The sequence below is a fragment of the Lathamus discolor genome, chromosome 3 (genome assembly GCF_037157495.1).
Source record: "Lathamus discolor isolate bLatDis1 chromosome 3, bLatDis1.hap1, whole genome shotgun sequence".
NCBI lineage: Eukaryota > Metazoa > Chordata > Aves > Psittaciformes > Psittacidae > Lathamus > Lathamus discolor.
In genome coordinates this window covers 132,387,073-132,458,440 of record NC_088886.1, presented here as the reverse complement: position 1 = coordinate 132,458,440, position 71,368 = coordinate 132,387,073, and the positions used below count along the sequence as shown (strand labels likewise).

At 43.0% G+C, this 71,368-nt stretch overlaps 3 protein-coding genes across 4 annotated transcripts in view; 2 read left to right on the top strand and 1 right to left on the bottom strand.

Annotated features, from left to right (window-relative positions):
* The window catches only part of LOC136011256 (bone morphogenetic protein 7-like), a 4,995-nt gene extending 2,186 nt beyond the window's left edge, over window positions 1–2,809 (top strand). Inside the window, exons 4-5 of the mRNA XM_065672889.1 lie at window positions 472–673; window positions 2,361–2,809. Of these exons, the coding sequence (XP_065528961.1) occupies window positions 472–673; window positions 2,361–2,809 (651 nt within the window). The remainder of the gene's footprint in view (window positions 1–471; window positions 674–2,360) is intronic.
* Window positions 2,810–19,651: 16,842 nt separating this feature from the next.
* Window positions 19,652–39,793, top strand: DRGX (dorsal root ganglia homeobox). The gene is made up of 7 exons (XM_065672888.1): window positions 19,652–19,806; window positions 20,461–20,660; window positions 23,333–23,430; window positions 23,609–23,710; window positions 26,298–26,470; window positions 26,805–26,917; window positions 36,986–39,793. The coding sequence occupies exons 2-7, from the start codon at window positions 20,627–20,629 to the stop codon at window positions 37,249–37,251; spliced, it is 786 nt and encodes a 261-aa protein (XP_065528960.1). The 5' UTR covers window positions 19,652–19,806; window positions 20,461–20,626; the 3' UTR covers window positions 37,252–39,793.
* Window positions 39,794–49,422: 9,629 nt separating this feature from the next.
* Window positions 49,423–71,144, bottom strand: C3H10orf71 (chromosome 3 C10orf71 homolog). Of its 2 annotated transcripts, XM_065671846.1 has the most exons (4): window positions 70,933–71,144; window positions 68,791–68,977; window positions 60,043–60,217; window positions 49,423–58,421 (listed from the first exon to the last, which is right to left on the bottom strand). In XM_065671846.1, exon 4 carries the CDS (start codon window positions 58,250–58,252, stop codon window positions 53,630–53,632), a length of 4,623 nt encoding a protein of 1,540 aa, XP_065527918.1. In that variant the 5' UTR covers window positions 58,253–58,421; window positions 60,043–60,217; window positions 68,791–68,977; window positions 70,933–71,144; the 3' UTR covers window positions 49,423–53,629. The 2 variants fall into 2 exon arrangements, with proteins under 2 accessions (XP_065527918.1, XP_065527919.1); XM_065671847.1 differs by lacking the exon at window positions 68,791–68,977.
* Between the last annotated feature and the right edge of the window lie 224 nt (window positions 71,145–71,368).

Below are 71,368 nucleotides of genomic sequence, written 5' to 3'. Positions count from 1 at the left end.
ACAATTAGAGAAAGTAAATTTGCTTGATGGTGAGTTAATTTCTTCAAATGCCATGTTTGATTTAAATGAGTTTTAATGGTATGGAAAGTCTGGAGAGTTCATATTCTGTTATTAAGATTCCTATGAAAAATACATTCCTGGCTAAAGTCAGAGAGGATTTATTTTAATGTTAATTTTAACTCCTAGACTCATCTATTCACTAGTAAATTCTCAGAAATTAATTATCTTCTTGTAAATGTAGCTTTGGGGAATGCATATGGTATTTTGTATTTTTAGTCGTTGAATTACTGGTTAAAATATTAAACTCAATTGAGTCTCAGCTCTACATTTACCTCACTTCTGTCATAATATATGTTCTTGCACTCTCATAGCTTGTTGCCTGTTCCCTTTTCCTAATATAATCATTGCTTAATTGTAATGCTGTAATAAGAATATTGAAACAATATTTTTTCATTTCGCTGTCATTGGCAGGTTTCCAAGTGGGTTGGAAACAGCAGCTCCAACCATGGCTTTTTGATAACTGCAACACATGTATTCAACAACAGAATTGAGCACAACCTGGTTAAGTTTGCTAAGAGCCAGGGCACTTTGCAGGAGAGTAGAAATGCTCTCCTCGTCCTCTTCACCAACAGTAACAAACAGAGGCCTCCCAGCTTCATACCCTCTGCCACAAGTAAGTTCACACACGAGCAGTGGTCTGTTTTAGAGTATGAACTCCGCGTTTATCTTCAGGTCCCTTCTGCTGCCTCATGTATACCTAATCTCAGTCTCGAACAGGTTTGAAGTTCGGCTTTGTCACTGGTCAGTTTGATTTGACAGTTCTTGCTAATAGGTCACCCAAAATCTTAAGTTGCCTTTCCCCTCAGTCGGACTGTTTTTGCAGGAAACACTCTTAAAGCTTAGGGTAAATCTGGTTTATTTTGTTTGAAAATGGGTGTGAATTCTACTTTTTTTAAATTACTATTTATATTACTTTTGCGGTGGTGAAGTTTGTGTGAAAGTTGTTTAGGTTTATGCTAAAAAATCTCAGTGACCTGGAAAATTTTGTGAAAATGCTGGTAAAGCAACTGTAAGTAGAGTCATTAAGTGCAGTGTTCAAGACTGGAAGAGGTTGTTAAATAAGCAATTTAAACCTCTCTGTTCTTGGCTTGGTTTTTAAGCACCTATTTCACTTCAGTGACTATTCTGCATTGTGACTAAAGGCTGCTTTCATTGCAGGCAACACCCTCATCCCTTAAATTACAAAACACAGTGTCTTATCTCCCCCACTGGTCTTCCAGTGAAACCGACTAAGGTTTAGTTTTGGAACCTGATAAATGCAAAGAGCAAAAGCTGGCAGGAGGCACAAAAATTATTCTGTTTTGGGTTTGCAGGGTTTTCTGGTAAACAATTGCATCTGCATATTAGAAACTAGGAAGGACTTGCATCAGTATTAAGTAGGTGGTGAAATTGATTAAAACCAAAGATGAGGCTGGCCTGTTTATTTTTGCTTTCCAAAGAAATTTTTTATAGTGAAGTGCTAGACCCCAGCATAATGAGCATCAAGTTCTGTATGGGATACTGTGTCAGGACTGAGAAATTGATACCCACTTCTCAATGAGGAAACTCCCTAGACCTGCCTGTTGTTTGTGGTCAGTGAATCTGTGCAGATTGTTCTACCAGCCTGTACATCAGTGTTTTTCAGCATATGGATCTTGAGGTATCCACACGCATTTAACAAGGCTTCCCAGAAGATACCGTAAGAACACAAACCTATTGTCACTAGTTTCATTCTCCAGCAAAGTTCCATAAACCTGATGGTAGTTCTTTTCAGATCCAAAAATTGGAGGGGAAAAAAAAAACAACCTGCAAAACAAAAAATCCCACCAAAAACCTTTACAGAAACACACACTGTTTTGCAAGTGTATGGGTGGAGTTCTGGGAGGAATACTGGGGAGAGAAAAAGGCTGGGTTCTCCACCCTCTTTTAACACTGCTGTGTATGTGTTGTAGGTGTGGTGTTATAAAGACCATTAATACTATTATTTACCAGATTCAGCCCTGAAAAGGGCCATGTGGAGTTCACAGAATGTGTTTAGCATATCACAGAGCTTTTTCTTTCTATTTCTGCTAAGTTGCAGTCTTTCAGGCCACCAGCAAGAGAAACACAACATTTGGCAAGTTTTGAACTATGGCTGAAATGCCAATTGAATACACACCCCTTTTGGGACTTTCAAAGTTTAGATGTCACTTTAAAATTTACTCTGAAGACTTTGATGTAGATTTACAGAATAGGCTTTCCTGCAGAACACTGGAAATTAAGGAAAATTAATCAGGAAATAAGTTCATTTTAAGAAAGTTTAACACACAACTTCCTTTCAGAACAGGAGATGAAGCCTGCCAAAAATGATGCTTCACACGTGCCTCGCGAAGCTCAGGTCATCGAAAGCAGAAATGCAGGCATGAGCAGGAGACCTCGAGCTGCTGAAATCCCTTCTGTCAAAAGCCAGGTAACAGCGTGTCATCGAAGGGAACTCTATGTTGACTTCCATGCTATTGGCTGGTCAGGGTGGATTATTTACCCAAGTGGATACAATGCATTTTATTGCAGAGGATCCTGTCTCTTCCCCTTGGGGGAAAGTCTAAATGCAACAAACCATGCTACAGTTCAGTCCATAGTCCATACACTTAAACTGTCTCAAGATATCAGCACACCCTGCTGTGTGCCAGATGAATTGAAGTCCCTCAATCTCCTCTACTTTGATGACAAAGAGAATGTGGTCCTTAAAAATTATAAAGACATGGTGGCAACTAGGTGTGGTTGTCATTAGCAAGACCTTTTTTTGTCTGCATTTGTGCACTTGAATTCAGTTCCTCATTTGCCACTGAAGGTACCAAAGGAGATGGCATTTCAGTTCACAGGGCAGAAGAGCCAGAAACTCAGCTGTGCTTCAAGTCCTTCTCCCTTCACCATGGCTGTATGGAAAGATGTTCAAGGCTGGCTTTCAAAGAGCTGTGGGCTTCTGGGTGGTATGCTGACTTGCATGGAGTATCTGTACACTGGGTGAAACCATTAAAAGTTGGAATTTGTTATTTGAAATAGTTCAAACACATTAAGTTGACCATTCAAATTAAGGGCTTTTTCTGTATACTGAGGCTCAGAATTTCCTATGATTTAACAGGCAGGTATCCTGCTTCAGTCTGCGATGGAATGCAGGCCTCTTAGTAACACAACCTTACTCAGTTTTGACTGCATGATCCAGTGGCAATGTACACCCCTAAAACAGAGCTTTCAGGATAAGTGTTTGCCCAGAGCTAGTCTGAGAGAACTCTACCATCTGCAGCTCATGCATTACTGAGAAATGCAGTTCTTTCCCCTGTTCTTTATGCAGGTCTGCCAAATACAGAGACCTCCTTGTAAGTCTCGCTGGCACTTGCTAGCCAATCTGAGGGAGCACATAGGTCAGTATTTGTCTGGAAACTGGCAAACTTGGATTCTGACTCGGGGCCATATGGTACAAAACATACATATGATGAAGGGTCAGCCAGTCCCCCTCTTTGTAAAATCCTTCTCTTCCACCATGGTCTGCTGTGGTCGTTGGGCTGTGTGGCAGCAGAGCTTGCCTTTGAGCATTTAGAACAGTGACTACAATGGCATCATAAGCTTGGATCAGAATCCTCATAGTTCAGCAGATAAAAAGAAGAACATTAAGCTTTGAGATCCATGAGAACATGCTGGGTTGCTGGCCTGGTCCCATATCTGAGGCAATTTTAATGGAAGGTACTCACTGATACTCTTCCATTCTTCCTTGAAGAATAGGACATACATGTGGAAGGGATCCCCTAAGTTCTTTCAGCCTTGGTACAATTTAATGCAGGTAACAAGCCCATTTCAGTTTCTCAGTCAACTCATTGAGTTCAAATGTAAGCCTGCTTAGGTTTCTTGTCTCCATTAATCCTTCAAGGAGGCTGACTTCCCACAGAACATGACATTTCCTGTGGATAGAAACTTCATGGAGAATTTTTTTACTCCAATGAAATTAAAAAAAAAAAAAGATATATATGTAAATGTTTTTCTCTCTGTAAATACTGATGTCTGTAATTTTATTTAAAACAAACACTTGTATATTAACTTAATCTGTAATATAAAATGTTAATATGCAAATAAATGTAATGTGACATTGGTCTGTGTTTTTGCTCTATATTTGATCCTCTTTCATAGAGACATGAATCAAATACTTTCCCAGATGACAGGACATTCGTGATGGCTTCAGTGGGCACTGTATCAAGTCTTCTGACTCCATGTCAAGGAGTATAATAGATAAGCAGAATAATTTTGTTTCCCTTCAGGTATGATCCAGTAATTATTCCTGAAAAGAAACTCACATTGAAGCTTCTTGTAACTCTCGCTTGAGTTAGGCATAGAGATTAAAGCCCTTCATGTTGGTCTTTTGTAGTGCTTGTAACAAAGCCCACCTCATGGAGGTCCTGAACTTAAAGTACCTGGTATGGTGTCCTGGGTTCAGCAGCAGCAGTAATTTTTCTCCTTCTTAGTAGCTGGTGCAGTGCTGTGGTTTTGACTTTCGGCCTGGGAACAGTTCTGATAACACCGATGTTTTTAGTTGCTGCTTAGTAATGTTTAGTGTGACCAAGGACTTTCTGAGCCTCATGCTCTGCCAGGGAGGAGGGGAAGCCGGGAGAAATCAGAGACAGGACACCTGACCCAAACTAGCCAAAAAGGTATTCCATACCACAGCACGTCATGCAAACTATATAAACTGGGGGCAGTTACCTGGAAGGGCTGGATCACTGCTCAGGTCAGGCAGGGTATCGGTCAGCGGGTGGTGAATGGTTGTATTCTCTTCCTTTGTTATTTCCCTTATCATTATTATTATTGATGGTAGCAGTAGTGGTTTGTGTTATTCTTTCGTTACTGGACTGTTCTTATCTCAACCTGTGGAAGTTACATTCTTTTGATTCTGTTCCCCATCCCTCCGGGAGCAGGGAGGAGGAAGGAGGGGGTGGTGGTGAGAAAGAGACTGTGTGGTTCTGATTTATGGCTGAGCGTAAACCACGACAGCTCTTTTTGGCACCCAACATGGGGCACAAAGGGTTGAGATCTGACCAGAGCGTGTCTAATTGTATTTGTGATAAGCATTCACTGTTTCCGATTAATAATCACTCATCACCATGCTGATTTTTTGGCTCTCAAAGTTGTTGCTCTTGATCTCACAGTTTCAGCATGTCATACCTTACTTACAGATGGTATCTGCTGTGTTAGTGCTCTTGTTTCATTGTACTTTGTGGTAATGACCTGTAATACAATAGAATCATCGATCATGAAACTGATCTGGCTTGCATTCCCAGTGTGGTCACCACCTCTATACTTTGGGAGATATACAATAGAAGTGTATAGCAATTACGCATCTTTTTTCCCCTCCTCGAGTGGTCAGCCTATGAGGGAGACATTCCCACACACCCCAATGACAAGTACAGCAGCTACTTAAAGTCTGACTACAATGCATAACACAGCTACTCCAACTCCAAGCGCGGCAGCTACTCCAGCTCCAAGCACATCTGCTACACCAGCCTCAGTGACAAGTACAGCAGCAGCATTTGAGAGTTCTGAAGGTTTTGAATGGCCTTTGGGTACCCTTGAGACGTGCTTGCTGGTTGTGATGGGGATCAGCATGTTGGCACACATGCAGAGTGTGTTTTACCCACGACTATTTCATCTGATCTCGAAAGTGAAGCGGGGTTGGGTTTGGGTCTTGTCTAGGATTAGACGATGATACAGGAGGACCAAGAGATTTTCCCCAAGGCTGGACAGTCATGAGTGGCAGGGTGTGTGGGACAGTATGGGCGAGTATCTAGTCCACTGGGCCCCTCCAGTGCTTTGGAAGCGTTGGAGATGGAAGGCAGCTGTGTGGAGTCCCCAGCAAAAAGCTGCAGAAACTGCTAAAGGGGACAGTGAATTATTTTGAGCCTGGTGGGCCCATGGCACCTCAGGCTATCAGGGGAGAGATGCAACATAGAGATGGACTCATGATCGAGGGGTAGACTTAGCAATAGACACTATTGCTCAGGTTATTCACGAGTGTGAACACTGCACACAGCCTCTCCTGCTCTGAGAGACTGCTACAAGGGATGGAACCTGACATCATGGACCAGATGGACTCAGCAGCTTTATAGGGATTGGTCCATGCACTAAGGAATGATCTGTGTGTGTGTGTGTGTGTGTGTATGTAAATATATGTATATATATATATAAGAGTGATGGTATATTGAAAATGTGAGATCTGAGCATGATGTGAATGGTATTGAATAAGGGGTGGATACTGTCCTAGGTTCAGCAGCAGCAGTAATTTTTCTCCTTAGTAGCTGGTGCAGTGCTGTGTTTTGACTTTTGGCCTGGGAACAGTGCTGATAACGCAAATGTTTTTAGTTGCTGCTCAGTAATGTTTACTCTGACCAAGGACTTTCTGAGTCTCACGCTCTGCTCGGGGGGGGGGGGAAGCCGGAAGGAAGTAGAGACAGGACACCTGACCCAAACTAACCAAAGAGGTATTCCATACCACAGCACATCATGCCCACTATGTAAACTGGGGGCAGTTACCTGGAAGGGCTAGAACACTGCTCGGATTGGGCAGGGTATCGGTCAGGGGTGGTGAACAATTACATTCTCTTCCTTTATTTTCTCCCTTATCATTATTATTATTGGTGGTAGCAGTATTGGTTTTGTGTTATACCTTAGTTACTGGACTGTTCTTGTCTCAACCCATGGGAGTTACATTCTTTTGATTCTCCTCACCATACCTCTGGGAGAGGGGAAGTGGGGGGAAAGGGGAGTGAGTGAGAAAGAGACTGTGTGGCTCCAATTTATGGCTGGGCTTAAAGCATGACATATGGTTTAAATTTCATTGATGTGTAAGTTCTTATTTTCATGTATGTTGTAATATCTTGCAATGCCATCATTAAAATTTCACTAAGTTAGAAAGTGAGGACAAAAGAAGCACTGTTATTCACAGGTAAAATATATGGATGGGAAGGCTGTGCCCCATATGTGTAGGCCAGGCATGTGCTTATCAGAACTACAGCCTGGAATAGGTGGAGTAGAGGAGGCTGAGCAAGACAAGGATTTAGAAAGAAGAGATAGTATGAGGGGTCAGTGTGCAGAGGAGGGTTTTCTCCCGCCTAGTTGTTTTCTGTAGAAGGCTGCAGAGGCTGTTGCAAAAATCTGCGGAGCTGTGGCACTCTGATATCAGAACAGATCCAAGAGAAGACCTTGCTGCCGGCATGAGAAGAAGGGTTTGTCCTTTCTGCAGAACAGCCCATCATCGCCATGCTGACCACACTGCCTCGTGTTCAGTATTCTCTGCCTATGTGAAACACATAGTGGGGGGTGGAGGGTGCTCTGATCTTGGTATATAGTCACTCTGGTAAAGGGGCATATAAATGTGGTAGCCAGGTGGTGATAGCTGTTGCATCAGCTGCACATAGTCACTGGACTCAGTGCCATTGGCAAAAGGACCTTGGAAAGTGTAAAGGGTTATAATCTCACTTTTCTGGTTTCTCAGGCTGCTCTTATGCATTTTCCCTTTTCACTGCAGAAGTATCTGTGGGGCTTTTTAAGTTTATAGGAACCACACATTGGGAGTGTGAAAATGTATCTACAGTGAGAGTCCAGACAGGGTAACTTCTGAATAGTGACTTCAGCTGATTTATTTATAATTCTTTTGGTAGGCCCCCAAAGAACTGACGTTTTCGCTGCCAAACAACACTGGGAGAAGGATTGCATTTGGAACAGACTGGCTGAGGCAGGTTCTGCATCCAACATGCTCCAGTCTTCAGTCCATGACATGACAAATGCTTTGCCATCAGCTGTGTATCAGCTGCATCCTTTGCTCAACTCAGAGAGTTGTCCTTTTTTTCCAGGATATCTTAATGAGATTCTTCTTCTTTCAGATGCCAGGAAAAAAAAGGATTTTTTTTTTAATTCAAAAGCAAGTGTAATTAATAAATAAATGATGGGCACTCTGAATATTAGCTCACATAGTGCTGCTCTACAGTAAGTGAAATGCGCATAGTCAAACTAGGAGCACTCAGTAGTTTTGCGCGCATTAAATTATTTTTTTCTGCGCCACTCAACTTAGTCTCATTATGCCCCATTAAACCCTGATAATTAAAACAAAATATATTGGAATTGTTTATCCTGGACTTTGTAAGGAAATGAGGTTCATAATAATGCCAAGGGAAAAAATTTACACTACACTAGAACTTGTAATTAGAGCAACAATTAAGCACAAGTATACGCCTCTCTTTTTTTCCGTTCTTTCTTTGGGGTTTTTGTTTTCTTTCTTTTTTTTTTTTTTTTTTTTTTTTAGAATAAAGGTACATTTTCTTGTTATTCATAAACTGAAATAAGTAAGAATTCCATAATAAGAAATGCTACACTTTGGAGTCTTGATTTAATGAGAACATCATATGCTCAGGTGACATATCAAAAAGTGACAGCTAGGGGTTTGGAGGGAATAATTATTCTTCAACATGGACAGTTTGGAAAAGGATTGGTGACTCAGACTGTGCATTGTTATATCGTGTTGCATTGCAGCAGGAGCAAGAGGAAGCAAACCACATAGTACCAAGACCAATGAGGAGCACACCTGTCCCTGAAGAGTTCTCCTTCTAAAGCACAGTGGAAACAAAAGTGAATGACTGCAGATTTTGTATGCAGGATGCTATCAAGAGCACCGACACCCCAGAGCCTGAAATTTGGACGTATGCAGAGGAAGAGTCCCACTTGAAAGGACAGAGAGCTTTGCAGCATATTTCCCCTGTTTTCAGCTCCAAGTCCCAATGAGAGTACTGCTAAGCAGGCATCATGCTCTCTGAGGCAGCTCAGCTGGTGGCTGGGAGCAGAGCGCCCTATTATTCACAGCGGTGCATCTGTACAGCGCTCAGCTCTGCAACTCAAGGTCTGCCAACTTGGATCCCTCAACTTGGACAGCTCATGCACCTCTGCATCCTCTCCATAGCATGTGATCAATGTAGTTCTCCTCTGGTAAATAACACATCTTGCATTTTATACCCACAGGCACATGGAAAACAGTATTTCAGAGGCAGAAAAACTTAGAGAATGCCTAGGAAGAGACTCCAAACCTATGGTAAGGTTATGAACAACCCCATGATAAAGAGTTTGGCCCAGGTTTGGGACTAAAGAGATCCAGGTGTGTGCAGTCACACTCATTATTATGTAAGGTGAGGAAAGTGCTAAACCTGGCCTCAACAATGCTGCAGTGGGATGGTAGTGGGGTCCGAGTATGCTGTGGAGAGAGCTACTGATAAAGAGCACAAGTCTACAATAGATCAGACTTCATGGACTCCTGTTCATAGAAATGTTTCAGAGATTTCTGTGGGGCTCTTGTCACAAGGTATAGATGACAGGAAGGTGCTACTTGGCGCTGAAGCAGCGGAGGGATATGCTGGGGATGTCCTTAGGCAGGTAAAGCAGAAGGGATGGGCTTTGGGAAATTGGTCTGGGATGGTTTCCTCTGTGAGGTGGGAGATAACTTAAATGTTCCTGCCCTGAGAAAGCTGGAGCACAGCAGTGCTGTAAGTAGCTGAAAAACCTCTGCTCTATTCTGTCTGCCCTACAGGCTTGAAAATTATCCTCAGTATGAGGCATCAAGTTAGGAATGTCTGAGTTGTTTCCAGGCTGCCTAGGGTACTTAACTTTGGTTCCTATTCTCTGTGTAGGAAATGGGACATTTATGTGCTTTACTTGAAATACCCATGGACGATTCATAGCCCCGAAGCCTTACTTCCTGAAAAGAGAGGAGAGAAGCTAGGTGCCTATCGTGAGTTCTGGGGCTTTCCCACAGATACCAGATCCTCAAGATTGCTTCCAGGCTCCTTGACATCACACATGCAAATATATACAGGTAAATGTGTATATCTGTATGGCTTCTTTTTTATGTACACCCATGGCTACATGCATTCATGTTCAGAGGCAGCCTCCCTCCTCGTTCATCCCAGAGAGCTTCCCAAAGGATACTGCTACTTAACTGTAACTGAGGTGGAATGCACTGGGCTAACATGAGGACGTTGCCACATACAGAGGGTGCAACTGCTTTCTGCAAAAGTATGTCACACCTAGGTCATTTCTCCCCTTCTGGACTTGAGTGTAGCTCACCTCCAAGGAGAGCAGTTAGCAGGTGTGAATTGACCTTTGGTGAATGACACAATTGTGCCTTAAAGCAGCTAACTAAATGTGTTCATTCTTCCTACTGGGTTTATTGCTAAAAGCCATTCACAAAATAAAAGGGACTGCTAACTTCTGTTGTTGCAAGGAGATTCATGCAGATACTAACTGCCCTAATTCAGAGCTAGATCACAGCCGGTCTTGTTTCTTGAAAACAAAAGCCTGTATGTGGGAAAATTACCTGTTACTGGGAAGTGTTTGTCCTTTAACTGAAACCATTATTCTGCAATGCTGTAAATCTTGGTCTCATGACACAAAGTGGCATTATGGAATAATTCCCAGTGCACTGTTTTCGGATCTACTCACAGAAATCTCTCTTGGTTAACTATCAGGTTAAATGGAATTAGCAGGTAGCATAAGGCCATTCCAAGGCCAGGTTGGACAGAGCCTCGGGTGACATGGCAGAGGGGTTGAAACTGGATGATCTTAAGGTCCTTTCCAACCCTAACTATTCTATGATTCTATAAAAACGGGTGTGTGGACTTCAAAATCAGTATAGACTCCCACTGTGATCTACATAGGAATAAATTGTTTGTCCATGTCATGTTTTCTGCTGAATGTGCTGAGCCAGTGTTGGTGGCCAGGGAGCTGTGTCCTCAAAAGCTATAGACAAAAAAAAATTAGTCTAATTTCCCCAAACATGTCTAAAATTCCCTGAGGTTAAATCAAGCTAAGCACTGGGACAGGTTTCCTGACAGTGAAAGCCTGATGGGCCAAGTGCTGCTGGGAATAAATGATCACAATTTTCACAATAAGCAGTGAATTCTGGGTCCCCACTGATACTCCTGGGATTCCCTGCACTGCTGGAGTGCAGGCTGTGAGTGGGAGGAGTCAAGGTTTTAGTAGTTCAAAATCACAATTAGAAGAGAACATGTTGCAAGAAAAAAAATTGAGCAATAGGGGATAAAAGTGGTTTCTTGACCAGAGTCAGACATTTTCTGTTAGAGCCAAGATTTCATCTGTTTAAAAAAACCCAACCAAACGTAAGCATGTTAGACAACACACATGTTGTCTAATTAACTAGATAGATATCTGTTTTGGTTTATTTAGTAAGGTTTATGCTTTCGGTACCACAAAAAGGACTGTGCACCATGTTGGGGGAATGGAAGAAGTTATTTAATTTGTCATTGGTAAAATACTCCTATGGTTGATTTATCAAAACTCCCAAAGAAGAGAATCACAGAAAAACATAGGCCGGAAAAGGCCTCTGGATATCTTTGCGTAACTTCCTGGTCAGAGCAGGGTTGACTTCAAAGTCAGGGCAGGGTGCTCAGGACCTTGTCCAGGTGAGTTAGGTATATCTCAAAAGATGGAGATCTGATGTCTCTTGGCCCTGTTGCAGTGCATACCCACTCTCAGTGTATTTCCCTTGACCTCATGGCTATGCTTTTGTTAATGCAACCCAAAAGGAGGTTAGGGGTTATCTTTCAGCAGCCTTATCTGCAAGGATCCCGTGATAACCTAAGGAGTCAGCCCCTGTGCCAGTATTGGGGTTGTTCCCTTCTAGAAGCAAGACTGCATTTGATGAACTCCAAGTGGTTCTTGTTGCTTCCTACCCTGAATAACTTTCAATTTTATAAATGTAAATCTACTACTAGCACTGGGTTTTGACAGAGTTTTTCTGCTTCTTTTGTCAAGAAGCTTTTGTTGTGATAAAAAAAATTAATTCAATACTTCACATTTATTTTAAGACTGACAATGCAAAAACATTTCTAAATTCTTCAGAGCTGCTCTAGAAATTCACAGTTCCTATATGAACTTATTTACATATTACTCTTGAAAGTTCATGCAGGTTGGCTCAATAATTGCATAGATTACAAAATGAAAGTAGCTAATTTATTTTCATGGTACTATAAAACTTTGTTTTTCCGGTGGAAAATGAGTCAGCAAGTAGCTAACATGTAATTTCTGAGATATCTTGAGACGTCCTAGGATAATTATTATAGATCATAATAATCTCCTGTTTCCAAATATAATTTATAATTATTATTGAAGTAACAGTCTTTCTGATTCACATAGGTGCATTGTTACAGGTGCTACTGTTTCAGCCCTTATTTTACAGCTCCTGTTACTAACTGTAGGTAGTGACTTCTACCAAGATGAGGTTTTGACCTGGACATTGGACTGCTTCTTCTGTGTGTGGGCTGCCCAGTAGCTGAGACCTAGAGAAAATGGGTCTGGGTTTCATTTCACCCAACTTTAGATATCGACAACACAGACACCAACATGTGATCAAATTAATCCCACTGAGTAGTTTACCTGGAGTCCTACAAGAGCCTGGCAGTCTTAGAGGTGGGTCCATGGAAACTGAAGTCACCATATGTCTCTACATACTGGTTTATCAATGCGACAACTCAGAAGCTGTTTCAAAGGCAGCATTCTTTGGTAAATGAACAGGCCAGACCATGGTCATGCACCAGGATACCACTGCCTCAGTGGCTCACACCAGTCAGCTTCTCTGCTTTCCTGCAGCAGGTTCTGTGCAGAAATATTTTTCCCCATTGGCTGGGAATATTCAGGGCTGAACAGTCAAATCAGCCTTCAAATTTTTACATGTCAAAAAGCTAAACCAAAAATTTTTCAGTTCTTTTTTTCAGAGTTCCATGATCCTTTGTGCTAATTTTAACAATGCAATTTTACAGTTGTAATTGGAAAGCATTTTATTCATTGCAAGTACCTTTTGGACAATTTGCAAACTATTATTATTTTTCAAACAAAATGTGAAAAGGCAGTGGTAATTTTTTTTTTTTTTTTCTGTGAGCAGCTTCAGTGTTCAAAGCTCAACATTTAATATTTAAAATAATTCACGTAATCTGAACAGGTTCATTCTTTTTCTACGCAGCAAGAGATATATGTTCCAAGATTTGTGACTGTAACTCAAATGTGCGTATAAAACGTGAATGCAGACTTTGAAAGTGAGTGTAACTTGCCCAAGGACAGGCTAAGAAAACAAACCTATTTAAAAAAAAAAAATTAAAAAGAAGGTCTGAACATTGCAAACCCTAAATGAATTCAAAAGAATGCCAGCAGGGTTCTCTGCCCCCAGCCAGCCAGGCAGCATAAACAAACCAATTAACAGCATGACCATGGACATCCTCCTATTGTTTCTTGGATGACAGTTTATGAATAGGAAGAGGAAGGGCTTTGTGATGTTTATTTAAGAAAATAGGTTGGGAAAAATAAGGTTCATGAAGCTGGAGGTGCAAAACTATGTGGATGATACCCCAAGTTGATTTTTCTTTTTAAATGCTTTAGGACCTTGCCCCTGAATTTTACATGACCTTGCACTGCCTTGTTCTTAAGCCAGAAGAAGGAATTGCAATTTCCTCCTATCCCTCATTCATGTAATACTCTGCTTGTTTAAACGGTTCCCTCTCACTCTCTGGATCAACAAATCTCTGAACATCAGTGAACACTATTATCAGTATTTCAGTAATGCCTTTCATTAGCATAGAGCATCCAGATCCTTGGAAATAACTCCAGATCGATTTGGATAAAGGCCTAGTCTTATTTTCCTATTGAATCAAATGTTAAAAAGTGGAGCAGGAATAGGCCTGAATTTAAGCATGGTTAGGAGGGTGTGCTGAAGGGCTGAGGAGGTGTTACATACACTTAAACTGTCACCACCTCTCATAAGAAGAAGAAAAGGGGAAAAAAGAAGTTTTAACCCTTTCTCTGTTCTATTTCACAGAAGCAGCACAAGGGTTTGCCTTGTTGATACTAAGATGAAGAATGTGCTTTATCATACTTGGCAATGAACAAGAACATGACAGCATCAGAATACCCATCCAGCTAGCATAAACGTAGCATTGGACCATCTCTGTGCTCAGCTAAAGATCTGAGACAAGTTTATTCTGCCAGAAAGCCAATTAGCCTGCCTTGTTAACACTAGGAATTGTGGAGAAGGCAAGAGACCATTTCTCTGGAAAAAGAGAGCCGTTTTCAGGATTTCTAAAGTCCCAGATAATAGTCAACATCTTTGAAAAGGAGGTTATTGTTTTAGTGGCTTTACATGAATCTAGAACTGGGCAGCTATTTTTGAGACTATTATACTGTTCCCAAGTATATTTTCTCAGAACAAGGAGGAATAAACAGTAGTACAACTGATATATATTCAAGGGCCAGCTCCTGAAGAGTTCCAAGCATCTGGAAAATTCCAAATAAACTGGTAAATCTATGGGAAAATAAGGAGTACCCAAAAATGTGCAAACCTAAATTTGAGATATTGTACATCTTTCAATTTTTAACTTTGACTTCCACAGCTCTCAAACCTCTAGTAGAAATGCATATCTTTTATGCAATAAAAAATAACTTTTCTGCCCTTGACCAGGGTAAATAATGTCAACAATCATATCTTCCACTTCTCATTTTCCTACCTTGAAGTAATGTTAATACTTTTTCTCACTATAACATCTGCTCCCTTGGAAGTCTGTTTATCACAGATCTTAGTTAGAAGACTCATTTTAGTGGAAAAATCACATCTGGGAAGAAAAGCCTTTATATGACGTCTTCACCAAAGCAATTCCCCTGAAACCCAGTGTTGGTTTGCCTCAGCAAATCCTGGCATAGTCCAGCCTGCACAACGAATCACTTCAACTGGCAAGCAGTGTGTGGACAAGGCATAGGTTTGGTAAATACTTCCAGGTAGAGAACTGTTGCTATTGAATAGGGCTCCTGGCAGATTAACTCTCTGTGCCACTAGAGATGCCACAAGGTACCTTCTTGTTCTCCATGGAGAGAGAAGGTATGGGCTGTCTTCTGCGTGTTCATATAGTTCTGGCCATAGGACTGAAGTCCTGGCCAGCTCTGAAAGGCAACACGTCATTCTCTTACACACGATACTGTGCGGCAGATGGGGGAGAAGATGTGTATGCATTTACCTGAAGCTTGGTGTGACCTAGTTTGAATAAATATAACACTTGTGGGAACATAAACCCAAGAGGTCATGGGGTTAGGCCTGCCTGGACACTGAATGATTTCTCATTGGCATGTAATTTAAGCTAATATTTTTCTCTTCTCATGCACTTCCTCTGCCATATCAAGAAATTTCTGTCCAAATCTATTGGTTGTTCAACCCTGGCCCAGACTTGGATTAGAGACTTTCCTCTTCTGTGTTGCATGTTCCCACATCTAAGGATCATGTAATTTCAGTCCAGGCAGCAGCTCTCAAATGAAAAAAGTATGTCCAGTATATGCAGTCTCCATTAGAGAAAACAAAACAAAAAGAGAAAAAGAGAAAAAAAAGAAAAGAAAAAAAATATAAAAGAGAGCAAGAGAAGGAAAGATTAAAAAAAAAAAAAGCTTACTTTCATTATAAGTGGGACCAGGAACGTAAAAGTTCAATTACCAGAACACATTTGCTTTGTATATTTTAAACCTACTGTAGCTAGTATAACCAGCACATGCAGTTGGGTCTAATTGATGTTTTCCAGCTTGACCTAATTGATGCTCTGATTTGCAGTCACCTACCTCTACGAGTTCATGTTTCATTACATTTTATCCTTGCTCCTGAAATCCTAAAATCCCCACGGGGAGAAATAGATTACGGCTATCCAGGGCTTTTGTGTGTGAACTGACAATTCTTTCTCTCCTATAATTTTCTCCATCTACACATGAACAATGAAAATACAATAGCTTGACAAAGAGGTGTATTAGTTACTCCTAAATAATCCTTATTTAGGCAGACATAACTCCTTTTAGCTCACTAGGAGTTTTACTCAAACTCAGAATGAAAACTGCAATGTTCTAAAGCCAGCTCACAGATATTTTCATGAACTAATTGAGATGTTTATATTACAAAACAGTTATTCTCAGTCTCTGCTCATGAAATTAGAAAGAAAAAGTTATTTGCTGAAGAACATGTCAGTATTTTCCATTGAAAATTATTTAAAGAAAAGCTTTTGAAATATGGGAACCTCATGGTTTTAGCTTTAAATAAGCATTTCAGTCATCATAAAAAATCTTCTCTAATGTATCCTGCAGCTTTGATTTCAAACACGTCACATTCTTCATTAAAGCAATCATTGTTAAAACAGAGGGACATAAAGCAACATAGGATTTATTCCTTCATTAAACTGATGATCCGTATATGAAGCCAATTAACATTATGAGTTTGGTGAACATCAAGTGTAAAGAGGTTACAGAAAATTAAAAGCAGTCACCTTGGTCTTTAGATAAAGAAAGAACACTTTTACATTATAAATTATAAGAGTGTCCAAGCGGGACAAATCGGCAAATTTGGTTAATTAGAAAATACATTTTACTGCACATGAATTAGGGTAAAATAACCTCTTAGATGCTAGCCATTTTTTGTGGTTAGGTATTAAGAATCATGGGAAAGGAAAGTGTTTGGACATGGAAAGGCAAGAAAGCTGTTTCATCAAACTTGAGCCATTCAGACTTCCTCGAGGTTTACAAATGATTCCCTCAAAACTGAGTGCTCTCAAGGAAATCATCCATTCAGTGATTTTGTTCATCAGTTCAGTCCTAGGTTTTATTGTCATTGTGGGGAAATGAGAAGATGTGTGTTTGTGTGTGCAGCACAGGAACAGTTCTGCTGTAAGACAGGCACAATCAGCAAAATGTCTATCCAGAGTTATGTTTACTGGGACTTTTCTTTGCAGACCTAGTATCTAATACTGATTTAATAATGGTAATATTAGTAGCAATGGTAATAATGATAATAGCAGTAACAATAATGATGATGAGAGGTACGTGAGAAAGACCTTAAGGACTTTGCATAATATTTTTTCTGAAATATTTTATCTTCCACATATTGGAACACATATTCCACAGCTTGGTTTTAGTGCCTGCCTCTGGTAGCTAGATGAGAGGAACCACCAGAGAAATACTATCCATGATCTGAAGCAGTTTACTGTTCTGGGTTTTTTTGCCTGTAGTCCCGCCTTGGCAGGAAAGCTTTTCTACACGGAGAGACCTAGAAACATCCCCTGACAACAGCCTTCCCCCGGAGAAGTGACTAACCCAGCGCAAACACCCCAATGGGCCGAGACGTTCCGGACCTCTCCTGGCAGTTACGCGGGGCAATGGGCGCTCTCCATGGTGCTGAAAGGCGCCACCGGCGGCGCCGGGTTCCGGCCACCCGAGATCGGCACCCAAGTCTACGTACCGCCAACTTTTAATTATGTCAATCCCCCGTTTCGTGCATTAAAATTAAACAGGCACCGGGGTGGCGAGGGGTGGAGGATTATATATTGCTTAGTTATCTCCTTGTTTTGCAGCTGCTGCTCCTTAGGAGAAAGTTGAGCTGCACCCAGCTCAGGGTCTTTTTGCTTCTGTTTAAAAAGCAGCGACTTGGACCATTTCCCCGTGCTCCATTTCACCCTCTCTGCCTCCCACGATCCTGCTGAACTTGCAGGCTTCAAACCGCTGGGGCAAGTGAGTGTTGGAGCCAAAGCAGCGATACAGCCCCCTGACTAGAGCAAGGCCTGAGAGCGCCATAATAAAGTTATTATTATTTTATTAGAGGTTCTTATGATAAAACACTCGCACTCCTCTCTTCCCAATGTCAAAAAAAAAAAAAAAAAAAAAAAAAAAGGCAAAGACACATCTGTCTCTGCAAAGGGGTACTGCCATACTGGTCCTGAGTCGATTTTAAAGCTGAGGATGGAGGGGCTGGCAGGGCAGGTACAGGCAGCACCTCTGGGTTATATCCCTCTTTAAGGTTAATTGACATAAGGCTTGTGCTGCTTTTTTAAGGAGTGCAGTTAAACTCAGAGCATTGGTCTTGCGTCTTGCAAGATGCTGTAAAAGCTGTCTCAATTCAAACTATACTTTGCTGTTCAAACACTTGCCTGGATGGTAAGTCAGTATCTGTTGTCAAACAGATAGCCAAAAACGTTTATGTATGTGTATAGATGCAAATATATATAGATATATGTGTATATATATAAAACCATATTTGAATGCAGCTTTCTAAATCTATTACTAGTATGCTAAAGTTATAGGTGAATGGATAAGATAAAATCAAACCAAATCAATTTGGATCTCAAATACAATTAATTTTTGCCTTGCTTTGCTAAAATAGTGCTTTACAGGACTGAAACGTAACTTTGTCTTGAATATATACATTAGGGGAATTTCCACATCTATGCCTAGTGTAAAAGGCAGATAGAGCAGGTGATATTTCTAAGGCTTATTAGTGTTTATTTAATGAGACCATATATGCAGGATAACTTCACAAAGACATGGTACCTTCAAAATCTCTATCTGTTTCTGCATCTCTATCATCTGTATCCACCTCCTTTGCTCTGGCATGAACGTGCAATGTCTTTAAACTCCCATCAGATCTAAGAGAGCCTGTGTAGATTTGCTCGCCCTTCCTGCACAGAACATTACAATGTTTATAAAATATTAAATTTGTGTAGTCTGCCGGAGAAGCAATTGTTCCAAAATAAAATCAGCAGTCTAGACAAAACATAGACACCAGAACTTATCAACAGTTGTCTGACTTACATCTTCTGATGCATCTTGAGTGGGTCATAATACCAACTTTATTTTCAGTGGTGCATAAATTAATTACATGCATTTAATAACCAAAATATCATTATATTCCCCCTTTAATATCATAAAGGCTTTACGCCAGGGAAGCACTTAATGTGCAGGGGGCCATAACAGGCTATTATCCTTGTGTAATGCTATTACAGAACCAATTATGCGCCATTATACTTGCTTTTTTTGCAGTTTATGTGATTTGATCCAATCCCGCGTCCCTGACTTGAAAATTTCATCTGGGTACTTTAAAGTCTAATTTTCACCCGGGCTGAGGCAAGGGCCATCTCTCTCCGCTGAGCCCATGTCTCGGATGCATTTTAAAAGTAATTGCAGAGGGTCCCGCCGCATATCATTTGCAGACGGGAAGCGAGCATAAATCCAGAGACCCCTCGCTGTGAACAAAATCAAACTTTGCCGCGGTACGATCGCTTGGAAAGGCAAGGCGTGTGCAAGCGGCCCCCCAAAACCCACCCTGCGGCAATTAGCTGCCGCTTTGTCAGCGCTGGGGTCCAGGCGGCCGAGCAGGACTGGCACGGCTAGGCTCGGCACTGCACAGCACGGCGGGCCCCCACCTCCCGGACCCGCAGCCTGGGGCACCCCGGGGACGTGAGGAAGGGGGGACCCGCCGGGGGCCGCTGAGCCCCGGAGAGCCAAGGCGCAGGAAATAATGGGATTTTGGTGCTGCCGTTCACATTCCTGGTGTTTGCTGAGAAATGACGGGATTTCTTTTTTCTTTTTTTTTTTTCCTTTTTTTTTTTTTTTTTTTTTTTTTCCCTGCTCTGCACACCACGTGGGCCATTTGTAGGGCCCAATAGACCTATCCAAGTTACTCACTGTAGACAGCGCTGGAAATAATCAGATTAAGGCCAATTATGCGTGAGATTATAAAGGCAAGTGCTGAGAGGCAGAGCATGCTGTAGACAGATATAAAGACATCTGGCCACTTCCAGAACTCCACAGAGCCCTTCTGTCTCTGCAGCCAACAACTCACAGCGTCTTACTCCGGTGCAAAATACCCCCCAGACCTTACTGGTGATTTTTACTTCGGTTTAGGTATGGATTACTATTTTTATTTGCCTTCTGGATTTTTTTTATATGACTGCATATAAATCTGATATTTTATTCTTTTTCCTTGCCGAGGACATGGGTTCCAACCTGAACACAGCTCCCAGTGTGCTGGATGCTTTAACGAGAAGAACACTTCTAGGTTTTATTGCTGTTTCATTTAGGCAGAATATTCTTTTTTTTTCCTTCTTTTTTTAACGGTTTATTCTTAGCTGTAAACTGCTGCTTTTATTTATTTTTAATGTAATTATTTGCCGCGGAAAGAAATACCTGAGATAATTAGATAGATAAATAGATAGATAAATAGATATGAATAAATGTATTAATGGATGGATTGATAGGTAGGTAGGTAGGTAGATATATAGATAGATAAACGAGAGAGAGAATCTGCTATTAGGGAAAAAAAAAAAAGGGAAAAAAAAGTGAGAAAAACAAACAGAAGCAACAAAGTTTTACTAATTCTGATTACTGTGCACCTACCACGGAGTTTTCCTCCTTTGGCATTTTCAGCTCGTAGCACAGGGCTAGACACCACTTTCGCTGCTTCCTCTGGGATGGGACCTAAGATTACCAATGAGTTTTTCCGGGTGCTTGCGTCTGGTTATTCACCTATTCTGTTCTCTCCCTTCTCTCTGTCCTCAGGTCTGCAGGAGACACCTCGGCAGTGCCGGGCCGGGGAGCTGGTGTCGGTGTGTCAGCGCGGGGGGTGCGCGGAAGCCCCACGCCTCGAGGGCTGGCCCCGGCCCCGGCCCCGGCCGCCGTCGGGCTCGCAGCGGCGGGCAGCGGGCGTCCCTCCCGCCGCAGGGCCATGTTCTACTTCCACTGCCCCCCACAGCTAGAGGGTGAGTGTTGTCGCACAGAGAAGTGTAAGTACAAGAAATGAACTTGGAGGTGTGTGTGGGTGAGCTGGGGGTGGAAGGAGAAAGTCTGGTCTGACTTGTTCCAGGGCTGTCGGGGTACAAATAGGTGCTGAGATAAGACGCAGATCTATACAGACAGATAAATATAAAACCACACTATCTTTCTCCTTGAGAAAACACAACCCTACCCCCCTTCCCCGCGTTCAGCTTTCCCCTCTTGTCACAGGATGGAAAGAAGGATTGCATGATTTTTATTCTTAATTTGATTCCTGTTGGAAAGGCCTCGTTTTTTACACCCCCACCCCGTCATTTTGCCACCTGCCTCCCCTCTGTGGATAGCGATCCCGCAGTTGAGCCTCGGGCTACGAAAGAGATGCTTTTCTCCCCTCCCAGCACAGATGTTGGTGTCATGGCTGTAATCGGGACACTTTCAGGACGTGGTCACGCCTCCTCCCTCCAGCCAAAGGGACCGCATAAATCTTTAATGCTATTTTACAAACATTCTGCGGGAGGATGGGGAAAGAGGCGTCACGACTGTGGGAAAAAAAAAAGAAAGCAAGTGGAAAATAACTATTTGGGAGGATGTTTTCCTTTGTGTCATTGACCAGAGGGGTCTGTTTATTTATTTGGTTTTGTTCTTTTATTTGTTTATTTTTGAAAAATACGGCACCTTCGGGATTTCCCGGTGCCCTCCCATATGCCCAGGGCCCTCTGCTCCGCTCCCTCCGGCCAGTGCTCGTAGTGCGGCAGCAGCCCCGGAGCCTCGGCCGCTCAACTTCAGCTCCGGGCGGGCTGTTCACGTAAAATCCTCCTGCTGGCCCCTCCCGCTCCTTGCACGGGCATCACTCGGCGAGCAAAGGGCTTTCCCCGTGGTAGCGCTGCCAGGAAGAGGTGATTCAGCGGTTTCATCCTCCTCCGGGAAGGGGCATCCCCGCGTTGAACAAGGCTGCCCAAGGCCAGCAGACCCAAGCCGGGCTGCGCATCGCCGGCTGGAAACTTCTCTCCCCAAAGTTGTCCTCGTCCCGGGGGAAGAGCCAGGCTTGGCAGGGCGGTGCCAGGGTCCCTCCGTTCCCGGCCGGCCAGCCTGCTCTGCTCCCGGCCAGTGCCACCGACGGCGGCTTTGTTCCTTAGTTTCTTGCAGGCAGCTTTGGGAACGTGCTCTTGTTTGTGTGTTTGCGTGTTCGTTTATGTCTCCTGTGGCAGTTTGTGGCTGGTGCCTGGTTTTGGCGGCCGGAGACGGGGAGCGGTCCCCTAAGGCTGCAGGCTCTCCCGCCCGCTGGTCCCCACATCCCCGGCGTGGGAAGCGGCGGGAGGGGGGTATCTGATCTGAGAAAACAGCACAGAGCATCGCAAGTGAAAGAAAATCTATATATACTCACCCTGCCGTCCAAAAAAACCTCACCCAACCATCACCAAACCGAAGAAGCGGCAACAGAAAAGCCCTTTTCAGACATTGTTCTCGGTGGGTTTGGGCACCCGGGGAGGCCCGGAGGTGCCAGAGGGAAGTGACAAGGCTCTGGGGGTCACCGGGATAGTATTGTGCTCTCTGATGAGCATCTCCCAGGGCCACAGAGAGCTGTCTGTCTGTGCGAGGAGAGGGTTGGGGGCCGTGTTTCTCTGCCAAATGATGCTGCAAGATCAGTGGCCATCCGCAGCCGCCGTGCCCCGCGGCGGGGCCGGTCCATCCCGCTCCCCACCGGGCAAGTCTGCGGGTAAGGCCCGGGAGACACTCAGCCACGCTCCTGTGGGTTTGGGTACTTTCCTGTTCTGTTGTTTATGGTTGGTTTTGTTTCGTTTTAGGTTTGGATTTTTTTGTTTGCTTTGGGTTTTTCACCCTAATCTGTCGGTGAACAGAGAGGGAGCGAACATTTCAGCCAGGGTACCGCTGATGTGTAACTCAGGGAGCCGAGAAGTCCAGGGACTGCTCCACTGCACGCGGTTTTTATCCCGGCAGGCCGTCTGCCCTCCCCCGGCCTCCGACCACGGATAAAATCACAGTTCCCCAATCTCCCCCTGGGCCCCTCGAAACCCCCTTCGGGGCAGGGCAGGGTTCCCTCCTCCATCCTCGCTGCCGAGTCCCGGCAGTTCAGCCGTGGCCGAGCCTCCTGAGCGCTGCCGCCGCCCCCGGGGCTCGGCGCGGTACGAACCCCGGTTCGCCTCCGGTGATGAGGGCGAGCACACTGGTGGCGGCTCTGCCATGCGTGTGGGAATGCGGGGAGAAAACTGCCAACGGCCCCAGTCCCACTCCTTCCAAGCAGGGAAAAGGAGGTTCCTGCGGGGTAACCTTTAGTCTCCCCGCAGACAGGCAGGGCTTCTACGAGCTCAAGGACCTGTCCCATGCCCAGGTCAAAGCCTCGTCTCTTCCTCCTTTTAAAACACAAACATCCCGAAGAGGGCCGCTGTGTCCCTCCCCCCGCGGCTGGATGAGCTCAGGCCGGCAGGGCCCCCGGCCCGGTGGGGCACCCACTGCGGTGCTTCCGAGGTGCTCGGGAGGGGCAGCATTTCCAGCCCGCTTCGTCTCTCTTCCGAACGCCTCCCAGCCACCTGCCCCGTAGGAGTGGCCCCGGGTTCCGGCCCTTCAGCCCCCACCCCAGGGCGCGGCTGGGACTTGGGCTCCGCTGCCTGCGGCCCCTAACGCTGCTCTCCGTCCACAGGCGCGGCCCCCTTCGGAGGTCACTCCGCTGGCGACTTTGACGACGGGTTCCTGCGGAGGAAGCAGCGCCGCAACCGCACCACCTTCACCCTGCAGCAGGTAGGAGCCTGCTCCTCTCTGCCCCTGACCTGCCCCCCGCCTGCCCCCCGCACTCCCCGGCCCCCCGCCTGGCCCCGCTTTCCCCATCCCTTGCATGGCCGCTGGAGAGATGCCCCCCGAGACGGCAGCTCCCGCGTTCCTGCCCCTAACAGATGTTTGCTTCTCTCCCCTCCACAAGCTCGAGGCACTGGAAGCCGTTTTTGCTCAAACCCACTACCCCGATGTGTTCACTAGGGAAGAGCTGGCTATGAAAATCAACCTGACGGAAGCCAGGGTGCAGGTAAACATTCTGGGGAATTAACTCGCGGGTATTCAAACTGGCAAACTTTATTTATTTATTTATTTTTTGACATCATGACTGCAGAGTGCACATTTGGCCAAAGAAAGCAAATGAAGACGATCTGTCATTTTCATGATGCACTTTAATAACATCAACATAATGTGGAATATTAGATTAGGTTGATTAATCGGTCATTCATAATTAACTAGTGATAATGTTCTACACTAATTTGTCCGCGTCTCCAAGGTACTAAATTACATCAATGCACATCCATTTCCATGCTTTTGGAGGGGGTGTGTGTGGAGAAAAGAGCTGAGACGTGATTCTCCAAAGCAACTATGACCACTGTCGAGCAAAGGGGTTAGGCAATTGCAGGGAGCCCAGCTGCCAGGAAGAAATCTGCCTGAACCTCTTCAACTTTCCTCCCTTTCGCCTTCTTCCTCAACACTAAATTTAGACAGCTAAAGAGCCTGCAGAGCAATTCCCTCACCTTTAATATGATCCAATAAACACCATTGGCCATGATTACTCTTTCCACCCCTTCCTTCTTGCTCCCCAATTTTTATTTATTTTATTTTTTTTAAATCCAGGTGTTTGTTTTCCCGTATGCAGGGATTAACTTTGTGTGTCTACAAGCTCTGCTAAGAACAGCAGTCCCGCAGCTGTCAGAAATGGATCACTTTAACTCTGCAGGCATCCACCACAAACTTGCAAACCATTTTTTAGCACGATTATGCATTCATTTTATTTATGGAGCTTTTCTGCAAGATGCTGCTTGCTTTATTTTTTTCGGTTTTTTTTTTTATTTTTTTTATTTAGGTGCTCGGGGTTAAGACTATGCAAAGATCTAATTGTAGGAAATATAATAGCTTGCCGTTTGTTCCCTAGGGTCATGTTAGTATCTCTTAAAACCCAATGGCTGAAGAGAGATAATGGAATTCACCGCAGTAAATTGGGGATTGTAAACAAATTATTTCTCCTATAATCAGATTATGCGATCCTGATTATTAAATCTGAACATGAATCATTGGTCATATGTGGGCAAATTAAACTGATTATTATTTGGAAATGAAAATCTCCTTTTGCCACTGCATTGTAGGTACTGGCTTTAAAAAAATAATAAAAAATGCCATTTCGGCTATTGGTGCCTAAAGACTGAACTGCAAATTGAGATAAATGGGACAATTATTGAGCATTCAGAAGTGGAAGATCATAACTTCTTCCTGAAAGGTGCAAGGGTGAGATAGGGGTGGTGACAATTAGATTGCTGAGGACTGGTGTTTAGCCTTGTTGTTGGCTATTATGCAAACAGACAATAGATGCAAGCATTTGTTTAGCCTGCTTTCATGCAGGAACGTGGGGAAACACAGAGGATGTGAGATATGTTTACATTTATACCCCTTGCTCATTCAAATATGATTAATGTGCTATAAAGCGGAGTCTTAATCGAAGATGATGTTGTCAAACAATAACTAAATAGGGAAATAAACGACTTCATCATGCTCTTTCCTCAGAAGCAGGCGAACTGTCAGTGCAAAGTCATTAAAATATGATAATGAAAAATAGCTCAATTAAATGTTGTTATAGCTGTGACCTTCATTCAATTAAGACACAAGAAAGTGTCTGCATTTTGCTTTGCATTTAACTGCTCTAAATTTAGAATATAGATAAAATCATTATTCAACGTTTGCTGATACGTGCAATTAAAAGGCAGCTTGCTAAAATGGAGTTGTAGGAGGCGAATAATAATAACAATCTTGCCTATTCTTGAAGTCATGTATTAAAATGTGGATTTCCTGACCTGGAGAGAGGCTTGGCATTTTCTACCTCAAATAATGTGCTTTCACAGCATCAGCCTCAAGATAAATGTAAAAAAACCCTAAAGTGTTGTACTAAAAGTCAGGGGATAAAATAAAGAACGTGCATGTTTGTATTGGATTACAGGGGAAAAAGGTTCTGGAAAGTGGTGTGTATTAAACTGCAGGATGATCTTCTAAAATTAGTATCTACTGCCTTTTGAGTCCTCTAAATGCAGACTGGACAAATACATCAGAGGAATAACATTCAGTATCAGTCCTCTCTAGGAAATGGGCTGGGTAAGATGGCCTACTATGTACCTTTTAATTTCTGACCTCTCCTATTCTAGCAGTTGCTCATTTCAAAAGGTTATATATGGTTTCAGCAGAGTGCTTAGGTATGCATTTAGGCCCATCCCTATACAAAAGTCTTTTAGATGTGTTAAAACATAGAAACCAGTGAGAATTAAACACGTACATAAAGGCAAGCACACATCTATGTGTTTTGCTGACACATTTACATGAAATCACTCTGAATTTTTTTTTTTTCCCAATTTTTAACATGCCTTTTAAATGTCTTTAAACATTCCTGGCTTGTTTTCCAGACACAGAAATATTCCAGATAGAAATGTAATCCTAAAGCTCAACTAGAATATCAACAGAGACACAAAATAAGAGCAAGTTTTAGCCACACTTCTAAACGACTGATTCACTAGAGAAACAATTTACAGCTTTCTTGCTTTGCATTCAGTTAAACATGGTATTCAGCCTTAATTTCTCTCCTGTTCCAGGTGTGGTTTCAAAATCGAAGAGCTAAATGGAGGAAAACAGAAAGGGGTGCTTCCGACCAAGAGGGCTCCAAGGAAACAATGGCTGAGGTGGCACCTCCTGCGAGGAATTTGAATTCCCCTTCTCCAGCAGATCAAACCAGGAATAAAAAGGAGAGTCTGGAGATTCAGCAGAGGTAAGAGTACTACATGTATCAACTTCCTCTTCTGGGGGCAAGCATGCATCATATGTATGTATGTACATACACACAGACTTGCCTGTGGCCAAGCATTGACTCTAGACAGTATCATCTTAGCCCAAATGATGAGAAGATAAACTCTCTCTCATACAACTCACTGCTCCCTGTGCAGGTACTGAGAACCTGGTGGCTGTGGGAAGCTAATATTATCCAGGCTTGGTCCCATCTAGTGTCAGGACACTGATACACCAGTGTGTTCTTGTGCATGGACAAATGCTGTCTTTGGAAGCCGTTGGTTCTGGTTTTCTGAGGAAGTTCTTTTCTTCATCAGCCTGAGTCGAGCAGTGGGTCCTACAGGACCTTTCTTCCCTTCCTGCCTGCCGGGGACTCTTCTCAACACAGCCACATATGCGCAAGCTTTATCCCATGTCGCCTCTCTGAAAGGTAAGTGACTTTGTTTAACTTCCGGGATAAGCTCAAAGACTGGCTTTTCCAAGCATGGTCCTAGTTTGAGGCAGCGGGGGAGCCTCTGGGAAATGATGGATCCTTCTTTCTGTTAGGATTTGCAGTACTTGCACTGACTGATGATGCAAGTACAGGAGTAAGTCTGTTATAACTTGTAGTACTATTTGTGATGAAACTCCTTCATTTTACTCAGTTAATTCTAGTGAGGTCCAGGTTTGTCTCAAGGAGCAAGGCAGGTAGGGTTTACTCCTTTATAGTTTTCTTTGCATATGCTTTTTTTTTTTTCAAGAGTCAAATTTATACTAATAAATTAGTTATACGCATCCTTTTGCATTATACATTACCTGGCACTGTTACTGATGCCTCATCCGCTCTTTGCATGAGGTTTCCTTTGCAGTACATCTCTGCACCATACCAGACCTTTCTTGAGCAGCAGGTTCCCTCTGAGAACTTGAATAAAGCATGTGCCTGGGATACAAAGTAATTCCTCATTACCCCCCTTCCCAGGCTTCAGGAAGGGTACATCCAGTGCCCATATCCTTTTCGGTTCCCAAAAAGCGGGAGTATGCATCTTTTAAAAATAAATCACCAGCTGATCCATTAGCTGTTCCTAGTCTAACAATTTATAAGATTAAGGGTGTAAGCAGGATGAATTCAATTTATAGATTTATAGGATGTAAAACCTTATAGCACTGCCAAGCACAAAGTGGCACATACATTTAGTCTATGCCTCAATGTGATGCAATAATTTGTGTGGAAAGTTTCCCAGTTTAAGACCCTCCACTACGAACACAAATGTCCTCTAATGCGTCTCACTATGTTCTCTGGCATACCTCATGCTCTCTCTGAGTATTCCCAGTTAAACCAGCATTGCCAAGGTACATTCCTGAAGCAAATGTTTGGAACTTTTGACTTTTGCATGAAATCCTGTGTCCTGTTACCTCTTCCCTTCCATTCTTCCAAAAGTGCTAAAGCCAGAGTTACCATACAGCTACTGCTATTTTGATAGGTATGGGACCTGTGATTCTAAATCAAGAAAAGCAACTCAGGTGTGACCTGAACCCTTAAACTGAAAGGGTGACTGTCAATCTAAACCCTGTAAGCAGGCAGCAGCTGTTTGACTGTGAGAGTTCTCTTGTTCTCTTCCCTATGGCTCCTGAAGTCTCAGCACAGAGACTTTCAGCTTCTTGCACTGTGCAGCAGCCGTATCTCTGGAGTAGAAATTATTCAGGCAAAAAGATTGTTCATTGTTAAATGTAGTCCTGGGCTGGTTGAAAGGTGAGGAAATGGGGTTGTGTTCAGTGAATAATTTCAGATAGAAGGTTTTTTTTTTTTTTCTTAAGATCTACATCTAAGCATTTTCAAAACTAAATGAATCAATAGGGTGTTCTCACCTGTTCCATGTTTAAATGTAGCTAAATTTTAAGAAAAATAATGACAATATGCAAAGGCCAAGCAAAATGAAATAAAAATGCATGGAAAAAAAATCCATGAGGAATTTTTTTTGGTTGTTTTTGCTTTTGTTTTGTTTTGTTTTTTTTTTTTTTAAGTTTTATTTATTTGGAAGACCTTCAGATATTCTTTTCCATGGTTTTACAGCTCAGCCACTAAATTGAGAAATTAATAATTAGCTCCTTTTTGCTTGATAGCAGTTTCACAACCTAGGGGCAGAAAAAATCCTATTTCTGAATCTCTGTAAAGAGGTACTTATTAGACATTTGGTGCCCAGGCTAAGAGGCAGTGTCCTTGAAAAATTTGTTCCAAATGTAAATATGGATATTTTATAATTCATATAAGGGATGGTCCATTATCAGATGCATGTGTATTTGCTTGATAAATGTTGTCAGCTACATATGCAGTTGCTGCGATGCCTGGTTTATATTTCCTGCCCTGATCCTGATCCTAGAGATCTCCAGATACATGCAGGAGGATTGCCATAATGTTGCATATTTTTATTTTAAGAAATCCAGCTCAGATTTGCATAGCTGGGTATCCACCCAACAGGAGCTTTGTGGAGCTGCCTATGCCTGCCAGCATTTTGTTATACTTGCAAGGAGCTGGTAGACTAAGCTGCTTTGATGTGAGATCTTTTTCTTCTGCAGCTAGGTCTCAGTAATGCTAAATTTTGGCTTTCAGGCTAAAGAGGAAGAATTTGTTCTACAAGATGGCAAATTTGATTTGTACAAGCAGCGAGTAATTGTAACAACCTTCTTGTGGTATTTATATATGTACTTTTGTCTCCTCTTTCCTTGGCTCATCTCCACAAGTTCTTCTTTCCCTGTTTTTCCAAGAGCAACTCGCTTGGGCTGAGGTAGGGGCTGTGAACAGCAGACTTTGAGCTTTGATCTCATTAATTGTGAACAGGATGATTGCTAGAGATTCTGAGTGGACCAAGAGTACCACAGGCCTGATTTGCATTTTGCTTATCTTTGGTTTGGAAACGCGAGGTAAATGATGGTTCATCTAAACCAATGTATGTAAGGGCACAACAAAGCTCACATGTTGGTCTGGAAGAAGAAATAACAGTTGTGGAAGGGAAGGAAGGAAAAGACAGGGAGGGACACAGTGTTCACAAAACCTTCATCTGACCCTCTTTGTCTTGCTCAATTCAGTTTGACTCTCCCTTCTCGTTTCACCCTTTGAGCTAGGAGGTGATTTGTACATTTCAGGCATGTCAAAGAAGAACTAACTTTACCTTTAGATGGGCATTAGTCTGTGTCCTCGTGTGTCTTAATGAAAAGACCTAAGCCTCTCCCTTGATAATTCAGTTGCATTTTGCAGCAGAAATGGAAACAGGACTGACACAGTGATTCTGAGGGCCTAGGGCTTTTGTGCCACCTGAAATCTCTGTTTGGTTTTTTGATTGATTGGATAAGGAGAAATTCAGCAAGCAGCAAGGTTTTCCAAGATTTCACAAGTTTTATCGAAAAGTGAAATGATCAAGACTTCTTTCTGGTACCTCTCTTGTGTTGACCGTGCTTTGAAGCTACTAGGAATTCTTTTTGCTTTTGAAAGCAAACCCATTGCTCCAGAATCAAAGCATCATTTCACTAACAATGGCAGCATGATCCCACCTTCTTCTATGCAAATGTCAAATTAAATGCAGCCCCTCTATGTCGATCCCATAAACTGATATATATTCCCACCATTGGGAGAGTAATCCTGGCCAGTAAAGGGAATCATACTCTTCAGTAAGGCCGTGAAAGCTGCCTGCAGAAAAATGAGCACTCTCGGCACATCAGATGCTACTGGGAAGTCTAGGTTGTTTTCTTATTCTTTTGAGGAGACAAGATGTGCTTTGTTTGGCTTGCGAGCCAAGACTTTGTTGGTGTCGGTGAGTAATATTTGACTGATGCTTTAGAAGGAGACAATTAAAATCAATACAGTGAATAACAAGTGATGATGGTGATGTAACTAATTAATAATTATTTTATGCTCTCAGGGACTGTTTTTATTCTGCCACCTGAGAGTTCTCTGTCTTATGTAAAGAAACTAATAACTCTCTTTCTCCTTCTCTGACTTTGATTGCTTGGCTCCAGACCCAGATTTCCAGTGCTGCATGAAGTGTCTAGGGCACATGGTTCCTGGATCTAATTTGTAGTATAAAGATATAATAGTTGATGATGAAGTTGGTCTAGTAGAGACAAGAAATCTCAGGACAGCCTAGCATGGTGTAGGGACTGAGCTTGCAACTTTGGTTTTGAAAGGACTGTGCAGAGCCTGTAGGTTTGCTTCATGCTTTGTGTGGCTGTGAAACTCCTCAACAGGCAACACACATCTGAATCCCACATGCGCCACTTCTAGGTAAATGGGAAATGTTGGAGCATAGGACTAGGTCTGCTCTGGTGAATGAGAAGAAAGCTGTCCTCCCTAAGCACTATGACAAATGAACCCTGCTGCCTCTGAAACAGTGATATTTTTTTTTCTCTTCAAAGGGATGGTATTACCACCTCAAATAGTGTGAAGCCTGTGAAGAAAGCAGGCCGGCTATACAATGATCAGAACTGTAATTCAGAGCATTGACTCTTCCAGAGAAGAGTATATTATCACTGAATGGTTTTTCTTTGTTTCTGTCAAATATTCTCTAATCAGTAATACAACAGAACTTCTCCTTTTCTAAAGTGAGTCCTTTCCCTCTCTGAAGTTTAGCATATTGGAGGCTGTACGTAGTAGCAAGCATCTGCTAGCTACCGTATCATCTCACTACATACCGTTCTTTCAGGAAATACAATTTCTGATTTGATAAATTAGAATTAGATCATAATTTCTGTGGAATACAGGCTTTCTTACATCAGGGTTTTAGCTCTTTACCACTGGCCACAGTCAGGGAGAAGGTTGTCTCGCATCGATGAGAATTCTGGTGTTCGTTATTCTCTGAAATTGTCCTAATTTGACAACTATGCTGCTTCATTGTGGTGACTTCGACATTTCCATGATCTTCCAAGATGAATCACTTACTGTAAACTATGCATCTGCAGTCCATTTAGCAGATTTAATTGCAGACCTCAAATATGAAGGGAAAATACTTGTTTTATTTATGGGCTGTGTAACAATAGAGTCATCGGGAGAAGCTAGAGTTTTGTGCAGAGAAAGACCTCAAAGTAGCTTCTTAATGGATGACAGCATGAATGCAATTCATTAATGTAGAAGATCTTATTAATGGGTGTAAACAAGAATCTCCGCTGTTTAGCGGAAGTGTTCTACCATTCTGCTGGCTGAGGCCAAGAGGGTGTCTGCTATATTCCACTGAAATTTCCCCTGCCCCCGTGATGAGTGAAGTGTATGAAGAGAGAAATAATTACACTTGCCAGGGAATTACTTTCATAATTCACCCACAGCTCTGCTCTGTGCAAGTTATAGCTCAGTTGGTTTTCACAGCACCTCCACACCACTGATAGAGAAGTAGGATTGCATTATGCACATCAAAGTGGATATTTCAGGGTACCATTGATTAGGCTCTTCTACGGTTTGTTGCTGATGTGGTTGCTGTTGTTCATAATAGGGAGGCTTAATTGCAGTATCCAGGAAAAAAAGCACAACTAGAACTGCCCATCCATTACATCTCAATTTCTGTTATGGAAAGATAAAGAAAGTTTGCCTGATTCCATTGGGCAATTCCCATTACCAAGGCTGAGAAAAAACTGTTCAAGGACCTGCCTTACCTTGACTGGTGTTTACTGAATAGAAGCACCACTGCTTTCCAAAAGACTGGGTAACAAGAATGAAAAGCCTTGGTGTTTTCATTGTCTCTCTCATTCTTGATTATGGACTGACTGACTTTTCTCATGTAACATAGCAAATGTATCAAGTGGGCTCTCTGTTTGGCATTTTCTGTAGTTTACCTGCTCCTGTGCCTTCAGAGACTTTAAAACATTTCTTTAGTTTGCTGCAGATGCACAGACCTTGATCAAATTAACTTTGATTCCTGTATCACAGGTCCTGAACTCTAGCATTGCCCTACCTTGCAGGTAGATTTTTTTGGTCTTTAACACAAATATTAGGGAATATGCAGATACCAAGAGCCTTAAGAGCAATGGGAAGGAAATGGGTGCTGCCATGTTCCTCCAGGACAAATCCTGATTAAGTTAGTGGACCTTAGCTGGGCAGGGGTTCTTATTGGCCACTCTCACAGTGACACATGTCAGTAGTATTTAGGGTCAGATTATGTTTGTGATGTAGAAGGGAAGAGTGGTAAATGGCTGCAGAACTGAAAGTATTCGAAGGACTGGTTCTGTTTTCCTAGTTGTTTGGCTTTGTTGCCAGCTTTCCTGTCTAAACAGGTAAAGTTCTGCATCTGAATTTATTTACTGAATTATTTGGAACAGTACTAATGGCACAAATAAAGGAGGATGAAACCCTCCAGTTCCAGTGTCAAGTTATTTACACAAAAAGGCTCTTGTTAGAGTAACAGAGCCACGTCGTCAGCTCTTTGTTGTTTGCATTGGGCGTATGGGGTTCACAAGACAAGGAGATGTGAAATTAAAACATTTAGACTCTGCTGTCAGCTCTGAAGTGCTTTTCCAGCCTCTGGGCGGCACAGGATGCCTTCCACGCTTAACCAGCTTAAGCACTAGAAGGAGAAACCATCTAGCACAACTTAAACAGCCTTGAGGCTACCCTAAATATACTGGGAGCATCTGGTACCTCTCTGTGTCAGACTTTAAGTTCATGCCTTGATCTTCTGAACCTCCTGATTCAGAACTCGACAAGTTTGGATAAAGCCACTTTTGTTTTTTCTGCTTGTGCCTCAGGCTTTAATAGGCAGAGTGTTGGTGTCATCTATAGAGAGCAAGACGGAGCTCCTTGTGAATCAGCTCTCACTGGTAAATGACACTATGAACTTGAGGTTGTTGACCTTCCAACCCTTGTGAAAGTGATTTCAGGTTTATTAGGATTTAGAGTGCAAGCAAACCAATGTGACTGCTATGAGAAGAAAAAAATACTTAAGCACAATATTTTCTCTGAAAACTGAACAGCATTCATTGACAGGTGAGGATTTTAAATGGGATTTTTAGTTTGCTTCCCTCCTTGTCAGACTGCTGTTCAGCTGTCCACATCAAATGCTGCTATGCTGTACTACTGAAGGAGGAAAGGGACTGGGGTTTTGCTTTTTGGAAAGGCTGTCTATTAAATTCTTTAAATTGTAGAGTCGAAATGCAAAATATATATTTTAAATATTTGTGTATCAATATGGGCCCAGCTTCCACCCCACTCTTCTGAGCTAAAACTGAGCCTTGGAACTGCAGAAAAGGGTCTGCAACCAAAATTGCAGATGAAATATCGTTACAATTCAAATGTGATGTTGGCAGAGACAAGATAGAACTAATTTAATTTTTCCTGTCAGTCTCTGTAGTAGATCAATTAAACTGCCAAGTGGATCAAATATTTCAGACTGTATTTATTACATTAAGTATTTATGTTCAGGCTGAGCATTTAAAGTATGATCTCATATAGGAATACAAGGAGGTTCAGATCAATTCAGCAGAATTTGCTGTAAGTTAATGGAAATCTAATTGTGTATTTTAATTTTGTGTACAGGAGGCAGTAGGTTCCTGAAAGAAAGAAAATGGTACCCTGTCCATATTGTAGCAACTTGATCTAAATCCCATTAAAGTAATATTAGACTGTCATAGATGTTAGTGGAAGCTGGAGCAAGATCTAGGGCTAATGGCTTAACCCTCACTGATTTTGATGGGCGCTAGGTGCCTAAACTCCTCTGAGAATCTGAAATAAGTAGGAACAATTCCTTCCTTCTCCATTGTGGACTTAGAGATACTGCAACAAGATGTAAAAAACCACTGACATCTGCTATATGTGGATGCCTTTTTCTTGGTGAAAGTCACATTGCTGTCCATCATGGGCTGACTGATGGGCAAGTGAAGATCTTGGGCTCCTGAGCTTTTCTTGGCTTTTGTGCCAATGAAACCTAATAGGTTTTTCTGGACTTACTGCCTTCAGGCAGAGGCAATTGTAAGATAGAGTCAACATTCCTTACAACCTACATTAAGGTAGGGCTAAATCCTACTCTCCTGTATTCTAGCTGGACCCTGGAACAAATAATACTTGTTACTTTACCTTTTTTTTTTTTTCCAGGTATGAGCTGTTTGCAAGTGTGAACAGAGAAATGAAAGGAATGGCTTATGGGTGAATTATTTCTAGGGGTAGCCTAGTTTCCACCACAGGTAACTGCACCCTCAGGTTGCAGAGCCACTAGGTAATATCAGGTCTAATTATTAATCAAAGATCTTTGGTACAGAATAGTGATAAATATTTCACCCCTAACAGTGGAATGAAAATTATTCTTAGAGGATGGAGCTGATTCCTGCTCTTTTAAAAAATGTAAAACACTTTTCCACTTCTCCCCACCTCCCACTAAGCAGACAATATCTGTGCTTGGTTCCATGTTAGGTACTGCAGATGGGCCATCCCTTCCCTCAGTTTGAGAGCTGAACAACCACTTTTGAAAGTCTCACTCAGTTTTTGTTAGAAAGCAGCAGTGCAAAGAGCTGAAGCACAGGCAGGCCTCCATGCCCGTGTGTTTCATATCTGAACCTTAAGGTATTGGGGCTTAACAGTAGTGACAAAAAAAAGACTTTGTGGCTTCTGCAGCAAAAGACCTGCTGCAAACTGCATGGACTCTGAAGTGAGGATCTTCCTCTCCTCCTTCTGGGTAAAGCAGTGGCTGTCTAGTACCACTGAAGTGACTGCAGTTCAACAGAGCAAAAATGACTTTATGAGTGCGGCTGGTGGTGACAAAATCTATAAGTTGTGTTACTGAGTGGATTTTGTTATAAACTTTCCTTCTCAGCTGATCAAAGCAGACACAGGTTGAGCTTTCTAGTGCTAAAGCATAAAATGAAGGCTATTAGTCAAGTGCTGAAACTTGCTTGTGCAATACACTTGAATGCCTGGGCCCACGGAAATGTTGGCCTGCAGATCATATGCTCTGTCAGAGGAGTATTACAAGTGAAAGGAAGATTTCTCAGTTACATTAATAACTTGTCCTTTTCAGATTCTGATTTTTAAAATGCAAAGGGTACTTTTTCCTGAATGTTACCTGCAAGCTGCTAATCTCTGACAATTGCTGTGGAGAAGTCTTTCCAGCATCCTAAAAACAAACAACCGTCTGTTTTCATCCCTAGCAGATGGGTGCTGACCCATTGCTACCATGAGCAGAAGTGTAAAAGAAAGACTACCTGCTCCCGGCAGGTTATTAGTCCCATCACTTAGTCATGAGCCATTTAACTCAAATATTAACTGCAGAAATTAAAGTGAGTCCTTGGCTTGGAAAGATCAGAGGAACACATTGCACTGTATCAGGATGTGCAGAGCCGTCCTGTTTCTTTTTGGGAGGTAGTGTAGCAGCAAAGGATGGGCTTTTGCACCACTGGAAAAATGGTGTCACAACATTTCTTACCAGAGAGCAAATCAAAGTAGTAGCTCAGCCATCTCACCCTGTCTCGCCTCCCTATTCCTCTGATACATTCTTTTTCATTCAATAGATGCATATAAGCTAGGTACAGGGTGGCTTTTTGGACGGACTGCATGTCCTGCCAGTGGGCAACCTATATTTCCAGTTGTATTTGTTTGGTAACTGGCCCAAATCCCAGTGTTGTCAAAGGTAAGCCAGAGGAAGAGCCTGTAGTGGTCTAGCTCAGGAAAGTAGCTGGTGGAGTGAGGACTATTTCTGTCAGTGGGTTGCAGGGGACCCTTTTGGCTTAAAGGGAGAAGAATATTACTTTTACCCTCTCTCTAGTGTTTTACTGCCCGCTTGGAACAGCCCATGTTCCTCAGATGACAGGGTAGATATAGTCTGGCTCCTCTCTCCTGAAGGGACTCTTAAGCCATGTCCACAGCACCAGCTTTAGGTGGCCTTGGCCCACTTCTGGAAGCTGTTCTCTTTAAGGTGTAAGCAGCACAGACACTGGGTGGGTGAAGGTAGAACACTCAGACTCTTCCATGTAGACATGATGCCGGTAGCTGGCAGAGGCGAGGCCAAGGAAAAGCCTATCTCACCTTACAGTGATACAGGAGAAGGTCACTAGTTCCTGCATAATAACCAGAATATTGTCACCTTTTTCTTTGCAGTAGTCTTTCAGGTGTAGATGGGTGATGGGACCCAACATATGCAGCTGCCCAAATTGATCAGGCCTGAGTGTGCAGGTCAAGGGCAGGGGACGCCTCCAGCACAGGGCTGATGGTAGTCAGAGAGCAGCAGCTTGGTATGAGAGCAGGGAACAAGTTCAGCCTTGCTTGTAGGCAAATCTCGTGTGATCTAAACTTCATTGTTCATTTCTGACTCTGCTTGGCCTCACTCCCTCTGCTTGTCACCCTGGGTGACTCTCAATGTAAGATTCTTCACAGAACAGGATCTTGCTTTTCTAGTCCTGGTGCAGAGAACACCTATGTACCCACTAAACGTCCATAGGGGAGGGAGTTGTTGCCATTTGAGACTCCAACCTCATCTCTGCCCTCTCCATATTGACCATGGAGGGATCAGTCAGACCTTCCCCATCAGTGATGGTGCTTTGTCTCCTTCTTCCCCAGGGAACCCACTGTGCTCATGCTGCGTTCCAGACCCCATGGGCCTCTCCTTCCTGCCCACCTATGGCTGCCAAAGCAACCGCACTGCCAGCGTGGCCGCGCTGCGTATGAAGGCCCGGGAGCACTCGGAGGCTGTGCTCCAGTCTGCCAACCTCCTGCCAGCCACCAGCAGCAGCCCCACTCCTCCCACCAAACCTGGCCCCGAGGGCACCCAGGACAAGCAGCCTCCTCCAGCCAAGGAGCACATGGAAGGGGAGAAGAGCGTATGAGACCAGACTGGTGCCAGCCCCTCAGCTCAGGGCAGGGACCCGCTGCCAAGGCTCTGCCACAGGGTGAACTGCAGTATGGCCGTGCCCCACCAGGACATCATGGGGCCACCAGGGACCCAGCAAATCCACATGTCCGCTTTCATGCACCCTTGCGTCTCTTGCGCTGCTGTAGGTTCCTTCCCCCGATTTATTGGCACTATCTGTGTTTGGAAACGTTTGTGAAACTGTTTTTAGCTCCCCTGCTCCACATCCCAGGGACACGGAAACACCCAGGATCCTGGCTTGCTCCTGCACATCTCGGCTTCCTATGCTGCATGAGGTAGAGGGCTGGCAGCATGGCAGCACGGCAGCACTTCCAGATGCGAGATCCGGGGCAGGAGAGGCATCTAGGCATCATTTACCCCACTGTGCACAGCAGAGGTGAAGGAATCTGCAGGTATATGCCAATTTGGCCTGCTGTTTTCTGACGGCATTTGACTTCAACCCAATCTATCCCAGGCAAGCCAGGTGTAAGAGAAGCAGAAAATACAATGAACGTCTTCATGATTTTTTCCTTCTCCCTTTTTTTTCCCCAAAAATGAAACTTTCCATGGAGTAGATTACCGGGAGATTGCTGGGACCAGTTTACCTGTGAATAAAATCCTTGCACTAGTCTCTATGTGAACATTAGTCTGTTACTCTTGCCATTCCCTGGGTTAGACATAAAAGACATAACTCCAGAGCAGCATTCATAGCTTCAAATGATAACAATGGTATTTAATGGAGAGTGCAGGTGTGTCTAAATCTGCACAAAGCTGCGGGTATTTTAGCATCATTCTCTTGGTAAGAAAGACTAGAAAACAAAATAATCCTGCATTGCAACACTGCAAATATGTCCTTGCATGTTTTGTTTTCAATAAAGAGGAAATAAAGCTTGGAAGGATACTCCTTTATGCCATCCAAAATCAGACTATTCCATTCACTGAAGGCTTGTTGTAATGAATCTAGATATGAAAATGTCTTAATTATAACCAAATGGGCACAGTGCAAAGGAGAAATTGGTGCCTCAGGAAATGCAGTCTTAACTCTGACTCAGAATTCCCCAAAGCAAAGCAGACTAAGATCTGATGCTCTAGAGCAGACATTTTGATATGGGGTGCCCCACATTTTTTCCATGTGAAATGCACATGCAAATTCAAACTTAGTGACATAGACTTGCTTTTCTCAGGTGCCTTTTGCAGACTCCTTAGTCTTGTCCTCAGATGTTCCTGAAGAACAGGGTGAAAACACTGCTTTGAGACTTGACCAGGAAACCTGGAGGCTACTGGAAGGATTCCTGTCAGCTCTGAGCCCTCATGTTGTACTGAGGACCTCCTGCAATGTGCTGAGCACATGCTTTTACATGGGGTTGTGTTTGGCTTCTTACAGGATCTGAGCTTGGGAATGTGCTTGGAAGGGCAGTTCTGAGTAAGATTGGCAGCAAAAATTTCTCCCCCACGTGATCTCATCCCATGAATTTTACAGAACCTGGGGCTTCTGTGGTTCTTGCAGGACCCTCCAGTACCCTTGGTGCACACCTTCCCTTTCCCGAGGTAGGGCTTGGTGTCAAAACCCATTCAAAGGGTGCAAGCCCTGATCTTCAGGGGGTGGTTTGGCAGCACTAAGCGCCTTCATTGCTCCAGGAGTTAAGGGTACCAGGCACTCCTCCCAGGGTGGGATTTGTGCCTTCTGGACACAAGCAATGAGGGCATTGCTGGGTCTGTCCTTGGATCCAAGTACAAAATAAAGTCTGACAGGGCCCACATTCATCAAACGGAGTATTTTTTCTTTCCTCTTGCCATACCATGTGTTTCCTTTAACAGTCCTGAACTGTCTTAATTGCAGGGGAGAACATGCAGTTGTCTGTGATCTGCCTTTGTGTTCCAGCTTCAGGAGCTGCTCTGCCAAACTGTAGGTGCAGGTGGCTTCTCTGGCTGCAAATTATGGCTTAGTTTTAATAGCAGCAGCAACCTTTTTCTTCCACCAAAATAAAATAGGTGGCTGTGTGCTTTGTTGTGGGGAGTGGTTGGAGAAGAGAGAATCACTGTTTTTCCAGGGATCTTCCCTATCATAATATTTTCGTGCCCCCTGTTCAAAAAAAGATTAAAATAAAATTTCCACTCCAAAGAGGCAGGACCAACTTCATTTCAACATAATTACCTTGCATTCAGTTGAACTTCAGCCCTTCTGTACACTAACTCTTCAATCTAATTGTTTGATTAAACTCGTATTTCCTCCAGAAAGGTACATAAATAAGTGAATTGTTGAGCAAATTAAGAATACTTAACAGCATTGCATCTGAAAAGTAGTTACGCTGATTAAATTTTCTGTCCTTGAGGATTTTCAGGAAATTACTTTTGATCGTCAATAACACAATTAAGTAAACTACACACACATTAGCATGAATAATTGATAAGAAATTATGTATTACCACGAAGCACTGATTTAATAATTCATGATGCGACACTCTAGTGACTGTGCAAAACTGGATAACATCGACAAGTCTGCCTGATGTTGCTGGAAACGCTGCAAATACAGACAAGTCCATAGTTTTGTTGTACAACAAAGAAAAGTATCTGATGCATGCTGTAGTTTCTGTTTGTTTAATACTTGAATAAATTTAGGAAGAAGATCCTGAAAGTTCCTGTACTGTTTTCATTCAGATCAATTTATCTGTCCAAGCATCTGCTTTCACACTGATGACTGTCCAGTTCTGCTTAGACCACAAAGATGTTGCGGAGTGGGGGGACTCTCAGATTCACAGCTGGAACCCTCTGGGTGTCCCTCAACTTGCAAAGTCAAGGGGGCTCAGAGTTTTTCGGAACCTCCTGTTAAGGAGCAAAGCAGCATTAGTTCCCTGTAAGCCTGAGCCCAAAGTCTTTTAGAGTCTTCGCTGTCTGATGTGTCTGTGATTATAATCATTCAGTATGATTTTGTGGGTGGTTGCTTTAAGTCAGCCATAAATGAAGCTTTCAGATTTGAGTATTCTGAGTCTGCACAATGGCAGGTTAAAGCCTAGGCTATGTTGCCAACAATCCTTGTGACATCCCCAGGGGAGGCAGGTACGCATATACATTCTCATTAGCATGTTGGGGAACCCAGGGCATGGTAAGCCACATTTTCCTTTCAGGTTTTGGTCTGAGACCGGTTTGCTCAGGGCAGCACAGTCCAAGGGAACTTGCTTGAGGTCACTGAGCAGCAGCACAAGGGCAAGAGCAAAACTCAAGAGATCTGTGTCTCTGTCGTGCCTGCTTCTAGCCACCAGACCCTGCTCCCTTCCAGATAGACTGTCCACAGTGGATAAGACACCTGCCTTCTTTCTGTACTATCATATATCAGGGCTATGCCACTTAAACCACTCCTCCAATGACCATCTCAGTGGCTTTGATTAAGTCTGGCATTTAAAAGTTTATAACTTGGCTATAAAAATTCACTCAGGCTGAACCCCAGCATGAAAGGCTGAAGCCCAGGGGGATGATTTACATGTGAGCTATTCCAAAATCAGCCTGTGTGATATTTTTTTCAGTTCTGTGAAGGAAAGATGGAAGCCCAAGGTTTGAGGGAAGGATGTAAGACAAAGATGTTTTTTGTTTAACAGCTTACTGTTGTCACTAGATCCCATTCTCTGTGAATTTCCATACTAGCATGAGCCACACGTAGCATGGATGGACCCTGTGCATATGACACTTGCATGATTTTGGCAAAGCATCTCCCATCCCAGGCTCTTTTCTCAAGAAATCGCAGTCACCCACAATGGCCAGATCTCCCCTCATCCCCCACCTTCCCTGCTCAGGCCATCTCCCAACATCCTCACTCACAGCTCTGCAGAAAGATTGAGGTCCTGCTTTCAGCTCTGGTGCTGATTCTCAGCTTGTGCTATTCCCATGTCCCAGCCCCTCTGGCCCTGGGCACATCCCTGCCCCAGTGCTGAGCCCAGCACCAGGCAGAGCCAGCTGGGAGTTGGTGCTCAAGGTGTATGAGTGGGGTTATTGAAGCGCATTAGTCTGGGTTTTGTTAAAGAGGGTTAATGCAAAGCACCAGGCAATGGCGCCTTCATTGTAAGGTCGCATGCCATTCTCTCAGCTCTCCATGCTTTTTATCTTGTGCACATCTATTTAGGCCTCCTTATGCCTACATCATCATAGCAGGAAATGCGGAGCTGAGGATGCGCCTTTGCTCAGTTACGCCGTAGGCTAGTCCTTTCTGCACTGCATGCTGGATAGTAATGAGATTGTTAGGCTAATTGGCTCTTTATTAAGAGTATTATTTACAGTGATGCTGAAGGCCATGTGCATGCAGGAGAAGATCTTGGTATACCATTAAACTCTTCCCTCCTGCAGTTGGTGCCCTCCCCTCAGTGTTCCCCACAGGTTGCTCCCCTTAGTGACCTTCTCTGCTCCTCTGAGATGTCTCCCCCATCCCGTGTCAATGCCAGGGAGAAGAGCCTGCCAATAGGGCCGTCTCTGGTAAGCTCGCTTCTGCTGCACCTTTAAGCTTTCTGCTTCCCTGCAGCAGAAAGAAGCCATATGTGGGAGGAAGTCATTTGCTGCTGCTGGACCACGAGGGAGCAGGGGATGGAGATGAAATGCTTGTGGTGTGCTGCTGTGGCAGATTCTCCCTCTAAAAGAGCTGCTATTCGATAAAGATCCTGTTGTGCTTGTCTGTTTGTGCGGTGGAAGCAGTGTGTGAAGCAGAGGAAGTGAGAAGCCCTGAATAGATACCCAAGCTCTGAGTACATAATTCAGACCTCGCCACTGAAGAGTTTGACACCCCTGCCATAAATAAAAGAGCAGCAGAGTACAATAAACACTGCTTTATCCTTTCCAGTTAAAAACTTCCTTTGCACTGTAGTAAAATATTGACTTCAGGTGACCATATTACCACAAAATATGATCTTTTACTGATCAAAACCAAAGAAGCCATTACATAGATCTTGCCCCTGAGAATGAAAATTTCATTGGCATATAGCAAATCCAGCCTTATTTGGGAGTGATGTGTCAGCAATATTTTAATAATACAACCACAACGTCCTTGTGGCCTGCCCTAAGCTCTCTGACACAAGGTGAGTATGTGCTGGTCTGCTCTCTCGGAATTTTGAGCATCATTTTTTGGAGCTGTGAAAAGTCTTCTGTGGTAAACACATCTTGGTTAAAACTGACCAGGATTTAAAGAATTTCCCTGCATAACTTTTCCAGTATTTAACTTCGATGGCTTCTTCTGCAGTTGGTGCTTTTGCTATACTGCTGTAAATATCCGTAACACGAAGCAGAGAAGGATAAAACCCATCACCACCTGTGGTGTTTTAGCCAAGAAGAGTTCTCACACGCAGAACAACAAAAGGTGGCTCTTTTATGCAGTCTGAATCACTTCCAGATCTAATGCCTGCCCCCCCCCCCCCCCCCCCCCCCCCCCGCCCAGTTCTGTGTTGATGGGCGTGGAAGGTGCCTTACAGCATTGGAGCTGTTTCTGGTCTCAGACACTTTACCTAAGTCACCTTACAGTCCGCTGGAGCACCTGAGACTGTGACAGCTCCATACAGAAGAAATACCTGGGTTGGTCTAACAGCAGGGTGACTGTTACTGCCCTGCTTTCTAAGCCCCAGCACAAGCCAGAGTAATGCTGTGTACAGGTGGACATCTGTAACTATGTCATCCCTCACAATCTACCCATCTTCTGCCCCATGGGTGGCCTGGACTTCCATGGCTTTTTAGCTGCCTAGGTCAATTCTGGTGCTCCTGTGTATTCTGTGCAGTGCCCTTCAGCCCTGGCTTGGGAGACCCTGGATAGTATAGTCAGAAAATGCACCTCGAGAGCAGCTACCAGAAGGCAGCCCAGACACAATCAGTCTAAGATGCTGGTCCTTGGGACTGGTCAAGGCCAGGAGAAAACTTTTAATTTCTAATTAAATTGCGTTTGCTTTGTCAGCTGAACTGGTTTACCTTTCAGTTCTCCTGCTTCAGAAATTTTGTTTATTAAACTCCAGCGTTCAGTATCGGCCCTTGAGACTAAGACTTGCTATAGTGGCAAATTTATTAGGACTCCCCTAGGTATTGAATGGGCTGAGGTTTTTTATTATATGCACACAGCTTCTTTTCGCCCACACTGTACATGAGCCGATGTGTTAAATAAGATCCAAAGCCCATTAAATGAAGAAGCCCATCTCTGCAAAGAAGACTCCCCAGGAACCTAAACTCTGTCTGTTATATCACAGCTGGTTCACCCTTGCTCTGTTGTGCTGGCTGAAGCCATCAGCTTTTGGCAGATGCTTGAGAACCAAGATGCTGATGTGATCACCAGTCCTTGGCACAGCAAGGGAGAGGAGCATCCCTGGGAGTTGTTAGTTTCTATTTGAAATATTTCTGTAGCAGTGCACAAGAAATTGGCTGCTGGCAGGGAGGGAAGATGTACAGCAGAAAAGAGCTGATCCTATTTCTCCTCTGAACCATTACTTGTGTTTAGAGCTAAACCTAACTGGACGGAGCCAGAGGTTCTCCAGGGAGGATTCTGCAATCGTCATCCAAAAGGGGTCAGAAAGGAAAGTGTCAAAATCCCACTCAGAAAGCCAAATACCTGAATACTTCTCCTGTGGGGCTGAACCTGGGATTAGTCCAGATTGATGATACAGCTAGCTGTTCAGACAAGTAACACAGACAACTAGCAGCCAGGCATTTGTGTGTGTGTGTCAAGGCACGTGCACAAGCCACATTGTGCACAACCCCTCTTTTTGGGGGGGTTTCCCTCCTTAGGGCTCAGAACCTGCATGAGGTGAGTCAGCTTCATGCACCTCATAGAGCCATTTCTGTCAGTGAAGCCCAGGACTCACTGTACAGTATTTTATCTCTACCTCCACTATGAGGTTGTGGGATGGAGCTCACAACCTGGGCCCAAGCTAGAAGGAAGGGAAGAAGGAGGTTTTCTTACTAGTGAGTCCTTTCATTGCATGCCCAGCCATCCGGAGCCCTATGTAACTCTGGTTTTTAAACTGCAGACATACCAAAGGGAGTTATTTCTTGTGAAAGTATCCCCTTTTTTAGTAACTGAACACCCTGCATAGCTTTGGCTGTCCCCACAGTGCACACTTAGAAGCCATCCTGGACCCATCTGTGTCACCCTGCTGCTCAATGCCACACTGCTTTGGCTGCATCACATTGTCACCAGAGATGGGGAGCAGTACAGCTGAAGATACAAGTGACATTCTTTGCTGCACACAAAGGCATCACTAGATCTGGGCTGAAATTTTGCTATGAGGTAGTGTTGGTTGGATTCAATTTGTTTTGTTAAAATGCCATAGGCCTGCTGCTCTGTACAAATGTCAAGTTTCTAGAGAACTGCTGAGGCTAGGAACCCTCCTCTTTAAGGGAAACTCTGGAAGTCTTCCAATTTCTACTCAGTTCAGATCAAATCAAACTTTTAAAACAATAATCCAGTGAGCTGAGAGCTATGCCTTTCCACCAGCTCCATGAATCAGATACATATTAAAATTACTTAAGTGACATTGGTGCTCCTCTGTTCTGCAATTTACCATTTACCAGACACTGTGAAAACAGGAAAGCAGTGAATAAATGAGTCATTGTTATTAATTGGATTTTATATTTACATTAATAAGTGAGGAAAAGAGGAACCAAAATTCCTTGTTCCTACTGGCACAGTATGGGCAGGTGTTTTAGCCTTGATTTCATAGTCTCTGGGAATTAAATGTGTCCAACTGAAATAGTTCCTGCAAGTCAGAGTGCCAGAGTATCTGGGCTACAGTTTAACAAGACCCACAGGAAAGCAACCCTTAGTACCTCCCACAAAGGGGGCTTGCATTGGCTAATGTTACTTTTGTAAATCATGACACCTTTTAAGCACATCTCTCTTCCTTCAGCCTCTACTCCTGCCCTCTGCCTAGGACCCTTCTATTCCTGAGCTCAGGTTCTCGCATGCCTATCAGCAGGAGGGAGCATTTTGGGTTTGCTATAGGCAGACCAGGAAGCCTTTGTGAAGTGCTTCTGTTGACAGAGAGAGCAATAAACAGTTAGGGGCACAGAGTCTTCAAACAGCCCAGCATGGTATGGAAGGTGATGTCTGCTGTGTGCCGTGTTAGTTAATGGCATATCCACAGCAATGTGAGCATCAATTTGGGGGAAATAGGAATGAGCAAGAGTTTAGTTTGATTAGGTGGATTTAGGATTGGCTGGAACAAAAAGCACATATCGGGATCTGTGTGGTTTTATCTATGGCCTCTGAGCATAACAGGCTTCATCCTACCCAGCTCTACCAGGTGTATGTGACCTTGGCTGGCAATACTTTTCCAGGAAAAGCCCATAGTACAGATGCAGTCACATGTATAAAATCTTTGTTTGACCATTTGGGTCAGGTTTATTTACAAGGTGGTCTTACTGCCATGGTACAAAGCTCAATTTTACTGACAAAGCTGTGCCTGCTGAAGAAGTGCTTCAAGCACAGTAGGAATATACCATTGCTCTTACATTAGTGCCACTCTCACAGCATGAATGTAGCTGGAAGCTTTTCAAGGACCAGACTGTTGTTTGGGTTTTTCAGATGAGCAGCATAAAAAGTGACAAGTGAGCCACGTGGTTAGTGTCCTGCTGAGCACGATCAGATAACCTCTCTTAGTATACTTCAGGGATGCAAATATTGCACATCATTAAACATGTCTTGCATGCCCAGAAGGATATAAAACTACAGCCAGGTTCCTCTACCATTTGAAAACACTGTTATCAGCATGAATAGCCCCCCCACCCCCGTGTTAATAACAAGACTGTCAGCACGGAGCTGGCCGCATGGCAGCTGTATCTAGAGACGTGGACAGACCAGCACAAGAGGGAGCTCCACAGCGGCTCAGCAGTGTTAGCCGGTGCTGGGAGTCTGTGAGTGGACCAGAAACTGTTTTCTTCTCACACAGCCATTCCGGTGATGGTGACGTTTCTTCCTCATTCCGAAAAGCACAAAATAACCCAAAACCACCCCCCCGAAAAGAACCCCCAAACCAAAGACCCAAACGCTGAAAAAAAAAAAGAGAAAAAAAGACAAAATAATATTTAGCCCAACAATCCCCAAAGTAACAAGCCAACTTGGATTACTGGAAACATTTTGAGGTACTTGAAAACTTGTGCTTTAGCTTCAATTTTTTAATACATGTTTTGCAATAAATGATTTCTTTGAAAAGTTGTTTCAACCCAAAAGAACGGTTCTAGGGCTGTTTACTCATGCATACATGTAAGCATATAAGAACTTCTCAATAATTTTTCAGCAATTTCCCAGCTCAGAAGACAGCTGTTAAAAAAACCCCAAACAACCCAAATGTGCTTTTCTTAATTTTTTTTTTTTTTATTTTTTTCCCCCCAGTGTTGTCAAAGCAGCCTTTTATTTTTTTTTTATTTTTTTTTTTAATTTCAGTATAGAAACTGTTTTGGAAAATTCCTGCTAAGGTGCAGTTGGTGACTTGGCTGTGTCAGTAGGTTTATGGGCCAGTACTCCAGCTCTCCAGCTGGTATTTGATCCTGCTTGGTTTATGTTAGGGCTCATATGCTTGCTAAGCTAAGATGTTTACTGTCAGTAGGATCAGTGCTAGGGCTGATTGTGCTGCCGGGTTGGACTGTTGGGGCTGGTCCTGTTGCCAGGAGAAGTGTTTGTTGTCTCGGTTGATAACGCAGTGGTTTCATGAAGTATAGGGGAGTATTAAGCCAAACGACTTCTCCATCTCCCTTTACAGTCCCACCTGTCTCAGTCTAGGGACTACTCAGGACTCAGCAATTACACCACTTTCAGCTAGAAGACTCTGTGTGAGGGTGACCACTTGCTCCTCCAGCAGGAGAGATGGAAATATGGGGATATCCCAGGTACGTCCCCTAGTCCTGGCAAGAAATTAGTCATTCTCCTCCCCAGTGGAACATGTGAAGCCCAGGGGAAAATGGAATTCCCTGGAGGCAGTCCCTGGAAGTAAAAAGACACATGGACTGACAGGTAGGAGATGCAAAGGCCAGTTCAAGGGCACTATTTAGATCATGTCCAGACACTTCAGTAAACATGAAGACTACATCTGTAATTATATATAGACATGTAGACATACCTACATACATCTCTCCATAGGCATACATCCATGGATGGATGTATTACCAACAATAATATTGTTTTCAATTCTAATGCAATATGATGTTTTCCTTCAGTTTCTTTCTGATTTCTCTTTTTGGAAAGTTCATGAAGCCACAGCCAGTTTTGGCATAGAATAATTCCGAAATATTTTCATCCACATTCCTTGGGAAGGGACACAACATCAGGAGACCTGATCCAGGCAGGCAGCACTTGCCAGCAGAAACCAACTCTGCCAGCAGTCTTTCAGAAATATCAGTGCAATCAAAGAAAGGGCATCTCTTGAGCCGCATCCAGTTTGCATCCTTTGCAGCTTATAAGTGCTGGGAATAGAAAGAAGGATCTCTGTTTATCTCGGAATCTGTCTGCCATCTGTGGCCTGTGAGTGTAAGGAAGATCCTGAATAAGGCCACCTTAGCTCACCTGAAATGCCTCATGATGTTGATGGTAATACTTACATTCTTGCCATAAAAAGCAGGGGGGGGGCATTTTTGTGTGCTCTGAATACTTCCATTCCCTATGCCAGTTTTAAGCAGCTGGAGGGGCAGCTGTTAGAAAGGAGGTTTCGACACTGAATGCCAGTGGGCAGGAGTGTAAATACACCAGGGAGATCCAGGACAAGGGAGTCCAACCCAGTGCAGGGGAGAGCCCATCAGGTAGCTTGGCTTTGATGAGTCCTGGCTTGTCAAAGCCTATCTCCAGCTACAAATGCATTTTATTTTTTGCTGGAGTTCAACTTCTTCCCATTACCAGCAGGACTTCAAAGATTGTCCCTAGTTCTCACAAAGTCTTCCCTTTTTCCATCTTTCAAAGTACCCCAGGTCTCAATTTATTCCATATGGACTTTGACATGAGAAAATACTTATCTTTTAGCACTGCAAGCTGCTTCCCCAAAGCCTTGAGTTAAATCTGCTTTAATAAAAACACAGAGCTTTAGGCAACTGGGACATAAATGATTTCTCTTCTGCACTATTGAAATGTTGGTTTCTAAGAATGTTCAATAGCGTATTAGAAACAAGTCTCTAATTAGCCATAGAGTACCGAAGACCTGACTATCTAATGTGAAAAATCAACATCATGAAAACTTTGAGAATATCAAAAAGAAGCAAGGGAAGACCACAGGTCATTTTCAGCCATTCCCTACCCACTTAAACCCCACAATTGCAATATTATCTTTAACACCATGGGACACTGGTGAATGTAAAATCATTGTAAGACCAGAATAATCATCCTAAAGAAAAATAAATTAATCATTGACCTCTGTTGTTATAATGAGCATTTCACAAAAAAAAAACCCCACACTTAAGTTCAATTTACTCAAACGTTCCGTGTTCTTTCTATCTCCTATAAGGCTCTGAAGCAGAGTTTCTTTAATAAAAATGACTGATGTACACCAGTTGCTCCAAATTACGCATTCACATGTATTCACTAGAGCCCATGGTACCCATCATGTACAATATCAACAGCTTCTGATGCTGCTTTTCAGTGAGACAGAGGTTCAAAAAGAGTATATAATTATAGTGCAGCAGACAATAAGAGGAACTGAGGAGAAATGTAAAACCATCACTGATAAGACTTTAGAGAGTACATAGAGTCTGCAGGACTGGTTACTAATGAAAAAGACAAGTTACATCAAGTTACACACCTGGTAACATCCCCCAGGTGGAATGGGCACAGGGAACGAAAAAGCCCTGATGTCTTCTGGATGGTGACAAGCAGATGATCTTCCAGTGCTGCTGGACTGGGTGCTGGCACCGCATTCCCAGGGTCCTCCGCACAGACCGCTGCCCTTGCACAGCGAGGAGGGGTGGGAATGATCACAGGAGTCCTGGGCCAAAGGTGTTTCTGTCCAGCTTCCTACTCCCTTTCTTTAGGAGGGGAAGGAATCGGGAGGAAGCCCTGCATCCAGTTATTGCTTAGATTTTTCAAACTATGTACCACACACATGCACACACAAGCATACCCTTCCACATTGTCAACACTTTCTGCTGTTATAACTGGAGAAAAGTTACAATGAGACATAACTGCAATGAAAAAGCTGGCTAGAAATCATTCCGGTATTGTAAACCAAATCTCATTTATTTTGTTTGTTAATTAATAAATAATTACTTATTCCCAAATACAGTTGCATTGGTGGAACACATTGATGACAAACATTTTCTTTACAGATGACTTAAGAAGGCACCACATACCCAATGAGGAACTGATGAAAATCCACCCATATAAGTTATTTCAATTAAACTGCACTCTCTAAAACAAATCCAGCATTTTGCATGAGGAAATCTGTGCTCTTGGGAAAGAGCCATGGCTGCAGGGTGGCAGTCCAAGTCTGCTGTGTGACAACTGGACTGGAAGGTGTTGCAGTTGCCCCAGAAGGAGGAGATTCACAGGGAGGTGGTTCTGGCCCTAGAGCCAAAGACTAGGTAAGTCAGGTTTGGCCTTAGTCACACCTCCCAAGCAAGAACCACCGCTATAAATGAGCCTCAGGGCACCAAGAAATGCAACATGTGAAAAAGGCCACATGCAGGAAAAGGGAACTGTGAAACCAATGGCCCTCTGTTCCCTTCAGCCTGCTGTGCTTCTGTGCATGCAAAGAGCCTGCTGTATTCTTCAGTCCTAAGCACCGTCTGCTGGCAAGGCAGAATTCAGCTTAGTTTGCCTCAGCACCTCTTTAACCTATGGTTTAATGTCACTGTTGTTTGCATCATGAAACAGGGCTTTCCTACAACTGATTTCATGACTATTGCACATTTCCCATAGTCCCCACCCGAAGAAAGAACTCAGTTCACAGCTGTCCTTTTGCCTAGTACTGACCTCTTCCATCATGGTTTCCCACAGCAGCAAAGGGAAAGAAAAGCCCAACAAACACAAAGGGGCACGAAAGAAAAATATTTGTGATTTGAAAAGTTGTCATTTGGCTTTCTTTTAATGCACAAACATTTTGTGCTCATCATCACAGGCATTACTGCGTCTTATACTGATATGCAAATAGCAATTTTATAGGCATATTTTATATACATAATATTTATATGTATATAGGGAGTTGTTTATGGGTGTGCATGTGTGTGTTTGTGGACACACATACTCCCATGGCCTAGCAACAAGTTGGGCATCAGAATGGTCTAGGCCAGAGACAGGTTTGCTGATGGGTTCATACTCAAATGGACTCAGTACCAGGCTGGGACCTGGAGCAACACTTATCATTCATTCTCTGTGGCAAAGTGCTCTAGAGAAAGCTCTGGGTACGTGATGAGAACCACTTTCGTATTTGTTTTCAGAATTTCCCAGTTCCATTTTTTCATTTAGCTACAAATTCTCCAGGTCAAAACTCCCTCTGGGACATGTACATGTCTAGATGAATGCACATGTGAATGTGAATGCAGCTCTCTTAAGCTAGCAGAAAGGATTGGCCAAAATTGTTAACAAAGTCCTACTTGAAATGTATTTGGTGTTCAAGTTAGGACTGGCTCCTTTTCAGATTCCCACATTTCAGTTTACCTTCACAGTAGAGTAAAAAATACATTCTGCTTTCCTTGCATACCTGGAAGTAGTATATTGGAGGAGCCTATTCTCCACAGTAAGAATTTAAGGAGGCCCTCAGAAAGGGTGCAGGAGTGTGCACATTTAGAAAACAAACGTAAGTTAACCAAGCAAAAGGGAATTTGCTTATCAAAATACCATCGATTTTATATCTGTGCACTGATACTTTGTACCCACAGTCTCCCCTTGGAAAGCAAGCTTTTATCCTGTCCTCTGAGACCCTGCCTGCTTCTTGACTTGTGGCTCTTAAAGGCATTTAAATTTGTAATTCAGTTTTGCTTGCCTACCAAACAAGCAAACAAAAGGCTTTTCCACTCAGCCAGGCTTTCAGATCACATAGGTTCTGTCCAAATATACCATGGATACTTTAATAGATGTATTTATCTATATTTTAACATAGAGATGGCATTCTGCTCTGTACTGGAAAAGATATTATGCTTTACACAGTGGCAGCAGCAGATACGTGCAACATGAATGGCGCCAAGTCAATTTAGCAAAGTATTTGTGACCAAAATAAAAGGCAAAATATTCTTAATAGGAGAAATTTCCCTTAATTTAGCAACTTGAAAATTATTTCTTGTTCCTAAAGCACTCTTGATTTTAAAATTCTTTTTTATTTCTTTCAAAATGAGCCCTTTCCCAGGAGAGACTGCATTTTTTGAGTTCCAAGTCAAATTTGGTTTAAAATTTTGATGTTTGCAGAATAGGTCAGGATAGTTCAGGCTACAACAGATCTCTAAGATGTCTCTGAATGAACCTCCTGACCAAGGAGGGTCAGTTCTGAGGCCAGCCCAGATTGTTCATGGCTTTATCCAGTCAGATGTTCAAAATTTTAAAGGGTGAAGACTGAACAATGAATGCTTATTCAAATATGGGCATTAGCTGAATATGCTCAAAACCCAAACCAAACTACTATTAACTTCTCTACTTCCACCCCACATCTTTGCTGCAACCCTCCCTGATGAATCACAAAATGGCAAGTCTGGCATAACTCTGCATAAAAGGTGAAATGAACCTTAGAAAATCATTAAAGGCCAAATCAAATCCCAACTGAAATCAGTGAAGAGATGCCCTTTGTGTTTGACTAGCTACTTTAAGGGAAATGTTTTAGCAAATAGCACTGACAAAAGGAAGTGTCAGATGGGATCAGGACAGATTCTGAACACATGGCTGTAGTCAGAGACAGAGGAAGGCTGGGAGCTGAGTTCAGGTTTGGGAAGGAGTCAAACCACCAAGTGTTGGTCTGTGTCCTTGAGAGCAGCCTCGGTCCTGGGAAATTAAGGATTTACGGAAGAAAACCTCTATCATAAATATTAAAACTGGAAGAGTAGAGCAGTGCCTGTGTCCCATCTTCACGCTGGATTTATTAACAAAAGGCCTGATTCTTCCCTTTCTTTCCAAGAAGTCAAGAATCGTTTCACTGAAAAGAGTCTTTTGAAAATAGCCTCAGATGTGGATCAGGCTGAAAGTCACTGGTATAATTCTTCATTAAAGCTCCTGCACTTCAGTTTTAATTGGGGGAAAACAGTATGAAAATGAGACAGAAAAAATAAGTCAATACTCCAAATATGGACATTTTTAAGCAGGCACATTACATTCAATTTTTCCATCTTTTCACCAAGGTTCTATCATTATCTATGATGATAAAAAAGAGCTTATGAAAGGATGAGTGATATTTTGATACAGATTTTTCAAAGAAAAGTGATAATTCAAAGAAACACTTTTCTAGATATTAATACTTCAGATGTTTTCTGTCTTTTTTTTTTTTTGAATCACAGAATTCAGAAGACTGAAATTATTTACATTTTTCAGATTTTAAAAGTTAGTACTGTATTTCAGTGGGAGCCTGAAAACAAAGCAAAAAGCATTTTAATTATAATAAGCAAAGGTCTTCTCATCCTAACAAGAAATTAAATACTGTTAAGGGATTTCATTCTAACCTTGGCCCTTACCATAATATTTCAGGCCAAGTATCAAGATAAGTTGAAGTTTTAAGCTGTATTATAGATAACCCCTGGCTCTAGGGGAACTTCTTTGAAGATTAAGAAGAAATACAAAGAATTCAGCAGCATGTTAGTGGGCACTGCAAAAGTATATTGAGAAGTCTAGAGCAGCTGCAACTGAATTCTGGTTGTTTAAATGTTTTTTGACATGGCTGTTGTATTGCGCATTCAGTATACAATCTTCTTGTCAAAAACATCTGGGCAATCAATGTGTGCAAAAAATGAATCTTGGGTTTATGGCATATTTGTAGCCATATGTTTTCTACCTGTCAATACAGTTCAGTGAGTGAGGAAAGTTCAGTAGACGAGGCATCTGTCCTAGGTCTCACAGGGTGCACAGGATGGTCTTGCAGGTTATATTTTGTGTCATATATCATGCAACACATCTGGGCAAAAGGACACTTGCTTTGGCAATGCCAGTCACCATAATGGCAAAGCAGCAGCAGCAGCAAGCAGTGGCTTCATACTGTCGTATTTATTTGTTTAGCTGGCATTGCCCTTTCATCTCACTGATAATTTGGTGCTTACTCAATTTCACTGTTCAGAGTGATCATCACCTCACATCTTTCAATGTGGTCAGCTTTCATTTTCCTTCCCACCCAAACCACAATGAGATTCAGACATAAAGTGTTGTACAAACATCAAATCTGCATGTGCTTTTGTGTGCATGTGTCTGTCCAAACGGTTCTTAACACTGTCATCTGGCATATTTTGTTCAGCTTTCAAGATACTCCTTCAGCAGCAAAATCATCTATATCTGTGATAGACACTATGTCAGTATTTGGTGTTGGGCTCATGTCCTTTCCTAAGTGAACTTTAGTTTCTTGAATGTCTTGACTGTACGAGGAAGAGGCTGGTTCAATATAGGGCTGAGTATCCACAGCTTCAGAGTATCTGCAGACCTGCTGGCCATCTTCATGTAGTTCAGCTTGTTCTCCTGGTTCAGCTGGCATTAACCAGGTAGGTTCAGAGAGCTGAGAAGGTGACTTCAGCACTGCTACAGATGAAGCTGGTAAAGGCAGCACTCTAGGGTAGGAGACATAGGGAGAACTCATAATTTCTGAAGAGGAGGGTTGGTCTAAGTTCCCTTCTGAGGAAGGGACTGAGACTTGAACATATTTGCCAGTTTCAGGGTCATAAAATGTCTTTACATTAACTTCAGCTGGTAAATCAACTACATAGTATTGACCAGAGTCAGGGTCTTGGAGGAGTTTACGTTGGGTTAAAGAGGGTGAAGGGCTTACTGTTGATACACGACTGGATCTTCCTGTACTGGTTTCTGTGGGAGTAAAAGTTGAGTGAGGGGCAGGGTGGAGAGGAGAATATCCCAAGGCTGAAACAGATGCTAGTGTCTGTCCAGAATGAGAAGACTTCCTCCCTACAGCATCTGTATGCTCAGTCTGATGTTTTTTCTGCTGCTCTTGCATTTTCTTTCTCCTGTTTGCCAGCTTTTTGGCCCTCCGCAGAGCTTTTTCTGTTTTTGGTGGCACAGCGGGAGGCTTGCCTGCTGCTCTCTCCCTAGGGTCCCTGGGCTCCAGTCCCTCAGCTTCCCCTGCAGAATCAGAAAGCAGATTTCTCTGTGCTGAATCAAGTATCTCTCCGGCAGCCATGTCAGCTTGGCTCTTTGGTGCCATGTTCAGCAAGGCAGGGTTTATAACATCCTCTGTCTCTCTAAGGCCTGAAATTGTTGGTTTGTCTGACAACGAACTGGCAGTAAGAGAGTACATTGTGCTGCCTGACCTGGGGCTTGCAACAGCAGAGCATGCAAGACTATCTAACAAAACTGGTGCACCTTCTGCACGTAGGATGTCCTCTAAAGCTTCATGGGATACAGGAGAATAAGAGTGGTCCTCTGATATGGAGTCAGTCACAGGGGAAATTGTCTCCCTAGTGATTATTTTTTTCGCACAAGATCCACCCCTGCGATTAGATAGATGATGATTCTTAAAGTAATTTGTCTTTCTTTCTGTGGGATAACTGGGGTTGTTTCGTTCTTGGTAATTTTCCAGACCTATATTTGGATGTGTTAAGCTGTGTCTTGCCTTCCTAGACTGGGTCCTCTCTTTCCTTCTGCAGACACTTTCCTCATTCGTTTTCCCAACTTTATCTAACAAAGCGCAAGTCTCTTTATCTTCTTCCATCAGCTTCCCTAACAAAGGGTTCTCTGTATCTTCCAGATGACTGGGATCCAGTGTTGCTGGAGTAGATCCAGGCTCACTGGCCTCTTTTCCTCTGTCGGTTGCTCCATCCCTCACATTCTGCTTCCCTCTGTGCCTCGATGCTGACCAGCCTACCTCCTGAGCATGCAACGTCTTTTGGTATTGCTTATTGTGCCATGCTGGGGGCATAAACCTACCTTCCATTTCCTTATAACTGCTGCTCACTGTATCATCCAGGGAAAAGGACCTGAACAGAGGCAGCTTGACAGCCCTTATTACCTGAGGAGACCTGAACGTGTTATCTTTAATCATAAACAGACTGGGTTTGGTTGCACTTGAAGTTGGCAGTGTTTGTGGTTCTTCAGGCTTGGGGATGGACATGTCCCTTACACTGCTGGCAGCAGAATCCACGCTGTTGGCCTCTTTGCTTTTCTCTCTCCTCAGTTTGTCTTTCATCAAGCTCCTCTGTTCATTCCCTGTAACCTTCCCCTCCCTTTTCTCTGCTGCACTAGGACCAGAGCCGATACAAGCATAATACTGCAGCTCATCTTCCTCAATCTCTTCCCCTTTCTCATTGTGGCTATTCTTACTGTCTGTACCCATTTCACTCTTAGTCCTCTGACTTTCTTGGAGGCATGCCTTCTGTACCAGGGGCACTGGTGGAAATGCCTCATCCTGAAGTGGCTGCTCTACCGTGGAGACAAAAGACTGCTCTGAAGAACTAGTGCTTCTTCTGCCTTGTGCTTCACGGTCAGGTACCACCAAGTTGATTTGGGTGTCACTGTAAGGTACATCCTCTGCTGGTGAGAGTTGATTTGGGAGTGTTTTGAAGGCAAGATTTTCATTCTGAATAGCAGCCTGTCTCTCATTTTCCTCACCCTGGACAGTGTGATTTTGCCCAGCTGTTGTGTCTGCATTGTCTCTACTGAATGGTTTCAGTGCTGGATAGTGTAGATGTTTTCTTAAATCAGGTTCATTTGATTCATGTCTGAACAAGGGGAAGTTTTCATTCTTCCTTGTGTTTTTAACCAGGTCTTCACGTGTTGAGTTGTCTTGCTGCAAATTGTCTCCAGTTTGGTAAAATAAAAGGTCCCCTGTTGTCTGGGGTGAACTCATAGTCAGGTAATTGTCTGTAAAGTGTCCAGTTAAATCAGTTTTATTGTCCTTCTCGTGAATACTGCCAGACAATATGGAGGTTATATCACTCGATTCATCTTTGTCTGCAATATTCTTGCTACTTTTTTCTTGTGAAGTGGAGAATGAGGCATTTATTTTTGTACTTTCCTGGATATTCTCCCTCATTTTGTTTTTCTCCTCCAAGGCCCTCAACAGAGGAGAAGGAGTATAAATGCTTTTAACACGTTTGCGCACATCCTTCAAGTTGAATAACAGACTCGATGCTTTTGATTTGTAACTATCCCGAGACCTGTAATTGTCGAATGCGTTCCCCTCATGGTCTCCCAGTGCCGTGTTCTCAGTGGGTGGAGGTGTCAGTGGGATCAGCTCACTTTCAACAGTGTCCTCCTGTTTTGGTGGTATGATGGGTGTTAAGAGTTCGGTGATGTTGAAAGGGGGACTGATCGATCCAGGGGAGTTTACCTGTCTAGGTAGAGGAGTCACCTCCAGACCAGGTCTGGCACCAGTCGCCTTTTCAGACAATGAGCATGTCTCATCGCTGGCTGTGAACTTCTCCTTTGAAGTCTGTTTCTTCTCTGCTGCCCCTTTTGCAGCCCTCTGCCTCCTCCAGGGTGGACAGGTATTGCCCAACTGCTGACTGAGGTGCTCGCCTTCAGTTAAGGTGCCCAGGGGTCTTGGTGGAGGTGGGCTGGGTGCCTGGGACATAGGTGAAACCATCCTGTGGGGCATGGACTGGGGTGAGATGGAGGCTGGGGATATGGAAGGGGGGGAAAGTTGAGCTGGCATTGGGGGTGGTGGCACAGGAGGAGCTTCAGGGTTAGGGGGTGTTGGGGGATGGCCCTGCTGGTTTGGAGGTGGAAGGGGTGGGACAGGTGGTGGCTGAGGGGGACCCCGGTGCACATGGATTCTAGGGGGGGGTGTAGGAGGAAGAGCAGCAGGAAATTCAGTTTCTGAAGGAAAGGGGTCCTGAGTTTCATATGCAGCTGGGAGAGGGATGCTGAAAGCAGCTTCTGGTGTTAGCTTCATCCGAAAATCTTTCTCTTGTTTCTTAGCAACAGTGGTCTTGACAGGTGGCAATTTATGTTCCTGTGTGTAGGATCCTTTAATAAATGGTGCTTCTTCCAGGTAGGTAAGACCTTCCTTTTTCATTTCTATATCAACAAATTCCTCCTTTTCAGACATTTTTTTATGATGAACTTTCCATGATTCAAAAGCACTATTCTCACTGTGAAGAAAATTACCTTTTTTTGCTGGCTCATTAACTTTCACAGTTCTGTTTTTTAAAGCCTTTTTGGAAGAACGGGAAAAATTTGACTTGGCTACTTTTGACATCTCAATCAGCACAGGATAATAATCATCAGAACCACAATAACTCAGGTCTATTTTATTAGGTCTTTTCTGTGGCTCATGTCTGCTACTGCGAGAGTGGCTACCTTGACTAGCCTCAGAATATTCAGAAAGTTCCTTGTGGTTGCTTAAAATGTCTGTGTCATCCCAACAAGCCATATCATTTCCATGATTAAACTTACATTTCTGAAAGCTATTCTTAATGGGCTGCTTAACAGCTATCAGGGAACCCCCTGACCCTTGGTCTGCAGTCTTATCAAATGTCTTAATCAATGAGGACACTTTTGAAGCATGTTTATTGTTCCTTGGACCAGGAACTGGTAAATTCAGTTTTTTCCTTTCCATGGTAAAGCTGTTATTTTTAGCAACCTTTTTCTCCTCCTGAGCACACTTTGGTAACTGCTGGAATGTGGAAGCCCATATTGTATGTTCATTGTTTCTTGCTGTTAGCTTGTTACAGACATTGCTGTTCTTGATGGCATGGTTTAATGCACCTGGGTGAAGTTTAGCAGAGAACTGGAGGGCAAAGTCGGGTGAAATAGGAAGATCTGACTCACTGTAAGAGTCTTCGAGTTCTGCCACACACAAACTTTTGAAAGCCCGGTCTGTGAGGCTGCTCACTTCTCTATCTGTTTCATCCAGGAGACTCCCAATACTTGAGGAGTCACTATGTCCTTCTGTATGTTTCTTATTTCCCTGCATTGTTCATAGGAATCATGAATGAATTCTCCAAAGGATTAATTTCAGGCAGATGATTGTGTGGGGTGGTTCCAGCTGTTCCAGTTGTTAGCAATTCACAATCATAAAGTGATTTGGTGCTGCTGTTGCACATTGATTCATCTTATGGAATAGTTGAAGGAAATTTTCTTCTCTGCAAAGCCAAAAAATATAAATAATAATTTTTCTATATTAGCACTATTAGACAAGTTGCAGATGTATCAGTGACTGACTAATTTACTCCTACATGTATTCTAAGCAGGATGCTAGCAATAAAATGAATAACATAGCATAAAAAATAATTGTTATGTTTGACAATTTAAGTAGCTTACGGTAGGTAGCTCATAGTTTAATTTCTTGAAAGCGCCATTAAAAAAAGTGGTTTCACCTCAGGTTTCTTGCTTGGGTTCTTAAACAAGGATATAAGAACCAAATTTCAGTACTTGCCTTTCCATACTTCCAACTATAAGGACCTCTGAGCATTGTACATGTATTTAGCTTAGAAAGTTAGCTGCTTTTTGGGCAGGAAAAATTAACGATAAAAAGGGGAAAATTTACTTAAAAAAAGAAGGCCACTTGGTACATCATTGCACACTATGTCCAGAATGAAAGAAAAGTTGGTAAAACTTGGCAAGAAATCATAATTATAATTTAAAATATTTTGTGAAAAATAAAATTATAGGAGATTATATCCTCACTCATTTATTAGTTCATGACTGTGGAAAATATAGTCTACAGAGATGAACATGCTTGTATCAGGCTGGAGTTTTGCTGTGATAATTACCCTGAGCAGAACCCTTGTTTCAGAAAGCAGAATGGCACTACAGGTAAAGAGGACTTACTGTGCATTAGCAGGCTCCAAGCAAATACTGCTGGAGTAAAATCCTCCACCCATTTTCAAATACAGCTAGGTTGGCACACTGGAACTGAAGAGGCTGCTAATATCAGTTTAGCCAGCAGAAGGCAGGAGAGCCTAGGGTACTCTAGCAGACCCACTAAAGGAGCTCAAGGAGCATTTGGTTTCAGTTCTAGAACTGCTGAGAGAAAAAGGTAACCCATTCAACACAATTGCAAAATATCACAGCCTTCCTTAAGCCCCGATCACAATGCAGTCAGGGCCTACAGCATGGTAGTTTTTGTCCAATTCCACATCAACATGAAGACAGGATGGTGGAATCTTTGGGTGGAACAAGTAAAAGCAAAACAGACCCTTCAGCTCTACTTGAAATCTTGGATCCACTGTAGAACTGAGCCATGACATACAGATCCAGGTATCAACAGCTCCAGCTGTCCAAATCCGTAATTCCAGAAGCTCAGCTCAGTGAGACTCTTGTAAAGCGCACATTTTTCTCTGAGGATTCAGTGCTGGTCAAAGTATGAAAAGTCAGAGGAACTGGGCTTAATCAGCTGAATTACTCAGGCTCAGTTCTTCAACTGAAAATACTCCTCATTTTCCCTTTCTATTGAAAAAATCTCAGCTAACCTATTTTTAGACTCAAAGTATCGTAGTGAATCTTGATTCTGTCCTTCCAGCAACAGAATTCCAGTAACTTATGCAGAACTAGAATAGATTTACACCAGAAATAAAATGAGCTTAACAGAGCTTCTCCCTTTTACTTTGTACAAAGACTTTTCAAAAAGTGAGTTTCATTCCCCTCAGGGTACATACAGTTTTGTGTATAATGCAGCAAGAAAAAGAGAAGACAAATGAAAGGCCATCCCACTCTTGGTTTTGATACTTAACTGTCATATGAGCGGGAAGTATAGGTACATACCTGCCTGCCATGTAACTTTGCTTCTCATATTTAGAACTCCCTCTCATGCTTGCATTTGGCTTCATTTCTAACCATCTTTAGTGAGGAGGTAGAAATAGTCCAGTGATGTACAGTTGACAGAAGTAGTGTCCTGGGATGTTTCCGACCCTCAGCATTTTTTGATCTTAAATGAACTCTGCAATTTGAAAACAAAGACATTTATTTGCATGATCTGAAGATTGTCTTGTGCTCCATTCATTTACTTGTTCATTCACATTTCACAACCATTTTAGGAGTGACTTAAAGGATTTCTCACCAAAAGACACAGGTATCCACCCCAAAATTACAGTAATCAAATACCTTCAGGCTTTAGTAGCTTGTGGAGTGCAGTCAGGTTCCAAGCAAACAACTATAGCAATCTCCAACATTCTCTGGTAGCCCCAGCAGGGACTAACAGCTGAGTGAGCAATGGTTTCCTGGCAGTCTGCCCATTGCAAAGGCTGAGTGACGTCTCCAGGCTAAAAAGAGGGGTTGTGCCAGATGAGTTCTTCCCTGCCGCTGTCTACACCCCTGCTGCGCCACACATTCACAGGGACTGCAGAGGAAAATGCGTGCCTCTACTTCACCTGTATATGACTTCCTACTGCCAACAAGTATAGACAGACATCGGTCTGGTGGACTGGGAACTAACACAGTTGAGGTTTGAAAGTTTATCCTTTTCACTGCCCCTGTTGTAAAGGAGGGGAAAGGTGGACATTTGGGATGGTGAGGGGCAGTAAACAAAACATCCAATTTGCTTCCATGCATGAACCAGAGTCAGAAGATGCTAAAGGAAAGCTCAGTTATGGCAAACATGCATTGCTGCTCTCTTCTTGCTGTGGAGACCCCCCAAGGTTCAGATTAGTTTGCTTAACCTTTGCAAGAATATATCCATTTCCTACAAAGAGAATTGCCTGGCCCTAGATAATGCAAATAGCACATAGATGTGCTTGGTACAGTAGACTTTTTCTGAAGCAATGGTCTGTCCTAAGGCTTTTGTGTCAGTCCATGGTATTCAAAACACACTGGCAAAAGTGGCTCGCCCATTGGTATGGTCTCCTATACTTTATTAGAGGAAGGACAGTTGCAGTGTTAGTTTAGGGACAAGTCTGTACCAATCAGAGCTTTCTGTCATTTGTTTAAAATGTCTGAATTAAAAAAAAAAAAAAAGTTAATATAAATTAACCCCCCCCCCCGCAATGTTTGGTTGCAGCCAGATGTAAAAGGTCATCCTCATCGCAGAGATGTGTACTCAGTTATCTCTTTGCTCTGAAGCTAAATTACAATTTTACTGCTTCTGTGGTACTCTTAACTGTGCAAAGCCAGCACAGCGGTGGGAGATTGTGATTATGTTACAGCTCACACTTCAAAGGAGCTGTTGACTAAATTCCAGCAGCACAATGTTTATCACTATTGGTGGTGGTGCCTGAACTAGGAAGAAGGCTGGCTTTCAGATCTCATGGACAGAGGTCTGAAGAAACATCTTGTCCCTTGTAAACTGAGAACACTTGCTGAAAATGTGAGTAGCGTAACAATAAACATGGAGATCATGATGTAATCTCAGCGATTATTTTCCTAGACGGAATCACTGTTACAAAAACAACTTGGTGTCACCGATTAAAAAAAGAATAGCGACTGTCACTGTCTCTGAAACCCTTGTGAAGATCCTTGTCTTGCCTGGCCAATACTAGTACTTGGGCAGTGTAATGTTTCAAGCTGGAAAAGCTATATCTAAACCAAGTGTTCAAGGTACAGATCACTAGTGGGACTGATCTAGCTCTCTCTTGTATAGGTATGATGGCAAGTTCTGAACTTCAGGCAAAGCAGCTGTTCATGGCTGGTTTAGTAACCTGATAAAGTCCCATTTCTTTACCTTTTTGGACAAACATGGCGACAAGCAAGTAAGGTGCAGTGTTTGAGCTTAGGTCATGATTCAGCTCGTTCAAACATTGAAGGATGTCTGAATTTAGTATATTTCAAGACAGAGGAAAGCAACTCTGGGCATTTGGAACTGCTTGGGAAATACTGAGAATTATGTGAGGAGTTTGCAGCAGGCATCATCTGATACAAGCTACCAGAAAAGCTTTCATGAATGTACAGATTTCAAGAAGCTTAATCAGAAACCAACCTCCCTTCTTTTAAATAGGAGGCTTTTTTCAGTGGCTCTCTTAAGTGCCTAGCAAGTTGTGATGAGGAGTTGAATTACAGAGGCTATTCCTGGCCTGGCACAGACTGAATGTCAACTTTTTTCACTAGTCAGGAGCTGGGCAAACCAGCAAACTTGGCTGGAGCGTGTGACATCACTGCTGTTGCAATATATAAAGGGCTGGTTGGTTTACCCACGCCCCTTGGGCTGGTATTTGGCTGAAATGTTGTGCCATGAGACATCGTGGTGGCATTTTGGCAGCGCCTCTGGGAGTTGTATAGCAATCTGAAGTCAGCAGCACTGCATTCCCCTTGAGAATGGGAAGAGAAGGGAGAGGGAAGGAAGGTTTATTATTATCTGTTTTTTTTAATCTTTGTGAGCTGGCTGCTTCATGTGGTGCTTTCTGTAAGACATCCATCCATGGCTCCAAAACTCAGAGCCCTGTGGTGACTGCTAGCTGAGGTTTAATTCAGCGGCATACTTGCACACACATTGCTGCTTTAGGCTTTCATGGGCTTATCATGACAATGAACAGTTAGTGCTTCTTACCATGGGAAATAGGGGAATCCCCGAATTCATGACTTGTCTGCATAGATGCACGTTTGTCTATGGCACACATGGAAGCTCATAATAGGATGAGAGGGCTGGATGAAACAGGCCTGTTCAGTTATGTGTCGTCAGGACAAGACAATGCTCCCAGCTGATGGCAGCTCCTTGCCAGCCTGAGCAGCGACGGCTGAGGAGGTCTCCTGGGTGTCACTGGAATATCCCGCATGGCAGTACGTGAATGGCTATTGAGTGTGCTGCTGTCAGTCAGTGATCACAGTACCACTGTCTTCATTGTGTATTTAGGAAAACAGACGAAAAGGTGTTGGGAAGTTAAAAGTCACCTTGTGAGACCCTGTTAGCAGCAAGGCACCAGAATGATGTCCAGGAGAAAAGAAAAACACTGCATCTGATGTAGAATGCCTGAGCGTCTGTTGTGCTGGGATGTTTGGACTGCCAGGGATGTGTGAGCTGATCATATTGGGCTTCATTGGAGCCAAATGCTCTCTCTGCTCTGCCCTGCTGCCTGGGCTGCTCTAGGTACACTGACTCTCTGGACAGCCCTTGGGGCACATGAATGGGGGAAGGATCATAACACCCTCACCAAGGAGGGGAGCTGCCTGACAAGAGACAGTGGTGCTCCAGCCACATTTCTGTGAGCTGTCAAGAAAGGCAACTTCTGGCTTAAGAAGGTCACAAAATGAAAGCGATTAACACAAACCTCCATTTCCCTCACCCAACAAGATCACTTCCATCTATGCTTTGTGGACATAAAGGACAACCGAACTGAATTCTTCTGCTTGGGGAAAGGAGAATCACTTTGCTTGAATACAAATAACTGCTCCAGCTGATGGAAGGTGGATAATTGGATCTGTTCATCTTGGGGTGAAGATCCCAAACACTGACAAGAAATAAGTAGCATAAAACAAAGTGACTTCAGCTCTTCCAGCATCAGATCTTTGATCTGGAAAGCAAGGTGAAGGAACCATATGTTTGAACTAAACCAGTGTAGACTGGGTCCATTCTCCTTGAGGATATGGCCCAGCAATTGTGTCTTGAACAGCTTGTTCTGGGCCAGAGAAGAGGAGACACTGTTCTTGACTTTGGGCCAACTTCTGTTCTCAGTTACACTGGTATAAATCTAGAGTCATTTTATTGACGTCAGTAGAATAACTGAGAACAGAATTGTGACTCTAAATACATCTACTTCCTAAGCCGACACTGGTGCATTATCCACAAGGCTACACAAGTAACTGTAACCACAGTAAAGTGAAATCCAGCATCTCTGAAGAGCCAAACCTCACCCCCATATGGCATTCAGACCAACATCTGAAGGAAAGGGATTTGAAACGGATACTGCATTGCTATGCCACCAAATTGTGTTGTCTGGACAACTCTGATTTTCTAACCTCTATCACTCACCACTGACAGTAGCAGTGCATTTGAGATAAAGTAGTTTCGCTCTTTCTGCAATATTAACTAGAATACCTAGACCTGGTGTGGTAGACATTGTGCAGTCCCAGAAAATGCCAGGAGAGCTGGCTGCCAATCTGAATTGCCATCCTGTGGACGATATATCTTAGAAATGCGTTTGTGTGTGTGTGAGGGGAGGATGTTCTCATCCAGACTGTTTTTGAAATTTCATGTGGAATAAAGATTCCAAAGAGAAATTAAATTATAACTAGAAGTAACATGTAACATATACCATAATAGTTAAAATTATGTTACTGAAAACAGTTACTCTCCTTAAGTCAGAGATGTTAATGTTAAGCATGCTGTTTAACATTAACTGAAACTTTAAATTTTATTTTCTATGTAAAAAAAACAATCTTGTGGTATTGCAAAAGAGTGTGATCTTGTTTTGAAATTTTCTTAAGTATTATATACAAATATGTATGCATATATATATAATATTTTCAATTCTCTTTCTAGGGGAAATGTTAAAATGAATATGATTGTGATTTTATTTGCTTAATCAAACAAGATTTTCTTTTTTTTTTTTTTTTCCTGAAGAAAAGACAGCTGATGTCTTTTTCTCTCCATGAGCTCTACTGAAGCTAGTACATATGTTGCCATAGGAGCTGAACCCAGGGACTCATCAGACTCACAGCTTGAGGAGGATCAGTGCAGCTTGGTGGAAGCATGAACGCAAGGAGAGTGTGTACCTACCTAATGACCATGTGTTACATATTCTGCACTGTGTCCTATCCTCAAAGGATGTGAACCTCTTCCAGGCCCCAGCTAGAATGCCTACCTCTTCAGCTCAGAGCACAAAGCTCCAAGCAAGGGGAGATGAAGACCTCATGTGAAGAAAAATGGGAGGAACAGAGACTTCTTGTGACACCTATGAAGAATCATGGCAAGTCTCTCTACCTTTCCCTTTCTGGTTCAATGGCAAAAACCCAACAGTTGTTTCCAGCTGGTCTCCGGACTGCCTTTCCCAGTGTCCTCAAAATGCCCCATCCTGTCAAGAGGCCTATCAAGCGTGGAAGAAGGAGACATCTCTCAGAAAGAGTTGTATCTGAACTGCGGCTCTCTTGAAACTCCTGTTCACTCCTTCCATTACCTGAGCCCTATCCACTGCCTTTGAAGAGTCAGTAACGTGCAGACATGATGGCAGAAGTCAAAGGCACAGAGCACATGACTAACACAGGCAAGGGGCAGGTGCAGCACTTGACAAACAGCGCAAGTCTATGAGAATCACAAGGCCCAGGGATGATGCTCCTCCCATGACCTGGAGTCAGCACAGACAAGTGACATTTAAGCAACTGAACCCAAACAGTGCATTTCTTGGCATTAAATGTCTGACTGTAAAAGGCCAGTCAGTAACTAGGTTAGTGATTATACACTGAGATATTTATACAGCTCTCCAGTAACATGGTACATGAGTGCCTTGTGGCTATTTATCCTTACAAACTTCCCACTGCGAGCAGGATTTCTGTCTCACAGATCAACAGCTATGGCCCAGCTTCAATCGACTGATTTGCCCAAGATACAGCATCTGTGGCAGGGCCAGGAACCAAATCTGTGTTTTTTGAATCGCACACTAAAAGTTTAATCTTTGTCAGTTGAAGCAAAAATGTGCCTTCCCACTGCCCTTCATAGGGCATGGTACTTTACCATGAGCCTCTGCAAAAAAAACCCCAAACACTTCAACAAAATATGGTGCTGTAGCTTGGCATTGCATTGTATAGTGTAATCTATCCAGATTTGCAGGTGACTGACTTACTGCAAAGATCTCAGCTCCGCCTCAAGTGCTCGATATCTATATCACTTTGAGATCATGAAGGCTCAAGCCTTCCTCACTAGTTCAAGGCGATGACTGACATTTGCATTACTACAGCCCCCTCACTGAGCGCTAACAGGATTTTGGCTCACGAGACTGCCTTTCATCTTCTTTCATTTAATCTTAAGCAAAGCCTAGAGGATGAAAGCTTCTGAGTTTTCACTTCCTGAGTGGGAGAAACAAGGTTTTCCCACAGCAGAGGGAGAGTTGTAAAGTACCACAGCATTGCAATGGCTAGAGATGGGAGATGACAAAGGGGGAAGGGAAGAAAGACACATGGACAAGAAAACAAATGTAATGGCTTGCAGACCTTGTAAAGGAGCATGCTGGACAGTCCCAGCCTGTCACAGGAAAATTGTAATGATACCAGCAAGTATGTTAGACACAAAAGGGAAGCAGGCGTACCTACACAAGGAGATCTGCAGCTAGTAACAAACCATGCCTCACTTCTCTTTCCAGGCTGGGGAATCTGAAACCATTCCCCGCTTATACTGCTCTTCTCATCAGCCCCAGCACAGTGATACCATCTGCACTGTCAAGTTTACACTCAGACCATTTAAGCTTCTTAATAAGGAGAGTCTGATCCATACCCACTCACACAGGATACAGACTCAGGAAATAACAAGCTTGCAGAAAACAAGTATTATTCTTTTACTTGTAGTCTCACCTGTTTCTTTCCTTTTCATCATCTGGGTACCAGGGTTTGGACAAGGATTTTGCTGAATCCTTTTTCTATAAAGAATTCAAGCCATTTCCATTGCTGGGTTCAAAATAATTTCAAGTTCTGAGTGGTTTTCTCACCCACTGAGTTCCATGGGATTTAGGGACATGCAATATCCTAAAATACCTGTCTTATGTTACCAAAGACAAATAGATATATGTACCACAGGGGAGAAGAGAAGATGGAGGCTTTGGTTTTCAGTTTTCTGGTTCAGGCTGCAGGAATAGAGCTATTTCTTACCTATATCCTTCCAGAGTGCTTTCAAATGCAGTTAGAAGATCCCAGTTCTAGAGCAAGCAGTGTGGCAGGGAGGGAAATACACACATACGCCAAAGCATATGACTCAAGCACACAGCCATTCATTCACATAACATCTTTCCTCTGATGACAAACTGCTCCTCAGCCATTTGTGATTATAACAGAGCCATTCCAGTTGAAGGACAAAAGCTGTGGCTTGCCTTGCTCCTGCTTGCTATCTGGAAGATAGCCATGGAAGAGATATCGCTCCTATGTGAGGACTTTTAGAGGTCAGGGGAGAGCCCACCTACCCTTACTGCAGGTATTACCTTTGGAGGCCATACTATTTTTCTCCTTTTGAGGAGCAAACGCCAGATAGTGGTCTTGTCCTGAGCAAGAAGGAAGTTCCTTCCAGTTCCCTCTTCACTGTGCAAAAAGAGTGGTAGCTGGTTTTGTTTTTTTTTTTTTTCTCTTTGGGAAATGCAAACTCCCTCTTCCTATTCAGAGATTGATTCATCGTTATGGTTTAATGGCGTGTCCCCAAGGCAATTCCTCATTCCTTTACAGTTAAGGCACATGCTAAGTCATTTCTTGTGATTATTCTGTAAAGGATATGTGCAAAAGACAGAAAGGAAAATACAAGAGTTTTAAGCAGAATTGACACTTGTTCCCTAAGGGACGGGCCAATGATTCTGGCTGAAGCAGTCCCTCAGCACCCTTGGCAATGCTGTTATCCCAGTGATTTCCCAGACCACCCAGACCCTCTGAAGAACCATGTGGGCGGGCAATAGCATCATCTCCAGCCCAGTGCTGTCACCAGACACTTCTTCCCCAGCTCTTCTCCTCAGTTCTCCTACACACCTTAAGAGGCAATTCTAGATACTTGTCTGTATCTGCACTTAATTCACAAGCCTGATTAAAGAATAATTTCTCATTTTTGGAGAAACAGACTAATCTAATGTCACTACTTCAAAACAGATCAGTCAAAACAAAGAGTCTCAGTGAACAACCTCATCATGATCAGCCTCACTGCCCTAGCACAAACCCTGGGTGCGGCTTGCAAGGTCCAGTTCACCCTGAGCATGCTGTTGCTTCTGCACCAACATCCCAGACAGACCTGGGCACTTACTCCAATTTCTGAAAGCCCTATGCTCTGAAGCATGCAAAGGACAGGGACAGGGACAGACCTGAAATACACCTCAACACAACAGAAGCCATCAGAAGTGCGCAGAATTGTAGAAGGGTCTATAATGAAGCTGACAGAAAAGCCAAGATGACCTTAAAGTATGCCAGCTTATGTTGGATCCAGGTAAAAGTGATAGAGACACATCTGAGATGGAGGATCTGCAGTAACTGTAAATTACCAGATACTTCACATTTGCTGATCCTGCATATTAAGGTGTAGCCAAATGTCAACTGCATCCATTTCTTTGAGAGACTTAAAAAAAAATTTGCAGGGGTTTTCACCTCTGTCTTTTCCACATGGAAAGTATGAGTTAGGTGGCCTTCATGTACCTGACTGTCCTAGCCCTATCACAGTTCCCCAAACAGCCTCAGACACAATGGGTAAGCAACAGGGAAAGCATCCCTGAAACTACTGGGATGTAGCTGTGTGAGTGACTGAAAAAAAAATACGTACCATTATTTGACCTGCTTGACTCATAAAAAGATTGGTTTGACTGTTACCAGGTGATAGATTTAGATTAATCATTTTTGGCTAATACCTTCTTATATACCATTATTTGCAAGCACGAGAAACTGATGTTAAAAAAGCCTAGGACTATAATTAAATACCTGTTTTTTATGCCTGTCCAAAGAGGATCATTTGGCAGGAGAACACAAGGGAGAGTGAAACCTTTCTTCTGGGGAAGCGTTGTCCTCTTACAGCTTCAATGCTACCTCAGTTTCTCTTGGACTGCTAAGGGACTGGGGTTCTTGATGGCAGCCTCTCTGACCATATACACTTGAAAGCCATAAAAATCTGTCAACAGTAACATAGTCACAAAATACCAAGCTTAAAACACACACACAATATATATATACATGTATTACCTTTAAATATATATGTATAAGCAATCACTGACCCACCCTAAAACATACACAGGCTTGCTTGGAGAGGGACAGCCTTTTCTCAAGGGTAAAGTTCCCATATCAGTGCACACATGGAGTCCCCACTATGGTCCATTTCCCCACACACCTGTCAGCTGGCTCACAAACTGCTGGTCCCAAATGCAACCCTACCTCAAGCAATGCACACCAGCTCTAAAAGCAGTGGACTCACCCGTTGCTTATAGTAGACAAGGCTCTGTGTGGCCTGGCACCCCGGCTGCAGGCAGGCCAGCACAGCAAAGCCTGCAGCTAAACTCCACTTGCAGAATTTGCCTCTGACAGCAGCTTTTTGTGTGTGTAAACTCAGCTAGAGTAAAAAAGGAAAGACTGATACACAAATGGTATTTTCTCCCAACCTAGCTCACAGGGTTAGTTGGCTTTTTTCCTGGTCCTGGAGGGATTTACATTTTCATGGGCACTTTGCACAGCTCTAGTAACACACACACAGACAAGACAAACATTTCAGAGAAGCACGTAGGAATGAGAGGCTACAGACTGAAATTTCTGTATGCTGTTGGTTTTCGGTGCAGGGGTGCAATTGCACCTGCATACCTCAATCCAGCTGTGGCCTTCAAGTTCACTGATGAGTGCCTGTTACAACTGTTTTTGTAAGTAAGAAGTTGTGAATAAGTATGTAAATACCTTCCTAGTGACAAACTTGGAAGGATGCAGAGATTTAGTTGTTTTATGGCTCCACTATACTGCAAATCTTTAATTTGTTAATATTTTCCACAGGCCTTATCCTTCAAGCATTTGCTTTTTCACATGATCAGTTCCTTAAAGAAGTGAAGGAAAAGAGCCATGGACTGTGATCCTGTCTGGAAAGCTTGTTTCTCCTTCTTATTTCTTCTCAGTTTTCCTTCTCCCCAGCCTCCCTCCCAGCAATGGCAGAGGACTAGTGAGGAGCCCTGTAACTGATATTTTGCAAAGTCAGTGTGAGCCGATTGCTCTGGCCTGCTGCTGGAAAACTTTTCCCTATTCAGATATAATTGGATTGCCCGTTCACAGGCCATTTGAAAAAGCTTAAGCAGTTTGGCTTCTCAAGTTAAATTTTAATTATTTCTGTTCTTATTTTGCTGGTGAGTTCTGCAGCTAGGCTAATAAAATGCAGTTCCTTAGGATGGCAGATTAAGAGGTTCTGCAACAACTGGACTCAGAAAAGCTTATGCCATTTAAGAAATTTTCCAGTGATTAAAATTGGATACAAGTCATAGTCACAGTCATTTATAGTGGCCTCTTAGCACTGCGTAGGTATTTGAACTATTTTACTTTTTCAAGCTCTGTACCATACTAATTGCTCTCTATAAAATATTTAAACAATTCTTTTCCTATTTGTTGAAAAAAAAAAAAAGAAGGAATAAAAATGCCTTTAAACCCTTATACAAACCATTAAAGTTTTTAAGAGTACCTTATCTGTAGGAAGTAACCATCTAGAAAATAAAATCAATGTATATTTGCTTAAAGTTGCTTACAGCACAATGCACAGGACAATTAAATGGAGCTTCATAACAATTTACTGGTCTTTTAAAAAGATTATACCCATTTACCAATATTTATGTCATAAACATTAACCACTGCATACAAATCTATATGTATGTTCTTTCCCCATGCAGTTTTCCAGAGGCAATCCTGCATTTTTCAGAGCAGAAAAAAGCCGGACAAAGTGAAAGGACTTTCCTCCTCTAATCATTGAAAATAAGACATAAATGCTGTTTGATTTCTCTTATCTGATCAATTACACAACTGATCCTTGAGTGCACACACATTCACACACTCAGGCACCACCATTTCCCTACTTTAAAAACACCCACTCACTTTCCCCCTTACCTTCTGTGCTCCAGCTTCCTGGTCAGGGACAGTGCAGTGCTGCTGTTTCTTCCCTTAAGTCAAAGCCCCAACACATTTTACAGCAGCCTGCTTACTATTAGCACTTCCCATTATTTATGTGTTTCGGACTCTCCTCCTGAACATGGTTACCTTAATAGAAACAACCCCTGAAAAATAAATGAAACAACAAAAGTGGAGGAGCTAACCCTTGAGCCCTCCCAGACCTGTCCAGCCAGGTGAAGTGAGCAAGGAATCCAAAGTTACTAAAATGTATTTAAATAGTTATCAGGCAAGGGGAAACCAAGCGGAGATCATGGTGGGAAGAGCAAACATACGTATTGGAATAACCATGCGGTGTCAAGTAACAAGACAGATGAAACAAACAGTCATCAGCTATTTTTACATTCAGATTTGCCATTGGTAATGCTTCAGAGAT

What these genes read in the sequence shown, in the direction of transcription:
- C3H10orf71 (XM_065671846.1), bottom strand. Translation starts at nt 58,252, where the DNA reads ATGCAGGGAAATAAGAAACATACAGAAGGACATAGTGACTCCTCAAGT.
- DRGX (XM_065672888.1), top strand. Translation starts at nt 20,627, where the DNA reads ATGTTCTACTTCCACTGCCCCCCACAGCTAGAGG. An exon ending in CTGCCCCCCACAGCTAGAGG is followed by an intron (nt 20,661 to 23,332) that starts GTGAGTGTTGTC and finishes CTCCGTCCACAG; the next exon opens with GCGCGGCCCCCTTCGGAGGT. An exon ending in CCACCTTCACCCTGCAGCAG is followed by an intron (nt 23,431 to 23,608) that starts GTAGGAGCCTGC and finishes CCCCTCCACAAG; the next exon opens with CTCGAGGCACTGGAAGCCGT.